The 62,843-nt window shown below is 42.6% G+C and overlaps 1 protein-coding gene across 6 annotated transcripts; it reads right to left on the reverse strand.

Moving 5' to 3' along the window:
* Window positions 1-1,318: 1,318 nt before the first annotated feature.
* On the reverse strand, window positions 1,319-45,272 carry mpp4b (MAGUK p55 scaffold protein 4b). Of its 6 annotated transcripts, XM_048534032.2 has the most exons (21): window positions 45,167-45,272; window positions 37,404-37,525; window positions 36,235-36,312; window positions 34,360-34,440; window positions 29,781-29,912; window positions 28,868-28,949; window positions 26,894-26,979; window positions 24,930-25,004; window positions 23,472-23,668; window positions 21,964-22,028; window positions 19,173-19,190; window positions 19,035-19,073; window positions 17,403-17,423; window positions 15,906-15,920; window positions 14,193-14,234; window positions 13,104-13,274; window positions 12,120-12,200; window positions 10,014-10,107; window positions 6,619-6,727; window positions 2,384-2,518; window positions 1,319-1,823 (listed from the first exon to the last, which is right to left on the reverse strand). In XM_048534032.2, exons 2-21 carry the CDS (start codon window positions 37,455-37,457, stop codon window positions 1,632-1,634), a joined length of 1,767 nt encoding a protein of 588 aa, XP_048389989.2. In that variant the 5' UTR covers window positions 37,458-37,525; window positions 45,167-45,272; the 3' UTR covers window positions 1,319-1,631. The 6 variants fall into 6 exon arrangements, with proteins under 6 accessions (XP_048389989.2, XP_059503075.1, XP_059503078.1 ...); XM_059647092.1 differs by lacking the exon at window positions 14,193-14,234; XM_059647095.1 differs by lacking the exons at window positions 14,193-14,234; window positions 36,235-36,312.
* Between the last annotated feature and the right edge of the window lie 17,571 nt (window positions 45,273-62,843).

A 62,843-nucleotide genomic window follows, 5' to 3' on the forward strand; every position in this document is an offset into this window, starting at 1 on the left:
TACTGGAGGTAATGTACTGTAATCTCGAGGATGCTGTACCAAGAAAACTGGGAATAACATACCGAAGTCTCTGTGATTTCTGAGCAAAATGTATTGTGATTTCTGGGCGTAATATTCTGTGATTTCTGGGGACAATATAATGTAATGAATGGGATAGTGTACTAAAATGATTATGGTAAAGTACTTTAATTCTGGGACTAATAAACTGTAATCTGCTGCAATATAGTCTCTCCGGATAGTGACTGTAATTGTCGAGGTAATAATCTGTAATCTTGCAGTATTGTAAACTGTGGGTAATATATTGAATGGGGTAATGTACTGCAAAATCTGGGGTAATATAATGTAATGTAATGATTGCAGTGAAGTACTATTAACTTTGTGGGTAATGTACTGTAAACTGGAAGGGTAATTTATTGACTGGGGATAATGTACTGTAATCTCTGGGAACTCATTCACTGTAAATAGTGGGACATAACAATCCCCCGGAACTGGGGAGGCATCAAGCAATCTCAGGATGTGTGTTTGATGTATCACTGTGGAAATGCAGACCAATCACTGCACAGTGCTATTTGATAACTACAGGATGAAAGAACAGACCATACACCTATTTCCAATTGCTTTTGTGGCTGTGTCTAGCACAGCGAAACATAATGTCATCTGAGAATGACCGAACACTCTGTATTATGTATCAGTCAGGGGAGTGACAATGATGTGCAGCACTGTGTAATTTACCACTGACATAAATATGAAAAAGACACTCCTCGGTGCTGGGAATGGGTTGTACTTATTTACTATTACGGCAATGCAGTATTCATTTCTCTTTTTTGGGATGTGGATGCTATTAGCATGGGCACATTTGCTACCCATCCTTGGTTTGCCCCAGGAGTAGGTAATGAACCTTCTGTTTAAGATGATAGTGCCCTGATGATGGAGTAGTGCAAGGAATTTCAGGACGTAGCAGTGTGAATGATCACTGATTTACTTCCAAGTTGGGGTTGGTGTGATTTGAAGGTGATGGTGTCCTCAATGATATTGGAATAAGTCAATATACCAAGCATTTCAGTGATGGAGGTCTCAAGGGAGTTGAAGAGATCTTTTCAAATTGCTGTAGTGTGTCCTGTAGATTGGATTCACACTGAATTTGTGACTGAGGAGATTGGATGTTGAGTTTGGAGTACTGAGGAAGCAAACTGCTCTGTCCCACAAGTTGTGAGAAAAGCATTAACATTAAAATGAGGGAGGTTATAGGAAGCGGAAAAAATGGAAAAATAATAATCATAGAACCACAGCTCATCACAGGTGAAGCAGATGACCAACATGATTTTATTATTTATCATACAACATTTATACAGTATCTAGCACTCACCAGATAATTTGCATTATGATATATTGCTCCCTGTGTAACAGGATACTGCATTTAAATTTTGAGGCTTACTTTTGATCTGTATTATTTTACTGACCGATAGAAAGGCTCTCACCACACAAAACTTTCAATTTTATGCCCAGGCAGACATAGCACACGGTTGGTTACAAGTTAAACCTTCCGCTATACTGTCCTATCAAATATCCATATGGCAGTTACCATCTATTTTTCACAAACTTGCCCACAGCTAACACCAATGGAGAAGGAATTAAGCACTCGTGCCTGAATTGAGCCAAGCTGCTGGCACCCAGTATGGTTCAGACTGAGCTCGCTTTACAGCACAAAGTAGCTGCATGTGGGTGTCTGGGAGCTCATCATTCACAATCACACAATCAAACAGATGTCCAAAATAGTCTAGCATCTTCTCAGATACATCCTCCATCTCTTGTAAATCTTCTTCCTGTGAAAGCAAAATATATATTTTATATATGGAGAGAGGCCATGCTATGATACAGGAGTAGGGGAGTGATACAGGGCGTGACAGTGTTAGAGAGAGAGAGAGACAGATATACAGGGAGCAATAGAGATAAGAGGAGTGATGGAATTAAAGAGATACAAACACAGAGAGATAGTGAGAGAGAGAGAGAGAATGTGATAAAGGAGCAAGTGATTAACATGAATGGGAAGATAGTGGCACTGATATTCATAGGAAGGCAATGTTGAATGATGGTTTTGGTTTCCATGCGGGGAACCTGAAAGAATGGATATCCCGCAGATCCTGCTGAATGTACTGGCAGGTGCTGATTAATATTTCTAGTTTCTGTTTCCTGGTCACATCCAGCCAGACTAAATTTGGAATTGGTCAGCCTCAGGTGTCAGAATGATGACCTTATTCGATGTACCAGTGACTACAGTGAGATGTCCGGAAATACCTTCTAGTATTGGAACATCAGTGTCAAAATCTTCCCCTAATGGCTAAGTGTCAATGGCAACAAAAAGGTTATTGAAATGCAAACCCACCTTGAAAGATCTGTTTACATAATACTCGGTGATGATACGGCTTTTTGCTCGTGTTTGTTGCAGGCGCCTGACACTTGGAGGTTTGATGAATATAATGAAGGGTTTTAATTCCTTTGTTCGTGCCTCTGGAATTCTCTGTAAAGTAGAAAGTCAAAGCACTTGTCAACACAGTTTTGAATTTAGCAGGAATCTTATCTAGTATTGGCAAACTACACACCAACTCGCCTAGACCACCATCCCACTCACATGTATTTTACATAGAAATTCATGTTAAGTCTTTACATTGTAAAGCCCACCATCACCTCATAAATTATGTCGCACTTATTCAGCTGTATATAGAATCATAAAGCACTGAAGTAGGCCATCTAGCTATGTGTCTGTTGTGACTCTTTGAAAGGATCATCCAATAGTTTCCAAACCTCCTGCTGTTTTCCTACAGCCCTGCATTTTTTTTTGTCTTTTTCACTATTTATCCACTTCCATTTTGAAAGTAATGATTGAATCTGCTTCCACCTTTGCTGGTGCTGCATTCCAATTTGAGAATTTGCGACAGAAAGAAAATCTTCTCACATCCTGACATTTTATTTGCCCTTTCAGTGATCTTAACTTGAGAGATGCATCTTGAATGGTCCATTCTCTGTAACCCGCTTTCTTTTCAACAACACTGCTTGCATTTTTCCAACAGCTTTAACGTAGTAATCCATGTTTCACAGCAGTTTGAAGAGCTGACACCAAAAACACAGTGGTGGAAGAGACAGGGAAAATTACTGGAGGCCTAGCAATTGAGCAAGGTATCTCAGAGGCTTTAGGAAGAGGTAAGAAACATGGTGAGGTGGAGTAATTTAGGAAGAACGTGGGTTCAAGACTGACGAAGGCTGAGCAATTGTAATGGAGTCATGAGGATGCAAATCAAATCAAAAAAATGAAGATATTTTGGAACACAAAGCTATGAGAAGGAATAAGGGGTGGATCAGTGATTTCGAAAGGAAATTGAACCAGCTCTCATGGGAAATAAGCTTGCAAACCTATAACAATAGAGGAAGGAATGGCAGAAGGTTGCCGGACACACAGTGGCTGATAATTCATGTGGTACCCTCAAAATCTGAGGGTTTATTAATTGGGGCATGGAGTACAAGAGAAGGAGTTTATTTGAACTAAGTTCAGCCTCAGATGGAGTATTATATCTGCTTTTGGACACCATGCTTAACGAAAGATGTGTAGGCTTTGGAGAGAGTGCAAGGGGTGAAGGCTGGTACAAGGATGTAGAGATTTTAATGGGAGCCAGATAGGATCTCTTTAGTGCTGCCAGTGTCTAAGTTAAAGACGACCTTTTATGAAACACTGTATAAGTGGTCAAAGATATTGATGCAAGATGTTGTCATCAGTAGACAGCATGCAAGTTGGCAAAAGCTTTGGGAGGAACAAAGGGATGAGATGGTATAGGCACATCCAAGATGACCATGGAGTGTGTCTAGAAAATCCATTGAATCTTGTTGAAAAAGATTTTTATTTTGTTCTCATCAGGCAAATCCAAGAATGCCAAATTTCAAACAGTCACAACAATTTGCACCTCAGAGAAAGGTTGCCGATTGGTTTCTAAGTCACCTCAATTGTAGAATGGTATGAGTGAAGCCAGATTTGTAGGATGGTAAGGGAAAATTAGGTGGGTGAGGCATCTGTACAAATGATCCCAATTTTATTGATTTAAGTAATCCATCAGCATCCCATATTTGAGATTAGAAGCAAGTCTGAGAAGGAAACAAAGAATAGAGAACTAGGAGAAGCACTTTGCTGCTGAGGAAAGGAGCTTGGGGATTGTCCTCATCCACCATACCAATCTTGTAGTCACAGGAGGAAGTGGAGACTGAGATACTTAATAGCATAAAGCACCCAGCAGTTTTTGCACTGAACCACCAGTTCATTCGAATGCAAGAAAAACAAAAATTGCTGGAAAAACTGAGCAGGACTGGCAGCATCTATGGAGAGAAAGCAGAGTTCATGTTTCAGATCCAGTGACACTTCTTCAGAACTGTTTTTGTTGCTGATTTCCAGATGGTGCAGTTCATTGATTGTCTGATCTACATATTGATTCTCAGATTTAGAAGCATAAGAATGGAAATTGTACAAGGGAAGAGTGGATGTGGAGCAACTTTGAGGGGATTAGGAGTGGACATGATGGAATTGTTGAGCAGGACAGTGATAACAATGGACTTGTGATAGGTGGGATGGGCAGACAGAAACAAGTTGAATCAGAGGAAGTAGGTTTTTTCCTGAGCAAAGCAGATTCAGACAAGCAGAGATTGAGTGAGGACAGGATCCGGGAGAAAATGCAAGGGCAAAGTGGAGGGATTTTGAGTGGAGCTTGACCTCACAGTGGATGAGGAGCTGACTAAGTGAGAAAAGGAGAAGAGTATTTCAGTGATACACTGCCAGGAAAGTTAGGAGTGTGACAAGTGAGAAGTTTGAAGGGGGATGTCAGAAAGTGCTCACATATGCTGTCAGGAGATAATTTGTATTATGGATAGCAAGTTGACTGCAAAAAATGGAAAACACAGATCAAGGTTAGGATGAGAGGGCTTTACCACAAGATCAGAGCTGGGACAGCTGTTGTTTACCATGCACATAAAACAGTTTGGACTCAGGAATGAGAAGCACAATTGTGATCAACACCAAACAATTATTAACAAAAAGGTAGTAACAAAAAAGAAGTACTGCAATATAATAGAGATAATGGGAACTGCAGATGCATGGAGACATGGATAAAAGCGAAGAATGAGCACATTATTGGTGAATCTGTTCAAAATTGAAGAATCAAAATACTTGCATTTCTGTGACACATTTCACAGCACAAGGATGGTTCAGGCAGCTATACAACCAACAAAGTACACTGGAAGTGTAGTTGCGATTATAGCGGAGAAAAGTGATGGTACATTTTGATAGGAAGCACAGGGAAGACATATACTCTTTGGAAAATGGGAGCAGATCATTAAAAGTTGCAAAGCAGGTTAATGGAGTCAATAAAAAATAAATAAACAAAGCACTGGCATTCATTCAAGCACTGGGATAACATTGAAAAACAGATAAAATTGTAAACTTTGAGCAATGTTCGTATTTTTGGTGTCCATGTTATAAAAGAAGGTACTAAAAAGACTTACTGAAATGATATCAGCACTGTGAACTTATAACCATGGGGAAAGTTTGAACTAATGGGATAGAGGCCTATACGTTTCTGAAAGGAATAGATACAGTTGCTGCAGAAAAGAGGCTACCCCTTCCAAGACAGACTTCCAAGGAAGGGTAATGTGAGAAAAAACATTTTCACAAAGTAACTTGCTAGGCAATAGAATGCACTGAACGCAAATGTGGTGGAGGCAGGTTCAGTTGAGGCCTTCAAGAGGGCATTGGATTTTTTTGTTTTGGAAAGTAACGAAGTGCAGAGAGATGGGGAAAAGGCAGGAAATTGTCCCTAGATAATAGAACCAGTGAAAGCACAGTGGGTTGAATGGCCTCCTTCCACGCTATAATAATTATATGAATCTGTGACCACCATTCGGGATCATAAATGTAAGACAGTCACCAATAAATCTAATAGGAAGTCAGGAGAGTAAATGTAGAATTTGCCACCAGAGGGAATAAATGACGCAAGTAGCACAGATTCATTTAATGTAGATAAGCAGGTGAGAGAGAAAGGCATAAAACAGTATCTTCATTGAGACAAAAACCCTATTGTGTGGAAGTGGGTCATTTGGCCCATTTTGCTTATGATGACTCTTTGAAAAACTAATTGTGTTTAGTCTCACACCCCTATCTTTTATCCAGTCACAACCCCACCTTTTGTCCATATCTTTGGAAGTTTGTTATCCTCAAGTATTTGTTCAACTGCCTTTCAAAATGATTCTTATAATCAGCTCCTATTACCTTTTCAGGGGGTTCCCAGATCATTACAACTCTGAGTGAGGTTGATGGAGTTAGATAATGAGGAATGGGAGGAGGTCCATGTGGAGAATAAAGTTGGGCCAAATGACTTGTTTTGGTGCTGTAAACACAATAAAATATTATATGATGGTAAGCTTTTTAATGTAGGCACCAACTCAAGGGTAAGGTGGTAGGTTGAAGTAAGAACCAGAGATGGAAAATAAAGCCACCCCCTTGTAATTAAAGGGTGATTGATCAAGATGATCATTGCAGAACAGCCTAGCTGTTCTTTACCCTTCGATTTTTACATGAACACTTACTTGTGGTTCCAGGTCAATGACACAAATTAACCCCAAGTCGAGAATCAAGCGCACAGCCTCCCTGCTTGTGCCATATAGATGGCCTTTGTACTCTCCATACTCCAGGAACCTGAAGTGAGAAGAAGACCCTTCACAAACAGATTGATATTAGTTTCAACTTTCATTCATATTTCACAATCAATGTCAGGATGTGATCAGAGACTCTCTGATGAAGGCTCTAGGGCCGAAACGTCAGTTTTTGTGCTCCTGAGATGCTGCTTGGCCTGCTGTGTTCATCCAGCTTCACACTTTGTTATCTTGGATTCTCCAGCATCTGCAGTTCCCATTATATCTGTGATCGGAGACTGTTCTCTTTCATAAAATCTCGGGTGCACAGTTTCTTGAACTAACTCCTGTCTTCACTCTTTATTACCCTAAATGTCCACATGAATCCCAGCACTAAACTGTATTAACTCACATCAAAACTCGCCCCACTGATACATCAAGTCTCCTGTTGAAACTCAGACTACTAAAATATTAACTCTCCCACAGAAGCATGAAACTCTGGTATATTAACTCTATGGACTCCTAAATTAGGAAATTGGCCTGTCCCTGTTCCTTCCAACCCTTCTGGCATTTAATATTGTCCTAGCTCCATTTGTCTATGTTGGTTCAATAATTGCTAAATACCTTTGGCTAGCAAAAATCGATTGATCTTAGATTTTAAATTGATAGTTGAGTTAGTACGTAACTGCTTCATAGGGACTGTATTCCACATTTCTACCACTGCATGTTTCATGACTTTACTCCTGATTTTAAAGTTATGTTCCTTTGTCCCAGACTTTATTGCCAGGAGAAATTGTCTCTCCTTGTCGATCCAATGGATTCCTTTCAAAATTCTAAAAGCCTCAGTCAACTGAGGGAATAAAAGCCTAGCTCATCATTAGCTAATCCTTGGAGCCTTGATAATATTCGGGTGAATCTGCGCTGCTGTTCTTTTACAGATAATACATCCTTTCCAAGTTGTGATCCCAAGAACTGTTGGCAGTTTTCCAGACGTGAACAAATCGGGGTTTTGTGCAGCTGCAGCTAAATTTCCTCCTCTTTATATTCAAGACTCCTAGCTATAAAACTGGGTGTAAGGGTGAACTGTGAGGAGAAAACAGAGATGCTTCAGTATAATGTGGACAAGTTGAGTGAGTGGGCAAAGTGTGACAGATTAAGTATAATGTGGATCAGTGTGAGGTTATCCAATTTGGTTCCAAAAACAGGAAGGCAGATTATCATATGATAGATTGGGAAAGGGACAGGTGCCATGATCACTGTACATCAATTGTTGAAAATAAACATGCGGGTGCAACAGATGGGGAAGAAGGCAAGTGATATGTTGGCCTTCACAATGGGACAATTTGAGTACAGGAGCAGGGATATCATGCTGTGACTGTACAGGGCCTTGGTGAGACCACATCTGGAATATTGTACATAGTTTTGGGCTCCTCATCTGAGGGAAGATGTTCTGGCTACAGAGGCCATGCAACAGAAGTTTATTAGACTGATTCCTGGGATGGCAGGACTGAGATACGAAGAGAGACTGGATCGGCTAGACTATGTTCATTGGCATTTAGAAGAATGAAGGGGACCACATAGAAACCTATAAAATTCTAATAGGACAAGGCAGGAATGTTCCCAATGATTAAGGAGTCTGGAAACACGGAGGCACAAGTTATGATACAGGATAGGCCATTTAGGACTGAGATGAGGAGAAATTTCTTCACCCAGAGAGGCTGTGGAATTCTCTGCCACAGAAAGTAGTTAAAGCCGAATCACAATGTTTTCAAGAAGGAAACAGGTATAGTTATTAGGGCTAATGGGATCAAAAGTGAGAACAGGATATTGAGTTGAATTATTAGATTTGATCATATTGAATGATGGGGCAGGCTCAAAGAGCTGAATGGCCTATTCCTGCTCCTACTTTCTATGTTTTTAGGTAAATAGGCTAAATTTTCATAAACCTTTTTGAGTTCCTTTTGTATTTAATCACTACATTTAATAACCTGAGTACTTAATATTTTCTTGAACTTGCACATTTACAAGCTTTTTACCATTTAAAAAATATCCTATTTTTTTGATCCACGTGGGGTGACTTCACATACACTTGCATCAAATTCGATCTGCCACATTTCTGTATATTAATTTAATCTGTTTATTTATGATTTATGCCCCTTTCTACATTGCTTAATATGCTACTAACCTTCGTATTATCAATTAACTTAGATATAAAGGATATACATACTGGATATATATTATTTAAATCACTTATGGATGCAGTGAATAGTTAAGACCCCAAAATAAGCCCTCTTGGAGCACTTCCAGTTACATTTAATTTAATGCATATCCATTGCATCTCTTTCTGTCCTACTATCTAACGATTCATGTAACCAAGTTAATAATTTGTCTTTGATGTATGAAACTGTTATTCAATCAGATTTGTTGAAATGACCAGCCCTTTTACAAATCCATGTTGACTCTCTGTAATAAATGCAAAGTTCTCTCTAAGTTCTCAGTCACTGTGTCATTAATTATAGATTCAAACAAGTTTCCCGCAACAGATGTTAGGCTGAAAGGTCTGTAATTTCCTGTCTTTGCTTCCTGGTATTTCTTAAATAACGAGTTACCTTTATAATTTTAGAATAGAAAAGAGATCATTCCTGCATCAAGGGAAGCTTAGAGATTATGACCAAAGCATTTGCAATTTCCTCAGAAACCTCATTTAAACACTAGGGTGAAAAACATTCAATCCATTCGATTTGTCATGATTCTCACCGTGTGGCAAAGCTACAGAATTATTTGGTCTTAGGCTGACTACTGTTCAGACCCATGAGCTACTGGAATATATACATCCCTACACAATATTGCCCACAACAGCTGGAACCTTTGTAGTAGTTGCCTCACTGTGCTGCATCTCCCTTTATACTCTGAGGCTGCTGGAAGTGGTGGGGAGTGTACTTTGAAGTCATCCTTCTGAAGATGAGTCAAACCATTTCACTTCCACCCCTATCAACATGACCCAAGCATGATCACTGCACACACTTCATCTCCTTCCTCCCTACTCCCAAACTCGTGTATAGATACAGTTTCTGCTGCTCTATTATTCATGTCAACTTCCAGACAGGTGGATGAGCTGATACTCCCATTGCCACTGATGTTCTGTGACCATTAGACTGCATGAGAACACATCCCTAAGACAATGTTGTTCCACTTGCAATGGATAGCTGAGAAAGAGTTTCCAATAGCAGTGTCATTGCAATGAATTTCATATCATTCCAGTACCTGTTACCCAACAGGACTGTTGTTTCAGCCATCATAGTTCCCAACAAACATTCACCATTTTTGATCTCACCCCAGTGTGTCCTCACCTGTGACTCAAGGCCATGGCTTCAAATGTTTCCTTGGAAACAAAGTAATACTCTCGCCCATCTTCCTCGTAGCTGAGTGGTGGCCGAGTGGTATCTGCAAGGACAAGATGTTGGACAACCAGGCTGACCCAGAGCAGGGTTGAAGTTGTACATATTGAACGTGGATTGGTAAATACACAAACTACCCGAAGGGCCTAGACTCACATCATCCAGCTTCCACTCAAATTCATTCTTCATCTGAACCTGGAGTACTGTGGACCATTTTGTTCTCCTTACCTAAATCAAGATATAGTTGCCATTGAAAATAATTGGCTCGATTAATTCCTGGTGTGAGAGGAGTGTCCTTTGAGGAGATATTGAGCAAAATGGGCTAATATTCAGTGGAGTTTGGAAGAATGAAAAGTGCTCTCAATGACAAATATCAAATTTTGAGATGGTCTTAGAGCATTGATGCTGAGAGACTATTTCTCTCTGGCTGGAGTGTCAATGAGCTAGGGATCATTGTCTGAGGTTGGCCATTTAGGACTGAGATGAAAAGACATTGCTTCATCCAGAAGAAGATCCAAAGTCTTTAGAATTCTCTACCCTCAATCCTGTAGATGCTCAGTTGTTGAATATATTCCAAAACTTTTTCAGCTTTTGGGAACTAAGAGAATCAAGGAGATGGTACGGAAATAAATTGAATGTAAATGATCATCCATGACCTTAAGAATATCTCAGCAATTTACAGAGCTGGCTGACCTATTGGTCCCTCAATAGGACAGTAGTCAAAATTTGGAACAATCAACAGGCCAGGATCAGAGGCAGAAGTTATGTAGGAATGTATATAGAATCATGGGAATTAGTCACGAGACTAGGAATCCTGATGGCTTCATTAAATGACTAGCAGGAAGAGATCAAATTAGCTAATCCACATGCAAAAAGCGAGAAACCTATTAAGACTGTAGAGCAGGTAGTTCAGAGACATTTAGCTTTAAATGCGCCTCTTAGAGGCTCTTGTGGCAGAGGTGTGGTGTCTCTACCTCTCAGCCAGGAGGCCTGGCTGCGGAGGTGTGTCATAACACGTCTGAACAGATTGAACAGAAAGTATCGTAAATGCACCTCTTGGGATTAAGCAAGTCGTGATTGGGGATCATAGGCCATCAGATCCTGTACTGTTTAAAGCTACCATGTTGAAGCCAGGTGTCTTTCCAAGCAGGTAGCTCAAAACATTTTTACCAGAAGCCATTTGGAAAGTTACAGGCTTCTTCCCCTCTACTTTAACTCCTGTCTTCAATTATGTGACCTCTGCCACGTAGCACAAGGGCAGCGGATATGTGGGACCATCTACAAGTTCCCCTCCAAGTCACGCACCCTCCTGACTTGAAACTATATCGCCATTCCTTCAGTATTGATGGATTGAAATCCTGGAACGACCTTCCTAACAGCACTGTGGGGATACTGCACCCAAGGACTGCAGCAATTCAAGAATATGGCCCCCTATCTTTTGAAGGGCAGTTAGGGAAAGGCAATCAATGATGGCCTACCCAGCAATGACTACACTGTATGAAAAATTTTTTTAAAAAAGCTCAGGGCTATACATTGGAGAGGGTGGAGCTGATGGTACAGTTTGAGAAGCATGTGTTGACACATTAAATACAGGGGCAGCAACTTGTGAGAGGGCTAAAATCAGTCCAGTGGAGATCACACACACCCCAATATTATTGGATGAATGAGTCATGGAAGTGCATAGCCAAGAGATTGAAACTGGGGTAAAGGGATTGGCCCAGGAATCAGAGGCATCATTTTCGGAGAGGCAAGAGCAGCTTGCTCCTGTTATCTAACAGGAGGGGAACTGGGTGCCTTTTGTCCTATTGGCCAGGCACCTTGTGTTCACAGTGGGCCAGTCACTCCTGATCCATCTCACCCAGCAGAATCTAGGTCGCCCAAATGAATTCCACCCCCGTGTCTATATTCCTGAAAATAGAGTCTTATGAGCCTGCATAACAGAACAGATGGTGAAGTCTGTCTCTCCCATTAAAGGATCTCATGATTTGCTGCCAATTAGCTAGTGGTGTGCAAATTTTCTGCCTCTGTGGGTGATGCTACACAGATAACTTGACTTACGTGGTACTGGACTTTGGAAGAGGTGTGGATCTGACTCAATCAACCTTCTTCTCAGTTCATTTACCCCCACTCCTGAGGGACCTATGTGTCCGGAAAACAAGGAAACCAAATTACTCTCTGACATTGATGTGCCTAATTATCACAGGACATTGCCCACCCATAGAACATTCAAATTCCCACTCGCCATCATGGGGAAGTCACCAAAACACTGAAAAGAAACCATCTCCTCTGCCCTGCTCAGTGGGACTGCCCTAACTTGTTTCAACTCTCCTACTCAGTTGTAATAACAGCAATTCTTGCATTGGAGTAAGGTTTCACATTACACATTAACAGCAGCATCGCTCCACCAAATTTTCTCCAGCGCCTCACTGCCCCTCCATTGTTGATTGATTCAAAATTTCCCTCACTTAAACATTAGGAAGCAAAAAAAAATTGTCATCGGACCCCACCTCTGCTTCAGGAAGTGCACCCTGGCTATTGCTTCAGACTGTTCACTACCTCAACATCATAGTCAATTTAGAGCCGAGCCTGTGACCACATATCCCCTCCAATAGAGTTACCACTGACCTCACTGTAACATTGCCCACCTCCAGCCCTGCCTCAGCTCCTTTACTACTGAAGCCCTCATCCATTTCTTTGTCATCTCCAGATTTGACTATTGCTACCCTCCTGCAGCTTTCCTGGTCTCCGTTTTATGTGGATTTCAGCTCAGCTAAATCTCTGCTGCCTGAATCCTGTCTGACCCTGTGCTTTTGTCCAGTCTACACACTGCGTCCAGGCTTTTTCCCTCAACTCTGTAATTGTGGGACAGGAGTCTGCCCCTACTGCCATGCTGTGGAACTGCACCCTTCACATGGTGTATGCAATGTCAGGGTGTCACCTGGTTTCAGAGAGGAAGTAGCTAACCTTCAGACCACATGAGGTTATGAACCCTCAATCTGAGATGGCTTAATCTGCTTCTAAACTAGATGATTGGTTACTCACCCACAAGGACAATCAACCTGTGTCTGTCATTGGGGCTGCGCTGGTATTTCATCACCTCCTCATACGGTGACACTGTGCTGGTATAACAACTGCTTGGACAGCGAGCAGAGGTCAGCAACTGGTTGCTCTTCGATTTCCTGCGGCATAGTCGCATGCTCCTCCTGAATCCCGCTGTAAGAGAGGGACAACAATATTAACGGGCAGGGATGAGTCAAACTGAAAGTTATGCAAAGAGACACCAAAGTAATCCAAGTTCATTCTGTTTGTCCTTAACGATAATTGCAGGTCATGGGTGAGCTCCAAACATATATTTCTCCACTGCCTTTCCCCCTCCACCCATTCTGGCAAAGAAGTGACAACTGCTGCTTCATTTCCCCCAAACAGTTTGTCAGATCAAAATCACAATGGATCTAGGCAAAGCAGGCATGGAGAAATTGTTCCATCTTGTAAAAGCAGAGCACAGATTTCAAATGTTTTGCAAAAGAACCAAATGTGAGGCGAGAGAAATCCTTTTTGCACAGCAAATTGTTCGAGTCTGGAATGCACTATCTGCAAGCATGATGGAGGCAGGTTCAATTGAGATATTCAAGAGGGAATAAGAAGATTACGTAAATAGAAACAATGTCTAGTGTTATGAGAAAAAGGCAGGAGATGAGCAATGAATCAAAATGATCAGAGAGCTGGTACATACATGACAGGCTGAATGGCCTCCATCTGTACCATAACAATTCTGTGATTCTGAGAGGTGGGGATTTGGGAAGAGATAAAGAGTGATCCTCTTTCACTGACTAGTGCATTGGATGGGCTAAATGCCCTCTTTTCATGATACTATTGGTGTAATGGGGGTGTGGTGTGGAATCTTCCATCTTTCCCTGACAAATCTTTTAGGAATCAGGCAATCTTCCCACATTTCCCTGGCACCGTTTGGTTGCTGAAGCTGAGCAGGTAGGTTTTGGTGCCAGCAGTCAGGGCGAATTTCGAATCCATCTGCCAAGGAATGCAGCAGAAAGACAGATCTGAGGGACAGGCGACAGGATGGAAAACAAACATAAAGCAGCCGCAGAGGGGAGTGAATGAGCTATGACCCACCAATGTACAATCCTTGGTTATATCCATTGAATTCAGCATCTTCTGTACACCAGGGTGATATCACCAGGAAAGAGAGCACAGAACAGGGCAGATGTTAAATCACCTCTTAATTCACACACATTAGATCTCAAATTACACACACTAGAGCCTAAATTATGGCAGTTAGATCTTGGTAACTCAGCCAGCACCAGCATTATCAAGAGTAACTGGGGCTGTAAGTTTTTGGGTGAGATAATCCCAACTGAATACTGATTCATTCCTCAAAAAAAATTATTTGTAGCCAGTTCCCCAAAACTACGCCAATTTCCATCCTTTCCCCCCCTCCCCCCAATATCCCTATTCACCCTTCCGAGAGCATCTGCTGTTTTGGTCTCACAATAGTGGACCCCAATCGGTGTTAGCCACATGACTGAACCAGGTACCAGATTGGCCAGTGAGCACAGGCGAAACATTCAAGCAGAACTGAGACTAATTCTCGTGAGTTTGCTTTGTCTTTGTTCCTTTTTGACTATTTCAATATTTACCTGGCTGGCTACCTTGCTTCCACTGTCTATCAACTTAAACTGACCTAAACCACTGCTGTCTGTATCCTAATTCACACCAAGCCCCATTCTCCAATCAATTTAGATCACTGACATACGTTGGATCCTTGTTCAGCAACAACTCAATCTTAAAATTCTCTTCTTTGATTTCAAATCCTCCCAAAACCTTTCTCCTCTCTAAGCCTCTCCAGCCCCTCCTCCAACCCAATCCTCCTAGGTATCTAAGCTTCTCTTATTCTGGTTTCTTGCATGTCCCCAGTTTTAATCGTTCTATCATTGGCAGGTTTACCTTCAGCTGTTAAAGCTCTGAACTCTGAAAGTCCCCTTCCAAACTTCCATTTTTCTATCTCACTTTCCTGTTTAACAATGTTTCTTAAGACCCATTCTCTGTGACAAATCTTTTGGTTTTCTGCTTGATCATTTCTTTAAGTGCCTAGGTATCAAATTTCTTTTGATAATGCAACTGTTAAAAGTTCTCAAGATGGTTTACTTTGCAAAAATGCAATGTTAATACAAAGTTTTGTTGTTTTCAGAGACTGTGGGAGATGATGGTCAGCAAAACCCTGGCCTATTCCCAAACAAAGCTTGGTTTAATGGACAGACAAACATTGCTTCGTCTGGTTCAGAAGATCATAAATTTAAGTACCGTTCTGGAAATTAATTCACATCTTTCTGTTAACACTCACTGAGCACTGGGAATGATCACTGCTCCTGAATGTTTGGCCTGGGCTATGATGAATTACTCCCCCCTCATACCTCATTGACATCTTGTGTATAAGCTTCAGACAACAGCTTGGCCTCACATAGCAAAGAAGTTTAGCTTTCTCAGTTGGTCCATTGCTAGCACTGCACTTGAGCTGGGCCTGGTAGCAGTGGGTGTGGGGATCAGGTTGCTCAAGTGGCTGAATGGCTAGTTTGCAATGTAGAGTTATGACAACAGTATGGGTTCAATTCCTGTACCAGCTGAGGTTACCAATGAAAGCCCCAACTTTTCAACCTCACCCCTCACTTGAGGTGTGGTGACCCTCAGCTTAAATTGACCATCTGCTGAGTCTCTCTAAAGTGAGAGCAGCCCTATGGGAATGTAGCAAATTTTGGTGAGTGTGGGCCAACAGTGACTGTAATTCTAACATTGGCTCAGGAATCAGGTAATACAGCTTTGCAGATTTACCTTCTCTCAGTTCCTCTTCAGAAAGCAAACAAGAGGAAAGAATTTGGAAAAAGAATACATTAAGTACAGATATTTCTTCTGTTACCTTGTCGCCAACCAACAGCAATTTGCAACTAAAATTAGTGCTGAGCTTTTAGTGGCTCAGCCAACAGCAAATTGTGACTAAAATTAGTCTTCAGCATTAACAGTGGCCCCATAATATTAGTAACATGTTTATTGATAGCAGGCAACATGTGAAAAAGCCTCCAATTTAGTTTGGTAATCACAAAAATAAGCTAGATATCTTCCTGTTTGCACATAATTCATTTCTGTTGCACTTGTTAAATCAACATTCACGACGGAATCTTGTTATAGAAATACCTATATGGGGAATTTAATGTTCAAGCATTTAATCATGGAAAGACCATATGCAAGCTTTCCACTGTCACGATTTCACTGTCGTGATCATAAGCTGAATCATTTAAAAACACTTAAGGAGGAAAAGAAATGTCAATGGAGATATCAATCAGGCCATTCCAACAATGAAGGACTGATCTATAATGCATGTTTTACATTGTATTACAAGTCCATCATAGTCTTCTATAGCCATCCCCAGAGCAGTCTGGATACTGTTGGTTGCAGGTTTACGTGCAGTAAACAAACATTTTTGTTTCACTGGTTCCACTTTTACACCTTCTCACGCACAAAAAAGACTCTCCCTCAAGATACAATCAGTGTGGCCTGCAAATATTTAGACAGGGCAGGAGGTAATATGACACAAATGCTGTCACTCTCCTCTTTCCCATCTCTACTTTACACCCTCCCTCTTCCATTCCCTGACAATCCTGCAGGCTGCCATGCAGAGGGAGGTTTAATTCTTGTGTAAATCACTTTTTGAAAAGCTTCTTGAGGTTGCAGGCTCTAATTTGAAGTTTTTCCACTTGAGTGGATTGACAATCATTCCAGGTACTCCTCCTAATGCACTGCCAGTTTTCCTTGGTGCATTAGGAGGTCTGATTCAAACTGATAGGGACTCGTAAGCCATTACAGCAGCTATTCACTATAGGAGAGCTGCTGTACAGATTGGAAATGGCAGCATAGCCATGATATAGGATGTACAGCAGAGACAGGCCATTCAGTCTAGGTGGTCTATGTTGGCATTTACATTCCACCCACACCTCCTCCCATCCTTCTCAAAAACAGTTAATGTTTTGACCTCAATTGTAGAACTGTACCATTGCTTACTGTTTGAGCCTTGAACGCATAACACACATGAAGGAGATCTCATGTTTTCCAAGATTTTTGTCAATGATCTCCTGATCTGGATCAGTAACCCAGGAGGACCATGAAGAGAAGTTAAAGGATGGAGTGGGGAGAAAAGAGGGAAGCCTGATTCCTGGTCCCAACCTTCTACCCTAAATATGCACCACAATGGGGAATATTGGTCATTTGGGCTGTTTGCAGTTTATTTTGGAACCATTGCTAGCACTGTAGATTAAACAGACAAGGCTCAATTACCTGATTCAAAGGTTTCTTCATCTGTGGAGATAGAAAAGAAAACCTCAGCACAACATATGGAAATGCAGATATTAAGGATGATGTTCCAACTAGATGATCTTAGCAAGAAGACTAACCTTAGAAACTTGGAAATTTATGCCTCTATAGGTCAGTCATCTCTAAGTAACACAACACGCAAAATCATCCTTTTTTAAAAAACCATGCAAATCACACCTTCCCATTATTGGCTGGTAACTCTTAACTGTTAATCATTCAATAATTGATTCACAAACTGACACCAACCCCATCCCTTCAGGGTCCGGCCCCTTTCCCTTTGTGGATACTTTGTAGTGTACATGGATTTTAGTAAGGCTTTTAATAAGGTCCCTCATGGCAGACCGGTCGAGAAAGCCCATGGGATCCAAGGCAAATTGACACATTGGACCCAAAATTGGCTGAAAGTCAGGAAACAGACAGTGATGGCAGAGGGATGTTTCTGTGACTGGAAGCTTGTTTCCTGGGGGTTTCACAAGGCTCAGTGCTGCGGCCCTTGCTGTTTATACATTACTGATTTGGACTAAAATGTAGGGGATATGATCAAGATGTTCACAGAAGACACAAAAATTGGTCGAGCAGTAAATAGTGAAGAATAGTCATAAGCAGCAGAAGGATATCAATGGACTGGTCAGCTGGGCAGAACAGCGGCAAATGGAATTCAAACGAGGAAAATGTCAAGTGATGCATTTGGGAAGGTCTAACAAGGCGAGGAATTACACAGTGAATGGCAGGATCCTGGAAGGTTCTAAAGATTAGAGGGACCTGGGTGTGCACATCACAGATCTTTGAAGTTAGCAGGACAGGTATATAAGGTAGTCAAGAAGCCATATGGGATACTTGCCTTTATTAGGCAAGGCATAGAGCACAAAAGCAAAGAGGTTATGTTGGAACTGTATAAAATTCTGCTTAGACCACAACTGAAGATCTGCAAGCAGTACCAGTCACCACAATATAGGAAGGATGTGATTGCACTAGGGGTGGTGCAGAGGAGTTTTACCAGGATGCTGCCTGGGCTGGAGGTTTGAGAAAAGACTGGATAGAATGGGTTTGTTTTACCTGAAACAGGAAGGTTGAGAGGGGACCTGATAGATGCACATAACATTATGATGGGCACAGATAGGGTGGTTAGAAAAGCACGTCTTCCAATGGGAGAAAGGCCAATAACAACAGTGGTAATGTTACTGAACCAGTAATTTGGAAACCCAGGAGACAGCTCTGGGGTCATGGGTTCAAATTCCATCACATCAGCTGTTGGGATATAAATTCAGTAAATATATTTTTCATATAAGGTTAGTCTTGCTGATGGTGACTATGAAACTTAATTAACTTTTGCAAAAATTGAACAGAATCGCGTGTGCACTTTAGGGAGGAGAACCTGCAGACTCTTATCTGTGACTCCAGCTCCACAGCAATGTGGTTGACTCTTAACTATCTTCTGCAATGGCCTAGCAAGGACAACAAATGCTGGCCATGCCAGTGATGCTCACATGCTGTACAGAAAGAACAAAGAGAAAAATACCCCACACTCTCCCCATGTTCCTCAACCCCACCATCTTCTCTAATATCCTTCAACTCATTGAATGACAATTTTATTACCTGTTTCAACAAACTTCTCAGCAATTGTCATGTCCTCTTCTGTAAACCACACAAATGAACCATAGGTGAGGGTGTGAGCTTCAGGTCAGGAAATGTAATGAGCAGGTAGCAGTTCAGTATATGATTGAACATACTCACCTTCTTCCACAGGGCTCACTGTGTCAATCCCACAGCAGCAGAAAGTTAAACAGATCACATTCAGTGCGCAAGATCTTACAGATAGTCAGAGATACAAGGCACAGAGTCGTCTCTGTCCTAAGCATCTTTATAGGAAATGGCAACACTCTCGATGAGACCCATTTCTCCTTAAAGACTTAAAGCACTTAAAGGAAAAGTTTGATTCTTGTGAGCTCTATGGAGGGATCAAATTGTCTAAAATCAGGAAAGTCAGAATATAACAGGGAACAAAATGTCAGAGCAGGTACAATTGGAATGTGCAGCCAAGAAACCAGTGCCCAGAGAACAGATCAGAGCTGTAACATTCCCACGTGCATGGTACTGATAGTTAAACCCTTGTTGAGATAATTATACCGTTATGAACATAGAACATAGAACAGCACAGCACAGAACAAGCCCTTCAGCCCATGATGTTGTGCCGACCTATTATCCTACTAACATCAAACTACCCTGCATACCCTACATTATACTACCATCCATGTGCCTATCCAAGAGTCGCTTAAATGTGTATAATGTATCTGACCCACTACCACTGCTGGCAGCGCATTCCATGCACCCACCACTCTCTGTGTAAAGAACCTACCTCTGACATCTCCCCTATACCTTCCTCCAATCACCTTAAAATTATGTCCCCTCATAATAGTCACTTCCGCCCTGGGAAGAAGCCTCTGCTATCTACTCTATCTATGTCTCTCATCATTTTGTACACCTCTATCAAGTCAACTCTCATCCTTCTTTGCTACAATGAAAAAAACCCTAGCTCCCTCAACCTTTCCTCATAAGACCTGTTCTCCAGCCCAGGCAGCATCCTGGTAAATCTCCTCTGCACCCTCTCTAAAGCTTCCACATCCTTTCTATAAATGAGGCAACCAGAACTGAACACAATATTCCATGTGTGGTCTAACTAGGTTTTTATAGAGCTACCTCACAACTTCACAGCCCTTAAATTCAAATCCCCGTCAATGAAAGCCAACACACCAAATGCCTTCTTTACAACCCTGTCAACTTGCGTGGCAACTTTGAGGGATCTAGGGACTTGGACTCCAAGTTCCCTCTGTTCCTCCACACTGCCAACAATCCTGCCATTTACCCTGTATTCTGCATTCAAATTCGTCATCATGACATAAAATTCCCATATTGACTTAGGATCCCTACACTAACCATAACACTCACAAACTGTTTGTAATGTCCTAACACTGATGCTAACATTTCCAGACTGACTCTAAAATCCTCTCACTGACTGCAACAATCTTACACTGATGAAAAGAACTCCACACTGACTGTTTGAACACCATAGTGACTATTTCAATCCCATAAACACTGTTACAAACTGTGCTAACTGAAACAACCCCACACTGACAGTTGCAATTCACTCTGACCGAAGCAATTCTTCACTAACTGTTCCAATCGCACTCCGACTGGAACAGCACCTCATCAACTGAAACATTCCCACTACGACAGATGACAGAAGTGCTGGTTTCGGCCAAGGTCAGAAGTCAGATGACACCAGGTTATAGCCCAACAGGTTTATTTGAAAACACAAGCTTTCTAAGTGTCGCCCCTTCATGAGGTGAAGTGAGAAAGAAGCGCACATGCACAGAATTTATAGCTGGAGACATCAATGGGCAGAGAGATCAAAAGGTCATACAAGTGGTGTGAGTGGTGTGACAACAGGCTGAATAATAGGTCTTTACAGGTGATCAAGGGTGTCAGATGCGGGTAAAGTGTCATCAACTGAATAATAAGCGAATAGATGATGTATAACCAATTAAATGAGGCAGAGGGATAATTTCAAAAAATTAACACTAAGGTGGTACACAGCAGATACTCGTATGACTTGGCCAATGTGGTCTATTTCATACACTGCAGGCAAGGATGCCCCAAGGCGTGACCATGCAGGTACTATGACAATGGATGAATGCACACCGTGTAGTAATCGCCAGACAGGAATGTTCCCTCCCAGTTGGGGAACATTTTAGTGGTTAAGGTCATTCAGCCTCTGATCTTTGGGGAAGCATCCTCTTAGACGGCCTCAAGGTACAGTAAACCGCTGAGTCGCCGAGCAGAAACTGATGGCCAAGTTCCATAAGAATGAAGACGGCCTCAACTGTGATCTTGATTTCATGCTGCACTACATGTGACCCCACCATACTGTTCTATATCTGTAAAATCTTCCTTACTATCCTGTTTTGACACCATCACCTTGGTAAATTGTTATGGTCTCTCTATCTTAGTTTGTTTGTACAGTTTTGGATTATTTTTTACTTTGGTTAGACCCTCAGCATGCGACTCTTATACTCTTATATTATGTTATTCCAGTCATTCAGTTTGTCTCCAGCACTGCCTTATTATAGGTCATCCTTTCATTTTTTTATTCAGCTGTTGACACTTTACTCACACCATCTGACACTCTTGATCACCCGTACAAACCTGTTATTCAGCCTGTTGGAACTCCATTCACACTATTTGTCTGATCTTTTGATCTCTTCACCCATTGATCTGTCTGCCTATATATTCTGTGCCTAAATGCTACTCTCCCACTTCACCTGATGAAGGGGCAATGCTTCGAAAGCTTGTGATTTCAAATAAACCTGTTAGACAATAACCTGGTGTGATCTGATTTCTGACCTTGTCCACAATTGTCTGAAACAACCTCACATTGACTGAAACAACTCCAAACCCATTGTAATAACCCCACATTGACTGAAACAACCCCACACTGACTGAAATAATCCACACTGGTATTACTCACGGAGTGTTGATTTGTTGCAAATGTGCAATGGGAAGGAGTGAGACCACCAGAACTCCCTCTGTTTCCTGGGAGTACAGAAAAGAGATTAAAGTACACACAACAAATGTAAATGAGAAGCATTTCAGCATATACGGGGAAGGGGCAGTGGAAGTTCTGGAAAATGAAAAAGCTGTTCGATGTAAGCAAGCTGAAATATTTTCAGAAAACAAGTCCACCAAATCCCTGTGTTCATGCAACAGTGGGAAAGTAAATTTCAGAGGATGAGCTTCAGCAGGAGGGCTAATATAGCAGAGAGATAGCTATTGATGTGGCGTTCATGTAATGGAGGGCTGCATTTTAAAAGGTTGAATGAATTGTAATGATTTCTTTCCTTTTCTAACCTTTACTGTATCTGCCAGGGTTGTTTGATGGAACCTGCAGAGGGAGATTTATCATGATATCTAACCCTGTGTTGAATCTATTCTGTGAGAGGTTGAGGGGACAATATAAAGCGTGCTTTACTCTGTATGTGTTTCCATGCTGTACCTTGCATTGAGAGTATTTGATGGGCCAGTATAGAAGGAGCTTTACTCTGTATGTAACCATGTGCTGTCCCAGATTGTAATATTAATCTTATAGGATGAACCAAATATGCCTCTTTTGTCTGATTGAGTGAATGCTCAAGTTATTGTAATCCCAATGTAATGAAGAGCAGCGTGTGATCACAGCATCAAGAGGACACTCTCAAGAAGCATGACCAGACAATACATTAACTGGGATAACAAAGTGTGGAGCTGGGTGAACACAGCAGGCCAAGCAGCATCTCAGGAGCACAAAAGCTGACGTTTCGGGCCTAGACCCTTCATCAGAGCCGAAACATCAGCTTTTGTGCTCCTGAGATGCTGCCTGGCCTGCTGTGTTCATCCAGCCTCACATTTTGTTATCTTGGATTCTCCAGCATCTGCAGTTCCCATTATCTCCAATATATTAACTGGCCCTTTATCACCCAGCTAATACAAATATCTCACTAAGTGGTTCCAATGGTAGGATAATAAATTGTAAATACGCTTCAAAGAAATATATTATATTTCAAGGCCTTTTAGACATTTTTGAGAATGTGAGTAGCCCTATATAAATGTAATAAAAGCAAAATCTGCAAATGCTGTAGATCTGGAAGAAAATTGAGAGTACTGGAGAAACTCAACAGTTCCAGCATCATCTATGAAGAGAAAAACAAAGTTAATGTTTCTAGTCTAGCATGACACTGCTTCAAACTCCTAGTCCTACTTTCTATGTTTCTATGAAAGGTCTCATTCTACACTGTAACACTTCTGTGATTTCTGTGAAGTCCTTGAGTGAGACTTGAACCTATAGTTTCTGTCTCAGAGGCTGGGACAATGCTTACTGTGCCACTCTCTATCTCCACTTATATGTGGCAGTAGCACAGCAAAAGGACTTGGCCCTGAAACTGCACAACTTATGCCTTCACACTAGTACTGCTGTTGTACTCTTCCAGTCGGTTGTCTTACCTCTTTAACTGGTTATTAGAGGGAATCAGGCCTGCACACTTCGAGGATGTTGTGATATTCTTGGCCTGCCACCACAGGGCATCATTCTGGTCGACAATCTGCAGGATATCTCCTCTCCTGAAGCTCAGGCCAGCTTCCGGACAAGGAATGGCAGGATCATACTGCGGGCAGTAATCTATCAGTGATCTCACATAAAGCTACAGGGAAGGAGAAATTGTGAGAAACTGCAATATCGTGTGTGATCGACAGTTTAAAATATATCAAACAAAGAATTAAATGGAAGAAATGGGCAAATCTGATCAAGAAATACAGGTTGCTGAAAATGCACAACAGATCAGTCAGATCCTGAAAGAGACAGTGCAGTTTGCACTTGGTTATCTTATGAGGAAAAGTTGAGCAGGTTGTGTCTTTACTCAAGGAAATTTGGAGGAATGAGGGTTGAAACATTTAAGATTCTGAAGGGACTTTACATGTGGAGGTACTGAGATGATGTCTCCCCTTTGGGGGAATCTAAAATGAGGAGGGTATAATTTCAAAACAGCGCCCATTTAAGGCAGAGATGAGAGGGAAATTCTTCTGTCAAGAAGGCATTAGTCTTTGGAACTCCCAAACCCAGTGCAGACCGAGTCTTTGAACATGTTCAGGTCAGAGTAAAGCAGATTTTTGACCAACAAAGGAGTGAACAGTTGTGGGATACAGGCAGCAAAGTAGACTCAAGGCGATGCCAGATCAGCTATGATTTGCTCGAAACCATAAGACCATAAGACGTAGGCGTGAAAGTAAGGTCATTCGGCCCATTGAGTCCACTCCGCCATTTAATCATGGCTGATGGGCATTTCAACTCCACTTCCCTGCACTCTCCCCGTAGCCCTTTATTCCTTGTGAGATCAAGAATTCATCAATCTCTGCCTTGATGACATTTAACGTCCCGGCCTCCACTGCGCTCCATGGCAATGAATTCCAAAGGCCCACCACTCTCTGGCTGAAGAAATGTCTCCTCATTTCCGTTTTAAATTGACCCCCTCTAATTCTAAGGCTGTGCCCACGGGTCCTGGTCTCCCCGCCTAATGGAAACAACTTCCCAGCGTCCGCCCCAATTCATCCAAAGCTTTGCTACTCATATCATGGCTTGCATTAGGCCACACTCACACATTCCCAGCCTGGCTGAGCTAAACTCACTACTAGTTCTTCACAGCATATATTCCCCAGCATCTAGATTATCTAAAACATTGCTGCTGAAGCATATCCTGCAATATCCTACTGGGAAATAACAGGACAAGGCGCTGGAGGGAGTGAGAATGGGAATAATAATGGGGAAGAGAGGTGACGCTGGAGAGGAACAGTGAGAGTGTAAGATGCAGGGACAGTGAGAAATATCTCGACAAAGAGATACCAGAGAGTTGTGGTAAAATAAACCTGGGTAGAGGCACATGGATATCATTTTGATACAGGCCTTACTGTGTTTTGTGAAGAGCTTTTTGGCCGATGTGACACTGGAATAAGCTTGAACACAACACTGGCTTCAGACTTGCCCTGTATGAAGAAGCAATGGATTAATTGTCAGCTTTATTAAACACGTCATAAAAAAATACAACTTAATAGGAGTAAAATAGTTCCTCAATAATGTTTTAGCTGGGAGACCTTTGTCGGACTGTACATGCGCCCTGTCCACAGGTTGAGTGACCCTGTCAGCCAAGGGACAGTAACATTCTTGCCTCTGTGGCAGAAAAGTCATGTTTGAGTCCCTCTCCAGAGACCTGAGCCCAAGAATCTAGACCAATACTCCACTGCAATACTGGGGGCGTGCTGCACTGTCAGGGATGGAACTTTAAACGCCTATCTGCTCTTTCAGGTGGGTACATACAAGATTGTTTCACATAAACATTATCCCCAATGTGTTGAACAGTATTTGAACAGTATTCATCCTTCAGTCAACCTCACAAAATATGGATACCTGGCCATTGTCATATCGCAGTTTGTGGGAGCTTGTGTCGGTGCAAGAAGTTATTTTTTGCACTATACCTAGAGTCCGCAGCTAATATCATGATTCACATAGCAGCCCACAAAAACTGGCAGCAATGTTACCTACTTTACTATTGGGAACAAGCTTTAGAAGGTACCTCACTGGCTGCACAGCGTTTAGGAATGTCCAGTGGATATGAAAGGTGCAATATAAATACAACTTTTTTTTCTGTCCCGCTTCAAATGCACTATTGCTGCTTAGTTAGATCATTATGGCTCTCAGTTTGACTCCAGGCAACTTAAGCCACATAGTGAGGTCTATCTGACGCTCCCCAGTTGGTCTTCAATTCACAGATTGCATCCTAATGATACCTATATACTTAAAGAATGGAGCCTGATTTCTCCCAGTTGGTGCCCTGATTAACTCTCGTGCAGCGACTCGGAATGAAGTGGATGCTTTTTGTGAAACCTGTGGAGTTTTTTTAAGGTGGAGGGGTTGCTTCTTCAAATATTCTAATGATCTCCAGTTGGTTTCTCAACATTCACCCTCTGTAAGCCCCAATTCATCCAAAGCTTTGCTACTCATATCACGGGCTCGCATTAGGCTACAGTTTTTGAATGTCTTCAGATGACCAGGAGACTCTCCTGCTGTTACTGCCTGCTGGAGGTGTGTTGCAAAGATTCACAGGTTGACAATCAAACTGCTTGGCCATTCAATGTTCCCACCTTCCATGGCCATCATGTCCTGAGGATTTAAACCCGGACTTCTGGCTCAGAAGTAAGGACAGTACCTAAACTTTGATCACCTGCTCAAGATATTAAGATTGGGCATTGGAATCTGTGCATTGTTGATTCTATTTGACGATAGGTATATAAAATATAACTTCCCAGTGACAGGTATTCCATTAGTGCGGCACGGTGACTCGGTGGTTAGCACTGCTGCCTCACAGCGCCAGGGACCTGGGTTCGATTCCACCCTCGGGCAGGAGTTTGCACATTCTCCCCGTGTCTGCGTGGGCTTATTCCGGGCGCTCCGGTTTCCTCCCACCATCCAAAGGTATGCAGGTTAGGTGGATTGGCCGTGCTCAATTACCCCATAGTGTTCAGGAATGTTAGGTTATAGGTAGGTTATAGTGGGATGGGTCTGGGCGGGATGCTCCAAGGGTCGGTGTGGACTTGTTGGGTCAAAGGTCCTGTTTCCACACTGTAGGGATTCTATGAAATAACCTTCTTTCCCTGTAGTTTGTAGGTATTAAGGACATTGGCCTTAAAACAAAACTAGGATTCTGTTATTCCCCCCATCATCCCCAAAGATTCTGACTTTCCCTGGGAACAGGACCCCTCCTCTCTTGAAGGTGCTGACTTTCATTATAATACCAGGCCCCTCCTCCTCTGAAGGTGCTGGTTGTCACTTGGGACAGATCCCATGAAAGAAATAGCTGTTACATTTCCAGTGTTACCATGAGCTGAATGATCTGTTCAGGCTCCAGCCCAGCAACAGGTATTCCATTAACTTCAACCAACTGATCCCCAGCAAACAGCAGTCCTGAAACAATAGATCATGAATGTCTATTAGAGTGTGTCGGTGCAAGAAGTTATTTTTTGCACTATACCTAGAGTCCGCAGCTAATATCACGACTTACATAGCAGCTCACAAAATGACACCATTTCATAATTCCATATTCTTCCAGCCATAGTGGAAATAATCAGTACTAGCTAATCTACAGTCCACATAAGTATCACGCAAGTGGCTGATACATTGTCATGCAAACACCTTTAGCTCATTCCATGAAGCAAGTAAAAGAATCTGAATAGAGTCCAGGGGAGTGGAGCTGGAGTTGGGTATTTGTTCAGATTCCAGGATCACATGAAGTCTTGGGCACAAATTTTGCCGTACTCACCACGACAGGGATTTTCACATCGTCGAGTGTACAGTTAGTATGTGACTAGCTGCTTTCTCAGCTTTATCTAATGCAAGCATCACCACCCCTACCTCTCAGAGCATCCACAAAGTATTGATGACCAGTATACCCAGTGAGACAAGAAAGAAGTGGGTTGCAACAGTATCTCCAGGCTGAGGATCCTGAGATGCACTTCTCCAGGCTCTAGCTAAGGTAAGAAAATGCTGTTCTCAATTCTACAATTTATAGTATAAACGATGACTAAAAATGGAAATTCTGCCAAAGAATATACCCAACCCACCTGCTGGTCCTTATAGTCTGGCTGTGGAACCTTAATCCGGGCCATGACCCACTCACAACTGGCCCACTGTGTAGAGCCAAACCACCCCCAGTGTTGAGCCATGCTGGCAACCTTCTCAGTGGTAGAGGTTGTGGGTTTAGAATCTGCTGTTAAGAAGCCATTTCTGATTTGCTGCAGTGCAACTTATACATCATAGCCATTGCTGCCACCGTGTGCTGCCACTTGCGAAAGGGAGTAAATGTTTAGGAGTGGGTTGATCAAGTGGACTGCTTTGTCCTTGGTGGTATTGAGCTTCTTGAGTATTGTTGAAGTGCCACCAATCAGGCAAGTGGAGAACATTCCACACACTCCTGAGTTTTGCCTTGCAGATGATGATACACGCTTCGAGGAATCAGGTGGTGAGTTACTCATTGCAAGCGTCTGACCTTCTCTTGTAGCTGCAGCAATTGTTTGGCTGATCCAGTTCAGTATCTGGTTAATGGTAACCTTCAGAATGTTGATGGTGAGGGAACTCAGCAACAGCAATACCATTAAGTATCAATGGGAGATTGTTAGATTATTTCTTGGACAAGGTCTGGCACTTGTTACATGACACCTATCAGCCAAAGTTTGATTGTTGTATAAGTCGTGCTGCATTTGTACACAGACTGTTTCATTATCTGAGGAATTACCAATGGGAATGAAGGTTCATTTATCAGGAAACATTCTCACTCTTGACCTTCTGATAGAGTGAGACTAAGAAGTGTGGGAGGTGCTCCCCCAGGCCTTAGAAAGAAAGTTTAGGCCTCCCCTTTCTGGACTTTTCCTTTGCCATCCCTGTTCTGTCTTGGGAGTTCACCACAAACCCCTCTCTATGACTTACTTTCCTGCCAATAGCATTTTTCTCTGCCCCAAGCTTCAACACTTGCCAACCAGGCCAGCTGGTAGTTCCCAGCCCAACGTTGTATGAAGCGGGAGCAACAGGTGATGAAGCTGAGAGGTGTTTGACAACTGCCCATTCTGCCTTCCTGAACCCTGCTCCAAGTTAAAATCTCGATCACTGCCTGTTTAGGATGGAAATCCTTGGTACTCAATTCCATGCTGGCTGCAGTTAAGCCTATCATGAGGGCACAAATATTCTAAGCATGCACGGATAGTGAGGATCTTCACCTGTTGAAGGGTGTTGACAGCATAGCCTGTACACTCTTGCACAATTACCCTGCCTCCAACAAATTGCATTTGGAGTTACTCACCACTGCGATCTGCGAGACCACCACGGATCACCCTAGCTATCACTATGGATCCTGTCACTTCATGACGTTTGATAGTAGCTCCCTGCATAGAGAAACAGGGGATGTTAGAGATTTTGAGTCTGTTGCAGATCTCTCCCGGATTTCACTGTAGCTGATTACCACTATGTGGTTGGTATAGAATCTCATGTATAGGATGAGAAAACAGCCTCGTATGTGGGCAGTAGAATTGTTGAGAGCTTCAAAATTACTTTAACAGTCAGTTCACCCTGACATAACTGGAAGTTCACAGATAACACCTGGGATGGTGTAAACAGTAGGAAGTGATATATCAACCAGGCTGATCAACGTGTAATCAGTGGCTCATTTGCTTTTCTGTCTTCATGACTTCCTTTGATGTACTTATCACTTTTGTTGCTGCACTAGGGATTGCTTACGTATCAAGGTACCAAGAGACAATCTTTGTTCAAGATCTAGCCAATGACTTTGTAGCCCCAATGAGGTTTTATAGGCCGGTGCAATGACAGAGGCTCAAGCCTACTTTCCCTCTCAATATCTTTCTCCAAACAATCTGGCTCGAATAAACTCAGATTGTTTGTAACCCTGTCGCCGAACCCAAATACCATACAGCTAGCTGTTCTAAAGTTAACCACCCATGTAAGTGACTAATTCGCACATGTGACTTAACACTTACATAACAAACCCACACACATAATTAACACAAAGACTAACAGGCTGAGAGTGAAACTGTAAGACTGAGAGTGAAATGCAGAAAGGGAGAAACTCCAGGTGAGAGGATAAGAGAAATTAAAATGTTAGATTTGAGCATTTTTTTCGAACATTTTTTTTGACCACAAAACGGTAAACAAGCACAATACACTTCCTTGTATCACCCTTATATATCATTTGTCCTTACCAAAGGATGCTTGTTTTTCACCAGGCACACTATCCTCAAGGCTTCCTCATCTTCAGGGATGTCATCTGGCAGTGGAGGCAGGATGGGATCGTAGTCTTTCTGAGCCACGATGTCATGAGCAGAGAGCAGGGCCTGTCAATCAATCCAGCCATCAGCTGTTAAGTGTTTGCAGGAAATTGAAGGGTTTGATGACTAGTATCAATTCTGTTCCTCAAGACCTCTCTGAGTTGAATTTACATCTTCAGACATGGTTTCATGTGTACTCGCACACATGGAAACAACACATGCATACATACATATGCTGATATATGTGATGTATATGTTCTTGGCTGATTATGCATCCACAGTAGTGCTTTTACATGATTCTGAATATATGTTCATATGTGTACATTTATATTCCTGCAAATACTTGAGGAATTGAGTGTATAGGTGTGATTGCATGCATATGTGTCCTTGTCTGCAACAACATGAGCCCTTTTAGGTGTATATATCCTTGCATGCATATTAGCACAATGCTTCTGTGACTGTTGATATGTATTATCGTATGTTTTCTTGAATTTTAATGGTGTTCCTGGTCAGGGTGATTGGTAGTGGTGTAGACACTTCTGCATTCAAATTCAGCTCTATACAAGTGTTAAAATTCAATGAACAACAACCGTGAACAAGCAAAGGATATATCAGTGGGCCTGCCTGCACAGCATGGAATACTGTGACACACGAAGGCATCTCACCACTATTTTTGCAAGGTCAGTCAGGGGAGGAAACAAAGACTGGTCTAATCTAGTGACACCTATATCCTGTGGAAATCAGAAATAGAGAGGGTCAGCAAACAGAATTGACTACCTCATAATCAAGTAAAGAGTCCATCTAATTTGTTGTGGGGCTGAAGTCAAATTTTGATCAGACCATGTAAGAATGTCAGGTTATGTCCTTGACAGAGAACAGGAAATCAGGTTTGTTTTACACCAATCCAACCATCATTTTTCCTAACACCAGTTTTTATATTTCCAAATGTTATAGGTATTGGTACGTCCAATTTCTTTAACTGATATGGGAGCAGGTTTAGAACTCATGTTGTACAGACTAATACCAATATGGCAAGATGGCCAGTGGGCTTCTGTACCCAATATTCGTATTCTGGTGGCCGTATTATCAAAAAGGTTTTGAGCCACAGAAGAAAGTGGGGAAGGAAGATGTTAAAACTGTGAAATTATCCCAATCAGAAACAGATGGATGGATGAAGTTCTTTTTTCTTGAAAAAAGAGGACTAAAAGGTGACCTAATAGAGATTCTTAAAATTGTGAAAGGTTTTGATAGAGTGAATACAGAGTTCTGGATTTCGTGGCTCAGACTGAGCTGGGTGCCCTTTAAAACTCTGATGCCAATTTAAAGGCAAGCAGGACCTCAGGCCCACAGGAGTAAGTGAGTGAGTGAATGAGTGAGTGGATGAGTGAGTGAGTGAGTGAATGAGCGAGTGAGTGAATGAATGAGTGACTGACTGAATGAATGAGTGTGAGAGTGTGAGTGTGAGTGTGAGTGTGGGAGTGTGAGAGTGAGTGTGAGTGAGTGAGAGTGTGTGCATGAGAGAGTGAGAGAGAGTATGTGTGAGTATAAGAGTGCGTGAGTGCGTGAGTGTGTGTGTGTGTGTGTGTGTGTGTGTGTGTCTGTGTGTGTATGTGTGTCCGTGTGTCTGTGTGTGTATAAGTGACAGACTGACAGCGAGTGAGTGAATCAGAATGAGTATGTGTGCGTGTGTGTGTTCCCATCCAAGCACCAGAGCCTGTATCCTGAACCTCATCAAACCCTGCTGTCGGATTTGGATATAGATATAAGGATCATCTTGTCATCCGTGAACAATGGACACTCCATATACCCACAACCATCTTCCATCCCTTTGAAATGAAGTTTGTGACCTGGAGCATCATGGCCCTCATGAACAACCTCAGTTGTGACACACCTGAACATCACACCCCTATCATGGCCCAGGAACCCCAGTGCTAAGACATTGACAACACTCCACTGAGTGAGATGCCACAGCAGGAGAAGATCAGTTCAAAAAACAAGGTTGGTGGATACACCTTCTTCAGGAAAGCTAAGTCTGAGAAAGAATGCCAACTCCATGGGGTTGGTTTCACCATAAGAGAAAATAAATTAATTGATCTTTTCAATCAGTGCCCTCCTATGGGATAACCAAATTCTTCATAATCCTTCAGTTCATGCTAACCCAGAAACAGTACATCACAGTTATCAGTGTGCACGTCCAACATTAGAAGTAACAATTGATCTGAAAGAGGATCTCTACTCCAGCCTTAGTCACTCATTGTCCTGTGTTCCTTGGTAATTTCAATTCCCAAGTTGGAAGGGAGGCGATGGCCTAGTAGTATTATCGCTTGACTGTTAGTCCAGACACCCAAATAATGTTGTGGGGATCCGGGTTCGAATCCCATCATGACAGATGGTCCAATTTGAATTCAATAAAATACCTGGAATCTAATGATGACCATGAACCCACTGTCGATTGTCACAAAAACTCAGATGGTTCCCTATAGGAAAGGAAACTGCCATCTTTCCTTGGTCTGGTCTACAAGTGATTCCAGACCTACAGCAATGTGTTTGACTCTGAACTGTCCTCTGGGCAAATAGGGATGGGCAATAAGTGCTGCCTGGCCAGCGACACACTTATCCCACTAATGAATAAATAAAATCTGTGGAAAGGTGTGATTGGCAAAGAAGGCATATGGAAGACAAGCACCAACACAGCCCACTTCCTGATAAAATGCTTAAAGCATGGTCTGATCATAATGAATGCCCCATTTCATCAGAGAAGCAAGAACAAGACCTCATGGCAACACCCTCACCCAGGACCAGCTTCTCTACATCATTGTCCAAGCAAGAGACAACAAGTATGCTTGCATCACCCGGACCATGACAGGAGCTGATGATTGCTGGACCAATCATCTCCTAATCCAGTCTTCTGACTTCATCAACTAGTCCAAAAACTGCAGTGGCAGCAGTTCAATGTCGATGGATTCAAGGGCTTCACGAAGAAAGAGTAACTCAGTCAATGTGTCACTGTAAACCTGATGATGCTGAATGAATAGGAACCATGGAATGTCCATAGCTCCCAGGCTGCCTGAAATCTGTCATTAACAACACTTGCGCAAAAGAATCTAGGTTTCTCAACCAGAAACATCAAGATTAGTTTAATGGGAATCACTAGAGTAAGGAGTTCCTGAATAGGAAGCACCACTGGAACGTGAAGGCAAGAAAGCAGGTCTACGGACAAATGAAGGCTAACATCCAATAAAAGCAAACCTGTGACCTAAAGAACAGATGGTGAGCAGAAAGAATGCAGGAAATACAGAAAGTCACCACCAGCCATAATGTGTGTAGAATCTCGAAGCAGTCAAGTCCGAGTATGGCATAAGGATCTACCCCACTAAGGGCTAAGAAAAGATTGAAACTTTCAAGGACAAGTGAGCAGTCACTTCTAACCTACGTAGCTACACATCCCCAGACACGATGGGGTAATTTAACACGGCCAATCCACCTAACCTGCATAACTTTGGACTGTGGGAGGAAACCAAATCACCCGGAGGAAACTCAAGCAGACACAGGGAAAATGTGGAAACTCCACACAGTCACCCGAGGGTGGAATTACACCCGGGTCCCCGGTGCTGCAGGCAGCTGTGCTAACCACTGTGGCACTGTGCCGCTTCTGATTGGAAGGAATACTTTGAGGAACTCCTCAACCTCAATTCAGTGCTTAATGTGAGTGTCCTGGATAACATCCCACAGCATGCTATGCATCACCATCTCAGCATAACCCCAGCCCAACATGAGGCTGAAAAGCCAATCCATGGGAGAGAAACTGCTTCAAGGACACCCTCAAAGCCTCCCTGGAAAAGTGGAATATCTCCACCAACTTTTGGGAACCGCTTGACTGAATCTTCCCAATCTGGAAAAGAAGTATCCAAGAAAGTGATAATCATCTCCAGCATCTCTGAAAGGTCCAGGTGGAGGCCATGTACAAACAATGGAAGGAGCGTGCAAAAACCCATGTATCCCGCCCAGCCACTTCTTCAGTTGGTGCCTGCCCCACCTGTGGATCCAGCATTGCGCTGGCTCGTCACCTGAGGACCAAAAATATCTGACTAGAAGAATGTCATCCTTGGTCGAGAGGGACCGCTGAAGAAGGAGGAGAGTGGGCAAATGTTGTGAGAATAACATTTTTATGAGGTTGTATGATGTGCAGTTTTCTTTTCAAAATAGTTTTCAAAGTGTATTTGCCAATGTTGTCACTGTCAGGAGCATTTCAAAGACTTAACAAACTTGTCAATGGCTTATTGGCATTATTGTTTCTGTACATAGAGGACTGAAAAGATGGATATGGGGAATGTAGGTAGTGCATGGAGTGACATAAAGGTAATGGAGGGGGTACAGAAAGGGTATGAAGGGGTTATGAAGGGCCATGGAAGCATGGACGATCCAAGGTGGGGTGTGGGGTAAGGGCCTAACAGTCGTGATTACTGCTGGACAAATGATTCTGGGTGAGTTGTTCAATGCTGAATACTCCTACCTGGAAATTAGGTTTTCCAAGGAGCCAGCGCAGTTCTCGAAAGTCCATAGACCGAGAAGTTTCTCTGAGCATTTCTGTCACCTATAAAGGTCAAGACACACAAACACACACTAACGCATGTAGAAACCCAAACAAATCTGCAACACAGGACAAAGATAGACTACGCAGGACACACAAACTTTACAAAGATGCAAAACCACACACGCGGACGTGCACACACTCAGAACAACACATACACGCAGTGAATCATACACATACTTAGCGTCCCTCATATACAGACAAAACGCAGACTCACACACAGGACACATATGTACATACATATGCGCGTGCATGTACACACAAACCTGTACACAAACACAGAACCAAAACTCATTTGGACACATGCACACATACAGATCCATACACTCACATGGCTACAGTTCAAATGGAAAGTGTTTGTTAACAACAAAAGTAGAATACAGAGTCAGAAGAACAGAATGAGAACTCACACTTAATGATGAGCAAGAAAGAGAAGCAGACCTGGGTAGTTAAGAAGGTGTTTTGTACGCTTGCCTTCATTGCTCACTCCTTTGAGTGTAGAAGTTGGGAAGTCATGTTGATGCTGTGCAGGACATTGGTGAGGCCTATTCTGGAATACTGTGTCCAGCTGTGGTTGCACTGTTATAGGATAGATATTATCAAGCTGGAGAGGGTCCAGAAAAGATTTACCCGGAAATTGCTGGGAATGGAGTTATTGGCGAGGCTGGATAGACTGGGAGTTTTTTAAATGGAGCTTGGAGGTTGACTTTATAGAGGTTTTTAAAATCATGAGGGGTGTAGATAAAGTGAATGGCAGGTGTCTTTCCTCTATGGTGGGGGATTTCTATATTATGGGGCATATTTTTAAGGTGAGAGGAGAAAGATTTAAAAATGACATGGGGGCAACTTTTGTTACACAGTGGTATGGAAAAAGCAGTTACAACATTTAAAAGACATTTGGATAAGTACATGAATAAGAAATGTTTAGAGGAATATGGGCCAAACACAGGCAGGTGGGATTACTATAGTTTGGGATTATGTGCTGCATGGACTGTTTGGGCCAAAAGGACTGTTTCCATGCTGTATGGTTCTATGATTCTGTGAGTGATGATGGGAACTCGAAGCTAACTCATTCCCTGATAGGACCACTTTGTCTACCACCAAGAAAGATGGGTCAATTTTAGGCATGGGTCCTGGAATGTAGCCTGATGACTCCCAATCTCTAGTGTCTCCCAATCTATTCATGTGTCCCGACCAAGCAATGTACACTTCCTAGTATTCCCTGCTCTTGGTCAGACTTAGCTCTGTGAACCTTGGCTAAAGTCAACTCCACCAGATGAAGTGAGATATGCGCCCTACCTATGGAGGGAGAATGCAATCTTAGAGTAAAGCTCTCCGAAAACTATCTTATCCGACATTCCCAGAGCAGAAGTTGCGTAGGTTAGATACCAAGTAAAGCTTCTTCCAGACCATCCCATCAAATACTGAAGGATAGTTACAGCAAATGGTTAATAAAATTCCCTGCACACAAGCTCTCCCAAGGCAAATACAACACAGGATTAAATACTTTATAAAGCTTCTTGTAAACAATCCCAAGAAGGTGCCTCATTGCCAGCCTACTGACAATGTACCATCCCCACTCCATCATCCATGGCCATCTGGCACAGTTTCTCACTCTGGGTCAACTCATAGGAAGTAGAGTGTGACTGTTCCAAATGCCTTCTCAGAAAGCAATTATTCAGTGATATCTTTTCATAGTTTCATTGTTGGAAAAGTGATGGCTTTTTTGTTCCATAGGGAATGCGTGAGATGGGATGAATCTAAGGCCTTTTGTTAAATGAGAAAGCTTGCTCCCACCTCTTGGCAAAGTACAGATGCTCTTGGCAGGACAGGCTGTGGTCTCTTCCTCAGGTACTGATGAAGACTCTCATAGACCTGGACAAACAAGGCAGAAATCTTTAAATATCCGCGGAGCTCCAAAGGTTTGTCAGTAGACGAGTAATCTAGGCCAAGCTTATGGTCTGGAATCAAAGGTTTCAATTCCACATTATCAGCAGGTGGAATTTTAAGTTCGATGACTGAATAAATTTAATTTACCAAAAACAAATCTGGAATGAAAACGCGACTAGTGAACACAAAACGGTCATCACTTGATCTTGAGGGAAGGAAATCTGCCATCCTCACCTGATCTGACCAATATGTGACTCCAGGCCCGCAAAAATGTGGTTGACTTTGAACTCCCCTGAAGGGACACTTAGTGATGGGCAACAAATTGGATGTGGGTCTTGTCAACAAAGTCATGAAAGAATAAATTTTAAAATAGATTTCCTCTGTCTCCATCTTGTGTAGCTGCTTTAATTTGTACTATATAGCAGATACTGTAACTTCTCTCCTTGTAATCCTGCCAAAGTGTATCATTGCACAGATTTCTGCATTGATTTCAGTTGCCATGAGTCTGCCCACCGCACCACCCTAGTCTATGTCCTCTTGAAATTATCATTGTTCCTCACTATTCGTTACACTGTGTGTCACTTTCAATTTTGAAATTGTGCCCTGTGCATCGCTCATTAAAATATCTCAGAAAGAACAGTGGTTTCAGCAGTGAGCCTTGGATGACTGCATTGTGCACCTCCATCCAGTCTGACAAACAGCCATTCTTCTCACTCTATGCTTTCTGACCCTTAGCCAATTTTGTGTTTGTGTTATTCAGGGTCAATCCTGAGTTTGCACAATGTGTGTTTCTATTTAATGCTAAACTAAAAGTACTTTACGAACCATTGCTCCATTTTCTTTGTCCAACCAAACTTTCTAATGCCTAAAATGCATGTTTAAACATGAGTCAAATATCGAAACAACAGCATGTTTCATTCTTCGATTAACTTATCTGTTGGATCAGGTAAGAGGCTAGATTGTTAACCCTGCAAAGAGGGTACTCCTTGCAGGTACTAGGAGGGCAGACCCACAGTGTTGGTGAAGAAGTCCACAGGAGTTTCTCTGATACGAGGGTTTCCCAAGATGCTTGTTACCTTCAGCAGTGACTGCAGCCACTGTGTGTTTAACAATCCATGCAGGACATCCATTATGATCTTGGAACCATCCAAAGAGAAGATTAATTTCTTAACTTCAATTTCTAGGCACGTAGAAAGATCTGAAAAGGAACAGGTCAAGTTTAATGTTATGCATTTTAATAAGATGCCACTGTTGTGCTTTGTGGTTGCCAGTGGGGAACAATGAATATTTATTTTCAAGACCTCTTATTGCAATCCTGGAAGGAGGCTGATTCCAAAAATTTTCTCTTCACCTCAGTCTGAAATGGATGATCCTGTGTCCTGAGATGATGACCCCTGGCTCCAGACTCTCTAGCTGGAGGAAACAGTTTCTGAACTGTACAGGGTTCTGTTGAGATTACACTGAGGGCATTGTGTACAGTTTTGATGTCCATACTTAAAAGGGAGGATATACTTATTCACTGAAGGCTCATTATTGCATGAGTCACAAGTAAAAGGGGTTGACTTTGGAAGAAATGTTGAGCATGCTCAGCCTATATTCATTGGTGTTTTGAATAATGAGAAATGATCTTAATGAAATCTGCAGGGGCATGAAGGAGCAGGTACTGAGACCATGCTTCTCCTTGTGGTGGAACCTAGAACTACAGGGCACTGTTTCATAATCAGGGGTCTCCCATTGAAGATGGAGATGAGGAGGATTTTCTTCTCCATCTTCTTAATTACCGTTTACCAAGAGGAGCAGAGACTAGGGTACTGAATATATTCAAGGCTGAGTTAGACAGATTTTTGATCTACAAGGTTCTGAGGAGTATGTAAAAAAGTGAAGTTAAGCCTCAATCTATTGGATGGGATAGAATTCAGGTGGAAGTTCATTCAAGATCTTATTGAATGATGAAGCAGGCTTGATAAGGCAGAATGGCCACCTATTTCTTATGTTCTTACTTTCTTAAAAGTAGATAAATGAGGTTGAAGTACAAATCAACATGATCTAATTTTCTAAAGCCCAGTCCTTCTGCTAATGCTCATTATGTGCTGAATGTCTAATTTGTATTACCAACTAATTTTGAGATCATTCTCCATAGGTCCTAATCGAAATCATTTCTACACACTGAGGCTGCAATCCGAGGCCAGGTGTCAAATCTGGGGCATATATATTCCTAATGGCTTTAACACAAGCCAAATAGGTTCTCAAGAGAGACCAAGAGATCTATTGAGCAGTCAACATTCACAGGTGTAGTGATTGGAATGAGGTTATCCAGGTGGATCTCATAACCTGGTCCAATCAGAGAGCCCTGACTGACAGATATAAACAGGAGTGTCAATGTTTCTGATCCCTCTAGAAGTCAGCTCTGAGGTAGCTGTGTCAGTGTCATGTACTATGTATGTGTAAATAAAGGGTGACTTTGTGATGTCATCCTGCCCTTCATGGAGTTATTTCAGCAGTGACAAGAGATAAACATGTCCCTGAAGAAATTCACTTACAACAGTTGTCTTTGAGTTGGAGTAAGCATTTCTGGCTTCATGAAGCTTGACTTGTTCGATTATGCCATTGAAGACCAGGCCCAGTATGTGGAAAGAATATGTTATTTTTTTTCTGGACAAATGACATTGGATGCAACAAGTAATTCTCCTGACAACTTTGGACTTGCAGCTTTTTTGATTATTGGGAGCCTAAATTTCCCTGAGGTGCCAGTTACTACAACCTTTCAAGAGTTGATGGGTTTAGTAAGGAATATTATGACTGTGAGAAACAGTCCCTGCTCACAAATTCAGCCTGAGACAAAGCCTTGGAAGCAAGACAATTTTATTCTGTATGATCTTGTAAGAAAGGGTGTCTGCTAGACAGGCACCACACACAAAGTTAAACATTCTTATACAATTTTACGAGTTGCAGAATCACGCCTCCCTGCTCCCATTGGTCTTATCCTATCATTCCCCGTCCTGTCGGACAGCCCTTGTTTATTGTTCCCTTTTCTGCCGGCCGAAGGCCCCATTCCCTTTTTTTTTACTGCAATCCTTATTTGGCTATCCTAAAGAGCACTAGACATGCTGTACGTGCGAATCGTCAGGTTTGCAGAAATAAGCCTCTGCTACAACACCCTTATCTCTACCACGTCCTTGTCCGCAGAAAGAATGTTTCTGGTTGTGCTAACTGCCATCTTTGCAGAACCTAATCTCTGGTTAATGATAAACTTCTGCTACAAAATCTTGTGAATTTCTGCTTCTGCAAGATCCCACTATTCATCCTTACCCGCAAAAACAACATGTTTCATTTCTCACATGACCTCAAGCCTCCTCTAATTCTGAGATGCTATTGGTTTTGGTTGGCTTTCAAGAACCAGGAGAAATTGGGATTTTTGACAAAGTTAAGACAACTGGCAGAAGCATGTGATTTTAGTTTAACCCTAAGTGAGATGTCGAGAGACTATTTGCTATGTGGGATTAGTGATGTGACATGCAAAAGCTCTGACTAGCTGAAGCCTAACTGGACTTTAAACAGGCACTACAGTTGGCTTTATCATTTGAAAAATGTAGCAAGTGGAGCTTGAGTTAGAGATGGACAACCTGGCCAGGCTGATTGAGCCTGTGGAACTTGAGTGAAGGTAATTGCATAGCCTCACTTAGGACATATCCTGAACAGCAGGACTGTAGGTGAGCCCAAAACAAAGCTACGCCTCAGCCAAACAGTTAAAATTTTTTCGAAGATCCGGGATGGCAGGCCATTGTAGTTGCTGCTGGTATGCAGACTCATGACAGCAAAAGAGTCCCAATAGACTCGTTCTGAGGAAGGGCCACTCATCCTGAAACGTTAACGTCGATTTCTCTCCATGGATGCTGCCAGACCTGCTGAGCTTTTCGAGCAGTTTCCACTTTTTTTGTCCCCAGTAGATATAAATTGATTAAGAAAACTGGTAGGCTGGTTTACAGGAGAGTGCACACCTTGGAAAACTCACCTACAGCTGATTTGGAGCAGGTAAATTACTTAGCAACATTCAAATCAGAACCAGTCAAAATAAACATCTGGTTAAATGATCAGCTGGTTCTAACTGAGGTCAACACTGGTGCGGATTTATCAGTTACTGAGGAATCAGCCTTTACCAAAATTTGTTCTGGACTCCAATTGTTAAGTTTGCATAAGAATACAGCCAGGCTGTGAACCTATTACCAGGGAACCCCTACAGACTAAGGGTACTACTATGGTTCCAGTCTATTATGAGAAGCAGAGATAGTAGGAACTGCTGATGCTAGAGTCTGAGATAACACAGTGTGAAGCTGGAGGAACACAGCAGGCCAGGCAGCATCAGAGGAGCAGGAAAGGGTCAGGACCCTTCTTCAGAAATGTGAAGCAGATGGTTCAGTTACCATTGATTGTAGTTAAAGGCTCAGTGTTGAAATTCAATTTGATTGGTTCAATATTTTTTGATTAGAAAATGGCCACCTGAGTGAAGTTCTAATTAAATACCTGGAAGTTTTTCAGGAAGGGCTAAGGACCATCAAGGAGGCCAAGGCCACCTTAGATGTCCAAAGGGCCTATTTCCATGCTGTATTACTCTGTGACTCTATGTCAACCAAGAAGTAATTCCAAGATTCTGCAAGGCCCGCTCAATGCCATTTGCCTTATGTGCAAAAGCAGAGGAAGAAATCAGGAGGTTGGAAAGTAAAGGAACCATCAAATCGGTACAGTTTGTGGAACGGGCATCACCGGTCAGACCCATTGTGAAGCCCGACGGATCAGTTTGCTTTTGTGGGGATTTCACAAAATGGTAAACCACCTTTCGCAGCTGGATAGATATCCAATCCCTCTCATAAAGGAAGTTAATGCAAGTTAATGACTTTTTTTTGGCGGGGGGTAGCTGCCGTCCTTTACAAAGTTGGACATGAGCCATATGTACCTGCAATTGTGATTAGTTGAGGATTCCCAGAAGTATGCCACAATTAATACCCATAAGGGTTTGTACCAATATGAAGTATGGCTTCTGTGGTATCATCACCCTGAGCCATTTTCCTGCAGATGATGAAGAACATTTTACAAGGTCCGCCCCAGGTCATTATTTATCTGGATTACATGCCAATAACCGGAAAGTCCAATAAAGAGCATTTGGAGAACTTCAACATAGTGCTTAAATGTTTCTCTAAGGTGGGTACACCTTAAAAGGGAAAAATGTGTATTACAGGCACCCTAAGGGACCTACTTGTGTTACAGAGTTGATAAGACTGGGTTACACCTGTTGGAACGTATAGTGAGGGCGATCAAAGGTATCCCAACCCCCATAGCCTGCCCTCCAACCTGGAACCATTGTACCTGCTATTGAAAAGGAGTCAGCCTTGGTAGCCAAGATGTAGCCTTAGGGAAGTGAAGCAGCTATCGTCGTCGAAAGCGTTGGCACACTATGATCCTGCACAAGATGTGGTGCTTACATGTAATGCCTCCCCATACAGTATGGGGGTAGTGTTGGCTCACCTCTGACCCAGCAGAGAAGAACACCTGATAATCTACGCTTCCTGGACTTTGACTGGTGCCGAACGAAGATACACCCAGATAGAGAAGGTGGTTGTCTTTGGAGTGAGAAAGGTCCACCAATACCTTCAAGGATATAAATTTGTAATAGTAATGGAACACAATCCCCTGCTGAAGCTACTTAAAGAGAACAGGGCCATGCCGCCCGTAGCTTCAGGTTGAGTTCAGCTGTGGGCTCTTATTCTGAGTGCGCACAAATACAAATTGGAACACCATCCAGGAGGCCGAGTGGTAAATGCGGATGCCTTGAGCTGCTTCCCACTGGTGGATACACCACCAGTGATGCTGCCACTAGAAGAGTTTGTTCTGGTTTTAAACTTTCTGGTCACCGCTGACAATGTCAAGACTGTGGACACAAAAAGATCCCATCCTAAAACTCAAACAACTGGTGATGATGGGGGAAACAAAAGGGCCATCACAACCAGCACTGAAACATTTCTGAACGTGGCAAGACCAGTAGAGGATGGCATTTTATTATGGGGAGCAGGCACGATTGAGCTGAGCAGAGATCGCTGCCAGACACTGGGTGAACTCACCTAGGGCCATCCAAGGGTTTCCAAAATGAAGAGGTTGGCAAGGAGTTGGCCAGGATTGGATGATGGCATAGCTGTGTTGGTGGCTAGTGCCCAGAGTACCAACAAGGAGAAAAATTACCAGAAGCTCCACCCCTCATCTATGTGAATGGCCGAGTAAACCCTGAACTCAGTTGCACGTAAACTATGCAGATCCTATCACAGAATCTATGTTTTTAATCATTGTAGACACCCATTCAAAGTAGTTGGATGTGCATAGCATTTACTCATCAAACACAGGGATGATAATTGAAAAGCTGCAAGCGTCTTTTGCACTACATGGACTGCTGGAAGTGTTGGTCACAGAAATGGGCGATCATTTACCAGCAAGGAATTTGAATATTTCCTAAAGTTGATTGACATTCAGTGTGTAAGGACAGAGTTCCATATCACCCATTGCCCAATGGCCTGGTGGAAAGAGCAGTTCAAGCTTCGAAGGCAAACCTAAAGAAACAGTCTGCCAAACTATCTAGGTTTCTGTTTGATTAAAGGACCACCACTCATGCAACTACAAGGGATAGCTCCATCACAGTTGCAAATGGAGAGAAGACCCTGGACAATGTTTCACCTGATTTTCCCAGACCCAAGGGGGAGGGTGCACCAGGAATGCCACAGCCGACACAATTCTCCACTAAGCGAGACAGACAGTTTACTTCAGGTGACAAAGTTTGCTCTCGGAACCACGGGAATGGCCTCGCATGGGTATGAGGTGAGGTTGACCCCCTATCTTTCATTGTAAGCCTAGCAAGGTCAGGTGCCATGACGCGCAAAGTTCAGGTAGGAGAGGCGGTCCTGAACAAGCACGTGGACCACATGATAGTTGCAACCTCGTAATCGGGACCAGAGCAAAACGTAGCCGGGCCCCTCAGAACCTCCAGCAAAGGCTGACAGAACTCGTAGGTTCTCCCCCTCTGCCTGGCATCTAAGAAACCTTTGAGGACAAGATGGACACGGCTGATGTTGCAGTCTCGATTACCTGAAGAAGAAGATGAATTTCTTCCAAAATGCTCCTGGCACAAGAGGCAGGTGACAGTCCAGTACATGCCGCCAGTATCGGAGGGACGGACATAGTGTGAAAACACCCCAGGAGAAGCTACAGGAAAACGAACGGGCCTACATCCCAAGAGGAGTTAGGGATGTAGTGATTGGAACAAGGTCAGCCAGGTGGACCTCGCAGAGTATGAGTCTCCTGATTGGGGCCGTTAACCTAGTGCAATCAGGGAGTCCTGGCTGACAGATATAAACAGGAGAGTCGGGAGTTCAGTTCAATCTAGGATTTGGGTCAGTGACTTATATTATGCACATGTAAATAAGGGGTGACTTGGTGACAGGATATCAGCCTTCGTTGAATTATTTCAATGGGGTGAGTCCAAGATTGGGCTTTGAGGCCTGGGAGAGGTCAGTCAAATGTACATCCTTAAGGTACAACCAATCCTTTTTCCATCATTTGGTAACATCACAGCTGCAACCCCTTAAGACTAACTCTTACCGAACAAGCTGGTGAAATCCAGCTGCCATGGCGACCATGCGCGATCGCTGCTTGACTGTGTCTCTGTAATCCTTTGAGTAATTAAGCCTGACACATCCTCTACTTCACATTAGTTAATCAACTCAATCTCATAGGGTCTTAATCAATGAATTAATCCCGTTGAGTGTTAAAATGGTTCAGTGATTTTAAGGCAGACCACATTGAAATGAAATATGGAACAAACATCATCAGGGAGAGGTGAATACACAACTTGGAGAAAAGAACAAGACTTTTTGATTTTGTACTTAGTATAGTTTGTTTGTTGCCTTACTGGAGAAATACGCAAGCTCTGATGTCACTCCAGCAATTTGAAATTTTACCTCGGATTAAAACTATGAAAATAAAGTGTTGGGTTAGACTGAATGGAGCATCATGACAGAGCGAAGGAGTGTGAATTGGAGTGATGGATGCAATTTGAGATATTGCACTGCTGGAATGCTGTGTGTTTCCATCCTGCATCTAGATACTCTTGTTATTTTGCCACCACAGCATGCACTCCACTTTGTTTCTTCTCAGGGTTTTGTTTTGAATCTTCCCTTCTCTCTCTCATGTCGACCCCCTATCTTTCATTGTAAGCTTAGTCTTCTGTTGAAGGAAGCCATCCTGTAGGCACCATAAAATGACGGACTAACTGTACTAGAAAATCAGCATTGGAAGCAAGAAAGATTTTAGATGGCAAGACCACAGTTCAGAGACAATTACCAATTATAGCCACACAGCTAGTGCTGCCTGCTTGGGCCTTTCACCACCTGGTGAGAAAGCGAAATAGAAACTGCACAATTCAGTGCCAAGAATAAGCTCAGTCCAACTCAATTTCTGCCTTTGGAACATTAACTTGTGCCTCAAATCTCTGTTACATTCACAAGAGAACCAGAACCCCAACCCGAAGCTGACTGAGTTTGGTTAACTCGACCCAGAATAGACAGACAGCAGCCTGTTGATGGAATTTCCCTCAAGACTTCAGATTTGTTGATGTAGTACTGATTAAAATGAAAAACTGTTCTTAAAATAAAAAAGCTGTTCGTAAAATTAAAAAATTATCCTTGCGACAAATTGAATCTTAAACAGACAATCAGATTATTAAAGTCTTTTCTCCATTATCCCTCCATTTACCATTTATCACACACCAAGGATTTTCAGTTGCAAGTTCCGGCCTACTTACCAACTGACAGAGCCCTAGTTACATGGACCTGATTGAATCCGCGCTGAGATATGAAGCACTTTGTATTTGCTGTTGTTCTCTTGCAGATCCTGCACAATGCTTTCACCACAGCTGTCTGTTATTGCAGGGACACTGTAATCTCTTAATGCTCTCAGGATCCTCAGCAACCCTTTCTCAAATCAGCGTCCGACATTGGCCAACAGCAAGTTATCACCACTTAAAGCAAGCAGGCTCCTCTCCTCCCATTGCACATGAAAGTTCAGCATACTTGGTATAAATTTACTGAGCAATATGGTGCATGGCTTAAGATTTAAGCTTCATCACTGATGCCAAACATCCAATCTGTGCCATACCTGCCCTGGGAGTATTTGATAGGACAATGTAGAGGGTGCTTTACTCTGTATTCAGGAAGTGCTGTATCTGCCTTTGGCATTTCTAGCTGAAGACGGTTGCAAATGCTTCAGTCTTTTGCATTCATTTGCTTTTCTGCATTGCACGTGGCACAGTTGTTTGTGGTATCGGTTAGCTCTGTCTGTAGCGTGCTGCTTCTGCTATTTAGTATGAAAGTAGCACCGTGTTAACACCTTGTTTTTGGGTGAGCATGATGTTGCACTTGACATGCTGTCCTGCGCTTCTCATTTCCCAGAGTTGAGTCCTTGGCTTGGTTGCGCTAGTGGGATGAGGGTTTGGCTGAGCCATGAGGTTAAAGATTGTGGGGAATACAAGTTTGGTTCATTTGTCATTATTTGGTTCTGTCATTTTATTTATGACCCAGAGTGATATTTGTTTCCAAAGCACTGAGGATATTACTTGGTACCAGTGATGTGAGGGCAGTAAATATTGCATCTCCATTCAGAGAAAAAGAGAGGTAGAAATCTGGTAATTGTGAGCCAGTCAGCCCATTGTTGGTGGTGGGAGATCTTTTAGAGTGAATAATCCAAAGCATATTCTGAGCACCAGACTTCAGGTGTTGAAGAATGTGCAGAGAAGATTTACTGGATTGGTTTCAGGGATTGAAGCATTTAGTTAAATAGAGGGATTCAAGAAGCTGGGTCGTACTTCTTAGAGCAATTAAAGTGAAAAGGAGTTTGATGGCTACATTCACGATTGTAAGTGGTTTTGCTACATTAAATAAGGGGATAGTATTTCCAGTGTTTGGAAGGTCAATAACCAGAGGATGCAGATCTGGCATGGTGTTATATTTCTGATCTGGTTAAGTTAATATCACAGATGAACATTCATACTTCACTAAGATTTATGTAGTTAGCACCAGCTCAATCAAATACAATTGGTAGCAATGATAATGAAAAGTTTTTAAAGGTCATGATGCACTGTCTGAAAGGCTGGCAAAAGCAGATATAGGAATATCTTTTGAATGGGAATTAGATAAATATAAGTATAATGTATAAGTAATGGGATGATAAAAAAAAGTGGGATTGGGGTGAGAATAACTGGATGGAGTTTTCAGATAGTTTTATTTTGATGTGGCATTCTATAATTATATCTGACACTCCATTGACCGGGCTATTGTACCAGAGTTGGGGACATTCCTGTATTTCTTGGCTCCTTGGCTTCTACCAAGGATTGAGAGGAAACAAGAGTTTTGCCACCAGCTTGTAAGGTTCTGGTCAATTTACCAAGTGTTGCCATCAGTATTAAAACCAAGCTCCAGTGGCCTGTGCAACCAATTACGCAGTATCCAGTTGCGTTGGGTTTGTTAGTGATGAAATTGGGAAGATTCTCCAACCCACTTTGTTACTGTATCAGCAGTAGGGATTCACAGGTTCAGCTTTGAATGTTGTGAAGTACATCAGAGGATTTTGTTGTGACATTTACATGCGTTTGGTAAATGCCTCCCAGAGATGGGTGCCAATCTGGCCAATAGAATACAATTGCCATGAGAAAAAAAGGCTGGGCAATGGCAGACACCACCCAATTATGCATAGTTGCCTACCAAGACAGAAGAGAATCAGGAGAAGGAGTAGGCCATTCAGCTCCCTAAGCGTGCTTTGCTATTCAGTAAAAGATCACGACTGATCACCTTGAGGCCTCAAGTCCAGTTTGCTATCTTCCCCCTATAACTTGATTCCCACTGTTGATCAAAAATATCTCTCACTAAGCCTTGAAAATATTCCTCCACCGTTCACTGAGTCCACAGACTCATTACCCTCTGAGAGAAAGAAAATCTCCTCATCTCGGCCTTAAATGGGAGAGTTTTACTTATTAAACTGTGTTCCCAAGACTCTGTCACAAAGGGAAGCCTATTGTCAGCATCCACCCTGTCAAATCCCTGTCAGGATCATTAAGGTTTCAGTGGTATTGCCTGTCATACTCAAAACAGATGTTGGACCAACCTGTTCAACCTTTCCTCTTGAGATAACATCATTCATCTCAGGAATCCGTCGAATGAACCTTGTCTGAATTGCTTTAAAAAAAATCATATTCTTTCTTCAGTAAGAGGGCCAAAACTTTACACAGTAATCTAGATGCATTGCTTCAACTTTATTTTTCATCCATATTCTGTCATTATTTAAGTGCCAGTTCCCCAAAACTTTCCTTTACCTTGTGTGATGTAAACTGTCGGACTTACACGTATAATTAAAAATTAAACTTTTAATTTAGTTAGTTGCTGTGGGCTTGGATTTCTGTGGTTGAGTTACTAACTGGTGAGATTTTCTGTGTGTCTAGAGTTAACAATGACCTTGTAGGTATTTCTGTAACTATCACAATTTCTTTTGAAACATGTTTTTGAAGCTTGGCTGTAGTGCTACTGTGTTTTGGTGCACAGAGGAATAGATTTTTGTTTACTTTATGTTATTTGCAACTCAGCATGTAGAGATGGGGCCTTGAAGGTTTGTCAGAGAGTTCTTAATCTATTTTTTCTGAGCTTAGGGAGATGCCCTTGGCTAATAAGAGAAAATTTAGATTGATTTTTAGCTTCGGTCACTTTGTTAGTCCCTTGAAAAATGATGGCTCTTTAGAGCAGCATTCCAGAGAAGAGAAGAAAATAGTGAGTTAGGTTCTTGGATCAGACTGGTTATCTCTCCCTGCTCCTCTGATGCTGCCTAGCCTGCTGTGTTCATCCAGTTCTACACCTTGTTATCTGTTGCTCCCAGATGAAGCTATCACAATTCCAGTCTAAAAATTGAAGTCCCAAGTACTGAAGCTTGCTGAGATGTTAAATACAGGGGCTCTGGGGTAAGTATTATCTTAATGATGTTTTGGATGCTGTACCAGCCGTAGTATTTTGGGAACAGTACCAGAAGTGGTTTTGGGTACTATACAAAAGCTGTTTTGTTTAGTTCTTTAATTTATAAGGGAATATTTTGGGATTAATGGTATTATGTTTTTAACTGTGTATTTAAAATATTTGAGTTTATTTTAAGTAGGTTGTTCAGATGGTTCTATTTTGTCTACGTTCCTTTTTGTAATAATCTTCTGTTTTGTTGGTAGGCAAAATCTGCAGCATTGTGTGCCTGTGTTTCAGTGAGAGACCACTTCATTTACACCGAAACAAAATAAAATATGATACGTCAAGACAGGTTCCTGACTGCGATCTGACTCGATCAGTAATAACATTTACTGAGATCATAACACTTGTAACTGGTAGGTATAGTATAATCTGGCCCTCCCTGGGCATGGTAGAAATCTTGTGTGGAGCACTTTTAATGTGGGAATGCTATTGCACATCAGCGGATGCACATTCCCTGACAGAAGGTAGATCCAGTTCCAGTGGCTAGAAACCCTCGATGACTGGGGATCTCTCTATTACTGCAGCCTTCACCCGCCATCTCGCCTGTTGATGTCACATGTATAGCCTCTGGCTGGATTACTGTTGATGGCTTGTTCTGCTTGTGCTTTGTCTGTTTCCTCCCCTCTGACCTTACCCCTAGGATGTTCACTCTCTCTCTCTCTCTGTAAGATTTTTTCTTTGGTATCTCTTTCTGTATGACCCTCTCTGATGTCATATTGGAGCCCTCCTCCATCTCTAGGATCCTATTTCTGGGCCTCTGAAGCTCCCCACAATTCTCTATCCCTCTTTGGAATTGTCTCTCTTCCTATAACATTTAAAAAGGAATTAAAACTAAGAACTTATATGACTGGCACTTTGTCTTTGCACAATGCTGGTGTCTTTGTCTTTCTGTGTATTTGTGTCCATCATTATGTCTTTCTCACTGTGTGTCTCTATCTTTTTGCATGTGTGTATGTGTGCGTCTTCCTCCCATGTTATCCTCTGTGTCTATCACCACCTGTCTTCCTTGGTGCATGCTTCTCCCTCTCCCTGTTTCTCTCTGCTCTTGAGTTGAGTGCCTGCCCCATTCTCTGGGGAAGTTGATGGAAGGACCAGATCCAGTGTCTGTCAGGTCAAACGTAAAGCTTCTCTCCTTCAAGAGCAGGCTCACCGTTGTGGCTTAGATATCCAGAAAAGGTAAGTAACTGCAACAAGCCCGAAGCAGAGAATCAGAACAATCTAGGCTCTACTTACTCGAAGAAATAGGCTTGGACGAGAACAAAGCCTAGGGGTATTTGTATACCAGCGAGAGGTATTTATATTTTAATTTGAACAAAAGATTTTTCTTCCAGTTGGTGACTCATGTTGGTGAGAATGTGTGCCTTATGTGGGAGATAGTTCTGCTGGATTCCACACTATTTTTTTTGGAGCACGGTGTTATGTCTGCTTTTTTCTTGAAGCTGCTTGTTGCATTACGCTTCCTCATTTTACCCTTAAAGGCAATGAAATCCTTGCTCGGGCCTTTGAAGTTCTTCAGATGGATTTTAGCCCTATTCGTCAATAAGTCTCCAGCACTGTGTTCTCTAAATTAATTCTCGGGATGTGTGTATCACTGGGAATGCTGGCATCTGTTGCCCATTCTCTAGCTACCCTGAGAAAGTGGTGGTGGTCCTCCCTCTTGAATTAGTCTTAACAGCATTGATGCAGTTGAATGGCTTAGGAGTCAACCATGTTGCTATGGAACTAGAGTTACATTTGGGCCCAATCTGAACAAGGATGGCACATTTTAGTGAACTGGAGTGAATTTGTAGATCTGTCCGAAGGATTGCTTACTGTTCTGAATTCAGAATGAGATCTTTAGATTAGATTAGATTCCCTACAGTGTGGAAACAGGCCCTTCGGCCCAACAAGTCCACACCGCCCCTTGAAGCATCCCACCCAGACCCATCCCCCTATAACCCACACATCCTGAACACTACAGGCAATTTAGCATCCACCTAGCCTGCACATCTTTGGACCGTGGGAGGAAACCCACGCAGACACAGGGAGAATGTGCAAACTCCACGCAGACAGTCACCCAAAGCTGGGATTGAACGCAGGTCCCTGGCGCTGTGAGGCTGCAGTGCTGACCACTGAGCCACCGTGCCGCCCTTTGTCTTTATCTTTCTGTGCATTTGTGTCCATCTTCATGCCTTTCTGTCTTGTGTGTTTCTGTCTTTCTTTGTGAAAAGGAACTGAATTCAGATTTGATGTCATGTTCTCTGGATTTGGTCCAGATGTCTAAATAACTTGTCCTGCAACAAAACCAATGTGCCACTGTACCGCAATGGTGTAGAGTACAAAATGACAAAACTCAAGGCTCTGTATTTTAATGAAAATAGCAATCATAACAAATCAAAATAATTGATTATATACATTGAAGAAATCAAATAATGTGGTGAATCTAGCTGGAAATATGAAAATGGATAGTGAGCATTTCTCCAGGTATTATATAAAGGAAAAGAATAAGTAAAGTGTGCATTGGTTCTCTAGAGAGTCAGAATTGTGAGTTAATAGTAGACAATAAAGAAATGGCAGATGAAATGAACAAATCGTTTATTTCTGCCATTAGGGGATATGAAACCATCCCAGGAATAGCTGTAAATCAGGATCAGGAAGTAAGGCAGGAACTTGATGGAAGTATAATTAACAAGGAAGTGATACTGAGCAAACTGATGGAGCTGCAGATTAATAAGTGTCTGGGTCCTGATAAACCTCATCCTAGTCTTAATGCAGTGGCTAATTAGATAGTAGAACTGCCAGTGTTAATTTTCCAAAATTCTCTAAATTCTGGAAAGGTTCAAACACACTGGGAAGAAGCAGGAAAAAAAACCTCTCTTCAAGAAGGTTGGGAGGTAGACAACAGAAAACTGTAGGCCGGTTAGCTTGACTCCTGCTGTGTGGAAGGTGTTAGAATTAATCACTAAAGTGGTTATAGATGAATACTTAGATAATTGGGAAGAGTCGTGGGAGGTGGATTACACTCAATGATTTGGCCTCCACATCTGTCTGCGGCAATGATTTGCACAGATTCATCATCCTCTGGCTGAGGTCATTCTTCCTCACTTCACTTCTAAAGGGTCATTCCTTCACTCTGAAGCTGTGCTTCAGGTCCTAATCTCTCCAGCTAATAGAAACATCTTCTCCATGTCCACTCTATCCAGGCATTTCAGTATTCTGTAAATTTCAGTAAGATCCTCCCTCATCCTTTCTAAACTCCAAATACTCACCCACAGTCCTCAACTGGTCCTCATATAACAAGCCCTTCATCCCCCTGTAAAAATCCTCTGGACACCTCCCAGTGCCAGCACATCCTTCCTTAGATTACAGGGTCCAAAATTACTCACAATATTCCAAACATGGTCTGGACAGTGTTATACAGCCTGAACAGTAAATCCCTGTTTTTGTATTCTAGCCCTCTTTAAATGAAGGCATTTGCCTTCCAAACTGCCGACTGAACCTGTATTTAACTTTAAGGGGATCTTGAATTAGGACTACAAAGTCCCTTTGTTCTTCAGATAAAGCTTTTCCCTGTTTAGAAAATGGTCTATGCCTCTATTCTTCCTACCAAAGTGCATAACTTCAAACTTTCCCACATTATATTCCATCTGCCACTTCTATCCTATTCCCCTAGCCTGTCCAAGTCCTCCTGCTGCCTCTCCGCTTCCTCAGCACTAGCTGTCCATGCACCTACCTTTGTGTCATCTGCAAATTTAGCAATAATGCCCTCAGCTCCTTCATCCAGATTGTTAATATATAACGTGAATCATTGTGGTCCCAACACAGAGCCCGGTGGGACTTTACTAGTTACCTGCTGCCATCCACAAAAAAGACCCTTTATCTCTATTTTTTGCCTTCTGCCAGACAGATAATACTTTGTCTCTGCCAGTATCTTGCCCGAGCAACACAGCATCCTGTGCTGCACCTTGTCAAAGGCCTTCTGGAAATCCAAATAGATGGCATCCACTGGCTCTCCTTTTCTAACTTGCTTGTTACCTCCTCAAACAATTCTAACAGATTTGCCTGGCATGACCTCCCCTTGACAAAGACATGCTGACTCAGCCCTATTTCACTGTGCTGTTTCAAGTACTCCACGATCTCATCCTTAATAATGGACTCTCAAATCTTCTCAATGACCAAGGTCAGGCTAACTGACCTATAATTTCCTGTCTTCTGCCTCCCTCTGTTTTTAAATAGACGTATTACGTTAGCCATTTTCCGGTTTTCTGGGACCCTCCCTGATTCTAGCATTCCTGGAATATCACAGCCATTGCCTCCAAAATCTCATCAGCTATCTCCTTCTTAGGTGTAGTGCATGAGGTCTGTGTGATTTATCCACCTTCAGACCTCTCAGCTGCCCCAGCACCTCCTCCTTTGTGATGGTCACTACACTAACCTCTGCTCCCTGACTTTTAAAGCTCTTCTATGCTGCTGGTGTCTTCTACTATGAAAACAGACAAATTATCTATTCAGTTCCTCTGCTATTTCTTTGCTCCCCGTTACCACTTCTCCAGCCTCATTTTCCAGCAGTCCAATGTTCACTGTTGCCTTGCCCCTTACCTTTCAGATGTTTAAAAAGAACTCATGCAAACTTCTTTCATATTACTAGCCAGCTTACTCTCACATTTCATCCTCCCCTTCCTTATTGCTTTGTTCGTTATCCTCTCCTGGTTTTTAAAGCCTTCCCAATCCTCTGGCGTACCCCTAATCTTCACCATATAGTATGGTTTTATGCCGTCTCTGACTTCCCTTGTCAGCCATAGTCTCCTCATCCTCCCCTTTGTATGTTTCTTCTTCCATAGGATTAATTGTTTTTATTCATTCATGGGATGTGGACATTGCTGGTCAGGCTAGTATTTATTGCCCATCCCTAATTGCTCAGAGGGCAGTTGAGAGTCAATCACATTGCTTCAGACCAGGTAAGGCTGACAGACTTCCTTCTCTAAAGGGCATTTGTGAACAAGATGGGTTTTCCCAACAGTTGGCAGTAGTTTTATGGTCATCATTAGACTCTTAATTCCAATTTTTTATTGAATTCAACTTCTACCATCTGCCATAGCGGAATTTGAACTTGGGTCCCTAGAAAGTTACTTGCTTCTCTGGACTAGTAACCAAATGATAATACCTCTAGGCCTCCTCTTACCATCTGCCTGCCCTTGGAATAGGATGTGTATCCTTGGATATTTAGTTCCCAGCCCTGATCTCCTTGCAGCCACATCTCCACGATATCCATAACCTTGTGCCTGCCAATTTCAATCCTTGTTTTGTATACTGTGTGCACTTCAGTCAACACGCTCAGTCCTGCATTGATTGCCCACATTCTCATAGTTGTTCCCTCATATGAGGTTGTGCATGGCTTATTGGTCTAGAGGTCAGAAAGATTTATTTGGGGCACACACACACGGCATGTAAGTATACAATAAGATGAAGCATACCTTTTATTCTGGCTAAACCAAGTTATTTTGGGTTCTTTGGAGGGAGTTCTACTGCGAGGTCTAGTGAGTGTTCTTAGTCCCTGTCTCATTAAACTCACCTCATTATCCATGCACTTCACCCCCACAGCATTTCTCATGTCTGCTTGCAACCACATCTTACCACATAATGTTTCTAGAACAATTTGCCAATCAGCAGATATTCTACTCCATGAGCAGTGTGCATGTCCCTGACCATGTACAACCCTTGCTGCAGCTTTAAAGTGATAACTACTGGCACAGTAGCTAACGTGCAGCATTAAAGTGCAGAAGGGACCCATGAATGTATCGGGAGATGTGCCATGTGGGTTCTTAGAGGCTGGCACATGTTGGATGCCAAAGCTTGTGGATATAGGTTGCATGTGGCTGGAGCCTATGGAGCATGCCTTGAGATGTTGGATCCCAACGTCCAACTTGGAGTTTGTTTTGGAGCCAGCAGTGAGCAAATTTTGCCAGGTGCCTGCTCTGGTTCCAAGGTTGAGTTTTCTCAGTTTAATTAACAAGTTTGGTAAAATAGGAAGCTGAACATTAATGAGGTGACTTAAACCATCAGTGAAGTATATAACAAGCTGTAATCCCATTTAATTGGCAACTCACTGTTGCCTAGCTGTGCTGCCTGTAAAAAGCATAAAAGACAGTGCAAAATGTTTCTGATGTCGAGATCAGCTTCGTGGGGCTGCTCATCCAACTCTGCTACAAATCTTGCCAAATCCCATAGCATTCAGACCCCTAAAGGTTCCACCCAATGTTTTTTGTTAATATCTGAAGTACATTTATCACTGTTCAACTTGATATGCTCCTGTGTTATCAGCAATTAAGACATGAAATTCATGGAGACAGAAAAGCACAGAGTGCTACAAAACACACCAGGAGCCAGATAGGTTTTGTAAGCACTGCAGATCCTGTCAGAAGTCAGAATTTCCATAGAAATTACACCTGAGAAATATAGAGATAATGTTCTATCCTCTCTCTGATGAAGGGTCTAGGCCCGAAACGTCATCTTTTGTGCTCCTGAGATGCTGCTTGGTCTGCTGAGTTCATCCAGCTTCACACTTTATTATCTTGGTCTTAAGGTGTGTCTTGAAAGAGGGAGAAAGAGACAAAGATGTTTAGGGAGGAAATTCAATGCTTTGCTAAGTCACAGCTACCAGTGTAATTAAAGTTGAGAAAGAGAATTGGAGAAGTGGAGATTTACAATGTGGTAAATTTGGAGGACATTACTGAGATGGGGAGGTATATGCCAATGGAGGGATTAGAAACTACAATGAGAACTTTTCAATCAAGGTATTGGCAGATTGATTGAACAAATGACCTCTTTCTGTGTTACAAACTGGATCTGTGCCCGATTGTGCTGGGTGAGCCAGTAACGTTGAGCTGAATCCACTTGGCTGTCACACCACCTCTGTGGAAGCCTGTGGATTTTATCAGCAGTTCAAGAGTAATGCCATGAGGCTGTTCACGGCTATGGCAGGACAAAGAAATCAAAAAACCCACTCATGGTAAAATTGAGAGTTCCTGGCCAATCACCAGTTCTGTTTCTTTCTCACTTCTTGCTTCATGTTTTCCCAATGTCTCCAGACAGTGTTTCCCTGAAAAGTGGGCAATATGAACCCAAGAAACCGCAGTATGAAAATACTCCCATTAGCCTTTATGCAGATTTTCTTTCCTTCATTGAAGCAGTATTAAAATAAATAAAATTTTATTTGTGCCACATCAGACAAGTCCCAAAATGCCCAACTACATTATGGGTTTACAGCTTCTATAAGATTTTCTGTCTCAAATTAAAGCTATTCCTTCACTCTATTTTCATCCATTCCCCATTATGTCATACCACCACCCATTCAGCAATTCCTCAGCTTAACATAACGCAGAGAAAGCTCATCCCTCTGTCCTCCTCCTAACTCTGGGCAGGACATGAATTTCCTACCTTCTCTGACATATACCACACAAACCTCCCTAGCCATGGGCATGGAAAGAAGATTGACTCACTAACGTGAATCAGACAGTAGGCATAAATGCTGTCTTTCAGCTTGGCAAGGTATTTTGCCACAGGGATTGATGCTGGGAGCTCAACTATGCACAACTTATGGAAATGACTGAGATGTAGGGACAGAAGGTTAAATTGCCAGATTCACTGTTGACAGAGTTTAGTAGGAAAGTGAGTAGTGAAGAGGACATAAGGAGGTTACAAAAAGATATAGAAAGGCAAAGTGAATTTGAAGACACATCAGATCAGCCATGATCTTACTGAAGAGTGGACAAGGCTTGAAGGTCTTGAACAGCCTATTCTTGCTCCTGATTTACATGTTACTACGTTTGTGGCACAATTGACCCAATTCTGATCTTATCTGATGCGTGCGCCTGTGCTATCAGGGTGCTCAGGCATCAATCACATGTGGGAACCCCTGGGCAGTTCCCTACCTTATCCTGAATGTGTGGAAGTCAGGAACAGCCCCAAAGTTGTTGACATGGAGTGGATTAGCTCCTTGGGGACTCCTTCCTGGGTATCTCCTCACCTGTCAACTCAATTGGACGCTGGATGGTGGCGTCATCATGTGGGCTAGGGGGAAGCTGCTATAACTCTGCTTCTGTCATCAACAGGCCTCAAAGTACAGGAAACGAACTGTCACCTGGTTGAGCAGCGGCTGACCTGCTCAGTTTGCAGTGAGCGTTACAGCAGGCCCACGCACACCTTCTGCCAAGAACTGTGGTGGATCAAGGTGACGGGTGAAATGCCCCGAATTTCAGACTGTCCCTGCCAACACCCCCCCCCCCCCCACCACCACCAAGAAGGAAGTCATTGGGTTCCCAAGCAACAGGGCCATCCTTGGGTTTTTCTGGACATCCTCCTGGAGGAAATAACTAGCCAGGCCTATGGCAGGGCTCTGACCTGCAGCTCAACTGGCCTGAAGGAAGAGTTGGCGACGTACCACCACTGCCGTGAATAGCTTTGCCAGTCCTGCCACCTCATGCATATGGAGCGGCTGCAGTGGAACCTCAGGAGCTTCAGTTGAGAAAGTCAATTCCTAAACTCTGTGACGTCCTCGTGTTGGCTGGAGCAGAGGTCCGCCTCACTGAAGGAGAAGCGGTGCGAGCCGAGATCCACCGCAGGGTGGAACAGCACCTAGCCGAGGTAAAGGAGCGGACAGCCTAGAACAGAGCTCAAGCAGGACTCTCTTCAGGAAGCAGGACGTCCTTGAGTTCGGGCTCGCCATTTTATGCAGCCGATGTGACAGCATTGACAGCAGGCTGGCCGACAACAATGCCTCCCAAGTACTGAGATCCGGCAGTTGCAACAACAATCTAAAGAGTTGATTGACTACATCGGGCAGTTGGAGATGTCTGGCCAGGAGCAGCTGCAAAGTCTCATGTTTGTGCCCAGTACTGCTCTCTACCCTAATGCCATGAGCTTTGAAACCATAACCTGGGTTACGAAAGACTCTACAGCATTGTCAGTCCTTTCTTCTCCTTTATCCAAGGGTCAGGAGGTTCAGCATTGATGTGTATCCCCCATTGATTCTAACCAACTCACCCAGCCTCTTGCCCAATGCATTGACTAACATTTTAACCAAAATTATACAAGCAGGACAAAAAGCAAATATTTTAAGTTCCATGCACTCCCAGACTCCTGCAATCAAGCTGCAGGAGATTGGCAGCTATTTTTCAGATTTCTGACTGAATGATCACAGCCTCCAGCTCCACTATTAAGACAAAAGGACGCAAGAAATACAAGATGGAATCAAAAGGAAATGACTTTGGTCACTTCACGTGATCACGAGGGGTGGTTGTGACCCTGGAAAGTCACCTTGCCCCACTTGTTAAGTACTTAAGTTTATGTGCAGAATAGAAAATCCAGCTGAGCATTGATAATACATGTGGTAAATCCAGCATTCGGAATGCTCACAATAATTTCCGTATCCAGTGTACACACAGAATCAAGTACCCATGCAACTCAAGTTTCATCCAGTTCCTAGAATATAGGGAGGCCAGTATTTTCCATACTCGAGGCACCTCCTTTTACAACAGTAAATACAGTGAGTCCAGTATCTGTATAACATATGATGAATTCAGTTTCTATAGTACACACAGTGAGTGCTTTAGTTAAAATACACACATTGAATCTGGTTATCTATTGTAAAACAGTAAATCCAATATCTATCATACAAACTCTATATACACACAATAAGCCAGGTACGTAGGTGAATCCAATATCTACATTACGCATAATATCTGATGTATACACAATGAATTCTGTTTATATAGTACACAGTGAATCCTATATCTGTAGTCTATGTAGTTAATCCAGTTCCACATTGTATTACCTCAGATATATATGCACAGAAACTAGCCTTTGGTGCTTTTGCTCGCTTGAGCCCCATCCCAAATCTTCACATTTACATCAGTCATCATAACTTTCTGTTCCTTTCTCCCTCGTCTGCTTGTGTGACCTCCTCTGCAAGATATCTATTGTATCCCACATAGCTTCAGGATACAGAACTGAAGCCGGCTTTCTGTGTTAACAAAATGTGAGGCTGGATGAACACAGCAGGCCCAGCAGCATCTCAGGAGCACAAAAGCTGACGTTTCGGGCCTAGACCCTTCATCAGAGAGGGGGATGGGGGGAGGGAACTGGAATAAATAGGGAGAGAGGGGGAGGCGGACCGAAGATGGAGAGAAAAGAAGATAGGTGGAGAGAGTGCCTCACATTTTATTATCTTGGAATCTCCAGCATCTGCAGTTCCCATTATCCCTGATTTCTTTGTGCTTGTTTTTAAAAGAAACAGCTTTGTACTAAAGTTTTGGATTATTTGTTGTAGTTTTCATTCTCCCCTTTCTCTCATAACCACCCTTCATCATCTCCCTGCCACGCTAACCAATGGTTACAGTGTTTGTCCCTCCTGTGATTTCCCCAAACTGGTATTTGACAGGAAAAGTCTTTTCTTCCCACAGCTTAGGTCATACGACAGTGGGACGGGGAGTTCGATTGCCTGGCTGGAGTGGCCATCTATAACCAGGGTTGGATTGTCACCACTGACTGTGACAACCACAGGGCTGTAGCTCTTCGATCACTGGGGCCAGTTCATCTGGGCCTTTGGCCACAAAAGTGCCAGCAACAGGCAGGTGGGTTACCCCTGGAGGGTAGCTGTTGATCGCTTAGGCCTCATCTACGTCTGTGACAAGGACAGCCATTGGCCGCAGCTTTACATCCCGCACGGCCGATTGGTTCTTAAGTTTGGCTGAAGCAAGATGGATCAGCCCCACTACATTGTCATTGGACCACAGGACCTGGTGATGGTCAGTGATAGCAGCAGCGACCAAGAGAGACAGGTCAAAGGACTCAAGGGTGTAGCCTTCTGTAGAGGGGACATCGTTGTCAGTGATTGTGAATATCACACAGGATCCAGACATTTTAAACGTGTAGGGATCACATATTTTAATTTTTTGGCTTATAATACTGGAGCCTGAAATGCAAAAGAACTGATTTCAAAACCAATGTTTGGAAGAATGGCTGCAGTTTTGAAAGCAAGTCACCTAATGCCCACGATAGGCATTGTAAATAACTATATGAACAAGCAGGAATTGAAGTCTGAATTGCAGTCATTTTGGGGCAGAGGATATGTTCAAATGCCGCATTTGTTGGTAACAAGTGCCTGATTGGTGTACGGACTAGTGACCAGTCTTATCAATGACAGAAACCTTTTGCTTGCTAACAACTGTGTGATTGGCTCTTAGGGGGCTTGGATCAGCTTGGAATGAGAAGCAAATTACAGAGACACAGGCAGAGAGAAGTAGTGTGCAGATCTTCTTTCAGCCCAGAAGCTGCCTGTTCTCTACAGTCACGATCTCAGTTTAAACTTGAAGACCAGTCACCTTTCCTGCAGTAGTTGCTATGAGCTGTGACTTTGCCTGTGAATTGATAAAGCAGAGACATTTCCAGGTGAATTAGACACTCTGTATTTCTTACAAACCAGTGCATGCTTTCAGAGAAAAAAAGTCTAAATAACAAATGTCAAAGGAAGATCATGCCGAAGTCAGGACTGCAAAGCAAAGATCATTGAGCTGACTTTCATGTTTTTGTACTTTGGCTAATAATCTATTTTCCACATTTGGGTGTTTGTAGGGGAATTTATAAAGGCATTAGTTTTAATTTGTGTTATGGGCTACGGGGCGAGTGCAGGGAAGTGGAGTTGAAATGCCCATCAGCCATGATTTAAATGGCGGAGTGGACTTGATGGGCCGAATGGCCTTACTTCCACTCCTATGTTGTATGGTCTTATGGTCTTATATTTGCCAATGGTTTATATCTGTTTTGCTGCAGCTATGGTATAATTGCTTGTAATAAATAATAATTCTGGTTCAGCACAGAAACCTGGCCTGTGACTTGTATCATCTTGGTCTGAAAGTCAAATACTTTAACATTTGGCACAAGTCCAGGAATAGCATCTCAAATTATGGCATGCTGCCCAGTGGGTCAAAACAGACTGAATGTTAGGAACTTCAGGGACCATTGTTGAAGGAATGTCAGGCATGGACAGGGTGGAAATCACATCTAGTCAACTCTCTAGAATTGTAACGGGGCTATGCCTCCTAATATTGTAGCTATTGTCTCAGACAAGGCTGAAGAACAGATGTGAGGTTGGGTTGAGAAACTCACAGTCCATCATGAGTTTGCCATCAGGAGAACAGAACAGAGGATTATAAGCTGGAAGAAGCTTGGCTTTGAAAAATCAATCATTTCCATTTCCAGTTAATCCAGTCTGAACAGAATGAAGGGCAACAGTGGAAAGTCTCCTGTCCCTCCTTGGTTCGCATCCCTAGTCAACCAGAATACAACCATGCTTGTGTAAGAAAGCAGAAATTCTTACAGCAGCTCTGAGGTTGTGGTACGTATCAGTGGAGGTCAGTATGAGAGAGACCAGGATAGAGGAGTGGGGCATCTGGGGTTTGGGCGAGTGTGTGGTTCGGACTAAGAGGGACTGGGGCTAGACCTATAGGGGAAGAGGCATGGAAGGTAGTCAGAGCCAAGTGGAAGGGAGACAATGAAAGGAACTTTTGCTCCCTTGGTCCAAGTGCATTCCTTAAAGTTAAAATGTAATAATAATTGAGCTTCTTTTTGCCACTTCCCAATTCCAACTAAATATCCGTACAACTTCCTTTATTAAGAAAGCCACACCGCCGCCTTTTCATTTTCCTGTTCTTCCAAAACAGCAAAAAATGCTTGAATGTTCAGGTCCCAGCCATGGTCACTTTACATCCATGTTTCTATCATATAGTACCATTTTATTCTCATTTGTGCAATCAGTTTGTCCGTCTTGCTACAAACGCTGTATGCATTCAGACGAGGAGCCTTTAATTCCGTCTTCATAACAGTTTTCTCTACACTGACATTATTTGCTGGTGCACTCTTACGTTTGTTCACACTGTCCCTTCCTTTCAACACTATGGCTCTCATTACCGGCAATACTACCCTACACATTTTTTTACTCATTAAAGGGATGTGGGTATCACTGGCTGGGCTAACATTTACTGCCCAACTCAAACTGGCCTGGAGAAACATGTTGATGTGCTGCCTTCTCAAACCACTACAGTCACTGAGGTGTTGGGATGCAAACAAGGCTTTTTTAAGGCAGTGAGTTGCAGGATTTTGAATTCATGACTGTGAAGGAACAGCAAGTACCAACTTAATACGAGACTTGGAGGGGGACAATGTACAGGTTGTAGTGGTCAATGTTCCTACTAAGCTGCACAGCCACCTATGACAGTTGGCATGCTAATTCATTGATTTCCAGTTCCAGAAATTGCTGCTGTATATAGACCTCGTATAAATGTACTGGACTTGCAGGATACCTTGTTCCTGACTTGATACCATGGTATCACCACCTTTGGTGGGTTTTGTCCTGCTGGTGGATAGGGATTGTGATAGTAACACATGGGACATAATCTGTAGGGCACTAATCCATGAGCACAGCAGAACAGGCCAGCTCTCCCACATTTGGCACACACCCCTTTTGTTAGTAAGGAGGGCTTTGCCCTGGTTGAGTTTGTCATCATTGTTTCTGATGTTGATAATCAATTGCAGGTGGTCTGTCCCGTTTCATTCCCTTTCTTGCTTGGGCAATTCCAACAGCATTTGAGAATTACCAGAACTGCTGTAGGTCAGGAATCAACAGGCCAGACACAGCAGATTGTTTCCCCCCCATCCCCCAAGGTTATCTGTGAACCAATAAGGTTTCAATAACAATTGACTCATGCTCATTATTTTGCATAGCTTTTAATTCTAGCTATTTATTGAATTCACATTTCACTATCCTCCATGGTGGGATTTGAACTCATGCCCACGGAATATTCACGAGAGGTTCTGGATTACTAGGCTGGTGAGGTTACTACTACAGCCTCTTCGGTTTTTTTAATGTTCCAAATCTCCCCTCACATGAGCCTTCCTCCCTATTATTTAGTTAAAACCTTCTCTACAGCCTGTGTTATATGACTCACCAATAATGTTGAGCCCAGCATGTTTCAGGGTTCCCAAAGGTAGTCTTCCCATTTCCTAGTACTATTTGTAATGTCCAAGAATCAAGCCCCCGTTCTGTGACACCAATTTTTGAGCCAAACACTGAACTCTCTCTTGTTTACCTCACTCTAACTTGCTCATGGCTCAGGTAATAATCTGGAGGTGATTACCTTTGTGGTTCTACTTTTTAAATTTTGTCCCGTCTTTCTTTTAATTTTACATATGCTCTTAGTACTCACGTGGACCATGACAACTGGATCCTTCTCCTCCCATCCCAAGATGTCCTTAACCACAGTACAGCCTTCAGGATTTGCACTCATTTACAGAGACCAATATCTATCCCTCGCAACTAGGCTGTCCCACATACACCTTTGTTCCTTTTAAACACCCCTCACTTGAATGGCCAGTACATTATTCATACTT

Source organism: Stegostoma tigrinum, chromosome 7 (genome assembly GCF_030684315.1).
Source record: "Stegostoma tigrinum isolate sSteTig4 chromosome 7, sSteTig4.hap1, whole genome shotgun sequence".
Classification (NCBI taxonomy): domain Eukaryota; kingdom Metazoa; phylum Chordata; class Chondrichthyes; order Orectolobiformes; family Stegostomatidae; genus Stegostoma; species Stegostoma tigrinum.

What these genes read in the sequence shown, in the direction of transcription:
- mpp4b (XM_048534032.2), bottom strand. Translation starts at nt 37,457, where the DNA reads ATGGATGTCCTGCATGGATTGTTAAACACACAGTGGCTGCAGTCACTG. An exon ending in TGAAAAACAAGCATCCTTTG is followed by an intron (nt 28,950 to 29,780) that starts GTAAGGACAAAT and finishes TTCTCTATGCAG; the next exon opens with GGAGCTACTATCAAACGTCA. An exon ending in TAACCAAGGATTGTACATTG is followed by an intron (nt 13,275 to 14,192) that starts GTGGGTCATAGC and finishes CCTCTCTTACAG; the next exon opens with CGGGATTCAGGAGGAGCATG.